The 64686-nt window shown below is 34.3% G+C and overlaps 2 protein-coding genes across 4 annotated transcripts; one reads left to right on the forward strand and one right to left on the reverse strand.

Moving 5' to 3' along the window:
- Positions 1 to 2377: 2377 nt before the first annotated feature.
- On the forward strand, positions 2378 to 9693 carry LOC107901985 (metal tolerance protein C4). The gene is made up of 13 exons (XM_016828182.2): positions 2378 to 2909; positions 2999 to 3053; positions 3543 to 3675; positions 3790 to 3845; positions 4791 to 4905; positions 5032 to 5089; positions 5190 to 5308; positions 6680 to 6799; positions 7952 to 8053; positions 8140 to 8212; positions 8603 to 8670; positions 9180 to 9240; positions 9315 to 9693. The coding sequence occupies exons 1-13, from the start codon at positions 2642 to 2644 to the stop codon at positions 9437 to 9439; spliced, it is 1353 nt and encodes a 450-aa protein (XP_016683671.2). The 5' UTR covers positions 2378 to 2641; the 3' UTR covers positions 9440 to 9693.
- A 23764-nt stretch (positions 9694 to 33457) lies between these two features.
- On the reverse strand, positions 33458 to 37690 carry LOC107901986 (protein MANNAN SYNTHESIS-RELATED 2). 3 transcript variants are annotated; one of them, XM_041095818.1, is made up of 7 exons: positions 36784 to 37059; positions 36625 to 36690; positions 36309 to 36459; positions 36074 to 36144; positions 35195 to 35280; positions 34454 to 35033; positions 33458 to 34061 (listed from the first exon to the last, which is right to left on the reverse strand). In XM_041095818.1, the coding sequence occupies exons 3-7, from the start codon at positions 36355 to 36357 to the stop codon at positions 33783 to 33785; spliced, it is 1065 nt and encodes a 354-aa protein (XP_040951752.1). In that variant the 5' UTR covers positions 36358 to 36459; positions 36625 to 36690; positions 36784 to 37059; the 3' UTR covers positions 33458 to 33782. The 3 variants fall into 3 exon arrangements, with proteins under 3 accessions (XP_040951752.1, XP_016683672.1, XP_016683673.1); XM_016828183.2 differs by lacking the exons at positions 36625 to 36690; positions 36784 to 37059 and adding an exon at positions 37265 to 37690; XM_016828184.2 differs by having other exon boundaries at positions 36625 to 37168.
- Between the last annotated feature and the right edge of the window lie 26996 nt (positions 37691 to 64686).

The following is a 64686-nucleotide window of genomic DNA, read 5'->3' on the forward strand; positions in this document are numbered from 1 at the left end:
GCCCAAAAATCCCCAATTTCTAGGGTTTTTCCATACTCTTTTTGGGTGAAATTAGATTGTCAAAATTTGGGGAAAACTATCTTGGTGTTCAATTGGGCAGAATCACAATCTCCTTGAGGGTTTCAAGAACCCTAACACTTATTTCTATTCTCAATTTGATTCTTTGCTGATTTGGGGATTTTATTTCAGATCTGAAAATTCAAAAATCTAATCTTTTAATTTTCTGTTTCGTTTCAGATCTAATTGTTTAGGGTTTTCGTAGGAGTTTCTCGTGACTTGGCAACTCGATCTTGGTCCGCGCGCAACCTCGTATCATTAACAGAAGAACACTGAACCATCATAGAAATTTCATATCATTACATAGTCTTTATCAAATCGATGTCAAATAGTGTATGAGCATGGGCCATCATTCATTCGAGTAACAATCATTAACTTCTATACCATTCAATACAACACAATACAATACGTATCATAAATTAATAACATTTGAGTATGTCGTGAACATGATGCAATGCAAAAAGAATTCTAAGATTTTTGTTCCATTTTTGCTCTGATAACATCTCTCATTCATACTATACACCAGAAGAGGTGAGTAGTGTTACACCTTCTATGACGTGACATATGGTTGACAAAAAATGTTAAGTTAACAAATTTTGGCGCAAACTATTAATGACGATAATGACTGAATTAGAAATTTTAAATTAAAATAAAGTAGAAAAATGAATTTTAACTTTTAAAGTACAAGAACTAAGGTTTTGTTTATTTTACAGAAAATAACTTCTGAAAAATATTTTCTACATTTTCTTGTGTTTGTTTCATAGAAAATAGCTTGGTCAACAGAAAATAACTTACAAGTCAACGGAAAATAAGTCATTTTCTTATAAAATGACTTACCCTCTTGAAAGGCGTAAGTCATTTTCCAAAAAAGAATTCTTTTATGGGCAATTTTATTTTTATATAAAAATTAATTTAAGTCAAACTTAATATTATTATATTATTAATATTTTTTATTTTTAAAAATATTTAAAAATAATATAAAATATAAAATATTATAATTTTTAATATTATTAAACATACTTATTTAATTATCTATACCTAATCATATGATAAATTATTAATATAATTTATTATTTTAATAAATTATTTAATATTTAAATTTTACTTTACTAATAAAATTTAAAAATAATAATTTTAAATAATGTTCTTCATATATTATTGAAAAATATTCAATATTAATATTTTAATAATAAATATTTATTACAATTATAAATATATAAATAACAAATGTTTGTAGTATAAAGGTTAAAATATACCATAAGTTTATGTACTCTTCACAAATTCATTATTTAGTCCCTATATTTTTATTTTTAAGAATTTCGTCCCTTTACTTTTCAGATTTGAAAATCAAGTCCAATTAGTAACATTGTTAAATCTTTTAGTCAATTTTGTTGATGCCGCATTTTTAGATAAAAATACTCAGTATTCATGTAATGAAAAAATGACATTATAATGAATATGGATTTAACAAAACATTTTTAATAATGCTAATAGTTGAACCTAAATTTTGATATCTAAAAAGTAGGACTAACCTCAAAAAGTATATGGACTAAATTTTAAATTTATGAAGAGTATAAGGACTTATGACATATTTTAGCCAAGTATAAAAAATGAATATTTTAATTATATAAATATTAGTATTTATTTAAATAATGCTTAGCTTCATTTATCACTTACAACTCTAATGTGTCATATATGTAATATATGTAATCTAAATTAAGTTTTAATTAAGCATTATTTATTATTAAGTTTATATATCACATTGATTATTATAAAATATTTTCTTATTATAAATTAAATTTTGATTCTTAAAAGGAAATTGCACTATAATATTTTATAAAAAATATATTTATATAGTTCTACAAAGAACAATATAAAATATAAATTTATAGATATAAAATAAACTCAATTAATTAAACAATAAAAAATTAAGAAAATCTTAAATGTATGTTTGTTTTATAGAAAATAATTTTTATGAAATAATTTCAAGAAATCTACCAAATAACAAAAATATTTTTACAATGATTCATCCAAACATTAGAAAATATTAGCTTTTCTAAAAAATAAACTATTTTCTAAAAATTATTTTCCGAAAACCATTTTCAATATTTTCAATGAAAGAAACGGAGTTATATAAACATTAAAAGTGAGACTTTTAAAGGCAAAATATCAACAAACAAATTTCAAAATCTTTAATGATTAAATTGAAATTTTTTCAGTTAACTAATCAAAATAAAAAGACACTCATAAATGAAGTGACTATGCGTGTAATTTACCGAAAAATATTTGAGTATTAACTAGATAAAAGTGATAAAAGTTGGGGGGCGAAATATATAATCTTCCCTTCCCTTCATATTTATTTCTAATTCTGATGCTTCGCCATAATCTTGTTTCGCCTTCAACCTAAAACCCTTTTCATTTTTATTTCGGTATTTTCCCCATTTTAAACCCTAGTCCGAAAAATGGATTCATATATATCTTTAACGTAAAAAGAGAAAAAAATCGAAATTTCTATCTTCAGCTTCAATTTCTCCGGAAACGAAAAACCAGTAAAGTATTGTTTGGAAATTTGCAATTCAAGTAAATGCAAACGTCGTGTCGTTTCATTTCTCGCTTCCTTCGCTCCTCCAAGCACACTTCTTCCCCTATCATTGTTAACTCATGGTTTAACAATCTCTCCCATTTTGATTTTTTAGACCCCCGAAATCAGAGCTTTTTCCAATTTAGTTCCCAAAGAACAAATTCTGGGCAAGTCAGAGGTTTGAAACGTTGCGTTTTGCTGGGTTTTGTATTGACCGCTGATGATCCCATCTATTATCAGCATCATACACATTTTTACTCTTCCCGTCGAAGTTAGTAGTACCATCTCTTAATCTGTAAAAAAATGGGGTTTTGCCCCCTTTGTAAATTGTTTACAAATGAATATCGATATGTTCTGCAGACTTTTTCACGAGGGCTAAACAAATAAAGAAGATTGAAATCAATGATCAGCACAGGTACTTCCTTTTTCTTTTTTTGTAGTTGGTCTTTTCCCTCTAATTGAATTGCAATTTAATGTTTAGTCTGTTTTCTTTTTAGAATTTGTTTTGCATAGAAATTCACTTTTTAAATTCTAGCAAAAACAAATAACTAGATGGGGGTAGGCTACAGGAGTATTTCAGTAGTGAAAGCCAGAATTGCTTTTCTGAAAAATAATGAAGAATATAGTTGCAATCGATTCAATTTTGCTGTATACTTATAATTGGGAAAAAAAAGTCAAATTACTTCTATATTTTCATTATCTTGGATAGTTTAGGTTGCCTTTGATTGATTCCTGGTGATTAAAACTAAGAGTGTGTTGGCTACTTACTATGTTTCGTTATAAGTGGAGTGAGCTCTTCTCATTTTAATCTCATTCTGTGGTGAATGCTTAGACTATATGTCAGTTTATTCATATCCTTTTGCCTTGATATCTTGTTGTTTGCCTTAAATCTTTGACCCTCTAGTCAACGTGCTGTTACAACTGCTTTATGGTGCAACTTCCTTGTCTTTTCTCTCAAGTTTGGGGTCTGGTTAGCAACCTCTAGCCATGTTATGTTAGCTGAAATGGTTCATTCACTTGCTGATTTTGCTAATCAGGTAGTTAAACCTCTCCCTTTTGTTTTCCCTTACTCCCTCGATACTAGTTTGTTGCTTTGTAACTAAATTTATTGATTATGAAATGCACAGAAACTAATACATGTTGCATTGCAGGCGCTGCTTGCTTATGGTTTGAGTAGTTCAAAGCGTGCACCAGATGCTTTGCATCCGTAAGTCCTTTCCATAGTTAAAACAGCCATTGCTAATCATAGTAACCATGTCTCCAGTTATGATTTTCCTGTTATCGATCTTAATGTTCATGGATGATGTGCCTTTGCATGGGTTAGTCATCTTGTTCTTAAAATTTTCTAGTAAATAAATAAATTCAGTCTCTGTTTGGTTTCTTAGAATGTTTTCTATTTCTATTTCTATATTCTATTTTCAATTTCTATTTTTTAAAAAAAATTAAAGAATACATAAAAATAAAAATATGTTTTCAATGAATGTTGATTGGTAACTTTTTCTCATGATAGAATAATGATAAATAATTTTTTTTTAAAAATAATTTACTTATATGGATTTGAACTAATGTCAGAGATTTGATATTAAAAAATTGTTATAAAAGAGTATCTTTGTCTTTGTATGGAGTTGAACCAGTGCCAATTCATTGAAGTTTAAAACCTTTGTTTTTGACTTCTCCAATTTTGCTAAACATTTTTCGTTAAAACATTGAAAATAACTCTTTTTCTGTTTTCTAGTTTTCACATATTTTCATTTTCTAAAAAATGTTTTTAAAATTGTCAACCAATTTTTTTTACTGTTTTCCATTTTCCAAGAAAACTAAAATGAAAAAACCTCTGTTTTCTGAAACCAAATAGAGCCTTGTATAATTTTTTCTTTTTTCCCTTCCGCCTTAATATTATCATCACTTGTTTTTCAAGAATTCTAGTAATTAAAGTTAACTGGTTGCTGTTCTGAGCAAGAGTTGAAAGTCAAGAAATTTATAATTTTTAATACCACGTATTTTCTTTCTACTAAGATAGGTGACTTCTTTATCAACTAAGTCCTATGTTTTAATTTGATACATACATGCTACACCTGGGAATTTTTTGTAAACACTATATACAAGTTCATATGTTTAACGATAGGCTGATACCTCTGCTTTTTTCTCTCAGGTATGGGTATTCCAAGGAAAGATTTGTTTGGTCCTTGATATCTGCTGTTGGCATATTTTGTCTTGGTTCTGGTGCTACAATTGTTCATGGAGTTCAAAACCTATGGATAGCACATGTACTTGACTTTGATTTTCCCATATATTTTATATATTATATACTCTATGCTCCTTTAGCTTTTCCTCATTATTTTTTCTTAAGCTTTTGACAAATGGCATCTTATTTTGCTTGCTGTCTTCTTTAGCCCCCAGATAATATTGAGTATGCAGCTTTGGTGATAGGCGGCTCATTTATAATTGAAGGTATAATTGGAGCATCATGATTGTAGGATAGCGAAAGTGCATCAGCTTAATCCATTCCTCCTTAGATTTCCCCCTTTAAACTATCATACCTTCTGTTTAGGTGCTTCTCTTGTTGTTGCCATACAAGCTGTCAAGAAAGGTGCAGCAACAGAGGGGATGAAAGTGAAGGACTATGTCTGGCGTGGCCATGATCCTACATCTGTTGCAGTCATGACAGAGGTAATTCTCTGTGTACCTATTTACACTTTTGGTTATTAAAGAACTGAACTTGTTAAATGTGATGTTGGGATTTGAGAAATTCGGATCCGTATTAAAGAGTTAGGATGAAATATTCAGTTGCTATAACAGTAAGATGGGAGATGATATTATATTTTAGATTAGTTTATTTGCCGTGTAGAGTACTTATGCTTGAAACTGTTAAAGCTATGGATAGATCTATTAATTTAGTGAAGAGAAGAGCCTGAGTTTGATCAATGTACCATTAGCTAATTTAAGTGTTCAATTTAACATGCCTGCCCCTTCAGCCTTTGCAAAGGTAAAAATAAAAATGAAGAGAAAGGAAGCATTAGTACTAATCTTCAGTTATGTTGCACATCTGCATACCAAGGTTAAACACTCCCTGGTGCAGCCATATTTTGCACTGTTGAGAAATACTGCAGTATTTGTGGGATTTGTGGAGAATTTTGATATTCTGTGTGCAGGTGAGTTGATTGAATAATTTATTGGAGTTTTCCCTGTTGTTATTGTTGATTTTACAGTTTGTGTTCCCTTTTTGGAAGAAGAAATATTTCAGTAGTCATATGATACAATCTGCAGAATCTTTACAACTGGGCTTCTTCAGTAAAGCAACTTGAAAGAATTTACCAGTCTTAGGTGTAGGTGTCATGACAGTTGAGTTACCAATCAGTCTTAAATGAGAAGCACTTTTTGTAATTTCCTTTTCCTCTTGGTTCATATTTTGTAGCAGATGGCTAAACTAGTTGACTGTAGAAGAATGAAAATTACATAAAAGACTAATTAAATTGCATTTTCATAGGAAGAATTTCATAGTTGCAGATATCTTGATCTATATCTGTATCTCCATATGCTCTTCATTATTGCCCCTCATTTGGTAGAATTTTTCATGCATGAAGCAGATTTAAGGGTTTCTTAGTTTAATTGATTAGCTCCTGTCATAGTGATTGAGGAATTGTTGTTCCTTCCTCTAAATATTTAATAAGCTTGCTTTAGATATTTTTTTTCTGTAAGTAATACTTGAACTGGATGTCTAAATTGAAAATCTGTTTCTTAAATTGTTGACAAGCTTTTCTTGTGCCTCCTGGCTTCTTCTCCCTTCTCTTTTTGTGCACACCTTAAGGATGATGTTTAGTCTTGACTGCATTACCTCTATGTTGTGTTTTCTCTCAATTCCCTTCTTTTGACTTCTGCACCTATCAAGTGTGTGAATGTACCATTATGCACAGTTTGTCCTTGGTTCAATTTTTTCTAAAATAAATAATTGTAAGAATCATGATCATAGTTGCGATTTTTCCTAGCTACCACAGATTGTTTCTCTAGTTGCTTCACAGTATATTATGTCCACATTTGCAGGATGGCGCTGCAGTAACTGGCCTGGCTATAGCTGCAGCATCACTGGTTGCAGTGAAGACAACTGGGAATGCCATGTATGATCCCATAGGTTCCATTATAGTTGGCAACCTTCTTGGAATGGTCTGTTGTACTTTTTAACGACTGAATTTTTTACATCTTTAACTGAATACCAGTAAATACTGCTTGATATTATGCAAGGAAACTCTTTGAACAAGCTGGATGGTATTTGTTAGTTTTCCTTAGTCAATAAGTAGGTTTTGTCTCTACCAGAAGCTTGGCATTTCTTGAATTAAGAACACAGTCACAGCTCTGTTGGCCGTTTTAACCAATTTTAAGGTGATATGTTTCCAGTTAGACATTAGGCATTTGTGTGTTTTTATGGGTTACTGAAAACATACTATGTTGTCTTTAGGAATTGATTGGTGGAGAACTAGGGTGTGCCTGAACATTGTGCTATGAAGTATGAAAGGGAGTATAAGACCAATACCTTAGGCAAGTTACTAAAGCTTTTCTGGCAAGGTGACATGCAGGATGTGATTTGTGATTAATGACATATTTAGTACTATGGACTAAAATGCATGGCCATATTAGCATGTTAACTTTGACTGGGAAGTCCTCTATGAAATGGATAATCAGTTAAAATATTTGCAAAAGTTGTTCCATTGTATATTGTTTTTGTGTGCTTTGATGAATTTAGCAACTCTGATGATTTAGGTTGCTTATGTAAATTCTTACATAATGAAATGAAGTTGAGAAAGTGTGACTTATTGAGTACCCTGGTTTTAATTTAGGTTGCTGAAACAAGATTCATGGGTGATTAATATGTATGGGTTTGTTTTGCCTTGCTTTGGGCTTGTAGGTTCTCAATATTGTTTTCACATATGGTTTTGTTGCAAGTTTGAAAATTAGAATGCTACTGCCTTGTTTCCTTTTTTCAAAACTCACCCCCCCCCCCGGCGCGGAGAGTTCCATTATGGCTTATGATAGTTTGGGGGATGAATGGAATTTGGCATTAGAATGGTGGAAAAACTGAGTGGTATTTGCTGCCATGACTTCTAGTCAATACTTTGGAGATGATTTCAGGAGTTGCTAGTTCAGATTCTCTTCAAGAGAAGGCATTGTGTGAGTGTGAAATAAAGAGTGGGAGAAAGAGGGAGGGAAGATAAATTATGTAGTTAGAATTAAGTCTTAAGGCTGCGTTATTGTAAGGTTATAGTTTCTAGCATCTTTTGGTTTGTGGTATAACTTATTGAAGCATATTAAGCTATGCAGGTCGCAATATTTCTCATCCAGCGCAACCGGCATGCCTTGATAGGGAGAGCAATTGATGAACATGATATGCAGAAGGTTCTCCATTTCTTGAAAAATGATCCGGTATATCTCTACTAGAATTATTTGACTTGACATCCATTTCATTTATATCATTCTTGAAAAGTTTGAGGGGCATGAAATTTCTGCAGGTTGTAGATGCTTTATATGATTGCAAGAGTGAGGTGATTGGACCTGGGTTCTTCCGATTCAAGGCAGAGATTGGTGATTGTCTCACACTGCCTTATACTTTTTGATGATTATATTTTACGATTAGCTTTCTTGATATTAATATTAATTTCAATTCCAAATAGTTTTTGCAATACTAGTATTTTAACTGGAAAGCAAGAGATGCATTTTACTAGCTGTCTTGTCAGTATCGCATTAATAATGCTAATGTGTTATGAACTTTGATGTGATGTTTTTCTTGCTGGAATTATCTAGAAATTCGTACTGATGTCCATATTTTTGGGTTTCTAATCATTTAATATATCAGTTAGATAGGTTACTAGCAGAGTCTATGCTAGATCTGGTCTACTAAAATATATCATTGGCGTTTCTCTAGTTGAAACCTTTTGGCATTTATTTGTATTCTTGTGGCAATGTATGCTACAGATTTCAATGGAGTGGTGGTCGTGCAAAATTATCTCAACAGAACGGGACGTGAGGAGTGGGCGAGACAGGTTAATATTTCAGTCTTTCTTTTTTTGGTCTTCAAGACATTTTCTTGTTCAATGCTTTTTGCTTTTATCTATGTGTAGCTAATTATAGCTCAATAAACTGATTTGGCCTTTTTGTCCTCTACATGAACATTTTCCTTGATATAAGCAGTTAGATATACTCGAGAAATTGAGTATTCCTTGTGAAGATATCTGACTTAAATAATAACATAATTTTCATAATTATCGTTTTAGTCAATATGCTAATAACTATTTTGTTCAATGCTTTGAAGTTTTAATGTCTTATCAACACCACTCCACTTTTGGCTTGTGCATGCATTATTTGTTATTAAGAACCAGCATCCTACTTTGTCGATCTTCGGTCTTGTTTTAAAAACAATGGTAGTGTCAGGGAAGTGCACTAAACTAGGACGCCTGAAGCCTTTAAATTATCTACTCTGGTGAATTTCTTGTCCTGGTATTTTCTTATGCTTTATGCCCATGTTGACTAACCGGATTTTGGTTGTACACAGTTTCGAGAATCTGCGAAGGAGAAAGATGATTCCGCATTGCTAAAGATTATGTCCAATTATGGTATGCAAGTAGATGAACTAATAACTGTAATACATTGAGTTGTTATGTGTATGACAAAAGAGTTCCTTTTGCAGGTGAGGAAGTGGTCACAGCTTTAGGAAGTGAAGTTGATAGACTCGAAAAGGAGATCCAAGAACTTGTTCCCGGCATCCGGCATGTTGATATTGAAGCCCACAACCCCATAGACCTACCATCATGATCCCAGATTTTGTACGGGCATTATTTCCACCGTATATTTTCACATATCTAATGGACGTAAAAAATTGCAATTAAGTAAGATGTCACTTTGTCATTCAAACTAAAGCGATAATTACAGGATTATCGTTATATTTGTGATTACAGATTGTAACCTGTGAATAGTGATGTTTGAGTTTGAAAAGGGAGTGCAATTCTTAGAAAGCTGAATTCATCACAAGATCATGGCCCGATAATAAAAAAATTTGTTAGCTAGTATTTTGCAGAGTGATATGAAGGAATCCTACATGATTTAAAGCATCTAGGGTTTTGTATTTTATTTAAAAGATGAAAGGAGCAACCATATATGGGGTGAATTACTCAAAAATGTCTATCTTTTACAAAAAGTATCAAATTAGGTCGGTTTTTTTAAATTTGTTGGATTAGGCTGATTGTAGAGAGAGAAGGGAAACGCATTTTCAGCGGATTTGGAAAGAAAACAATTCCAGTTGGATGTGTTTTCTTGCTAAGTCAGCAAAGCCCGTCCAACTGTATGTGTTTTCACTCTTCAAGGTTTTTTAGAAATTTTTTGTAAGGCATAATTTCGAGCAAACATATAATTACATCAAGTAAGGTTTGATTTTTGTTGTTCATATATAAATATAACTTTATTTTTCTATAAAATGTTTTTGTTTTCAACATGTGAAACAGGTTATTTTGTTGAAATGAGTGGATGAGTTAATGTTGTTTATTACGACGATGAAATTCGTGACATCGATATTAGGGTCGTTTTTTCATTGGAGAACACTGTGCGGTCAACTTTCAACCCAAATATACAATTGTCAGGGCTCCGTACAAGAATTAGGCGGAAAATCATTGGATCCACCTAGATAAGAGTATCATCATTGAAATATCGATTTTTAGTTTCAGTCGACCCCATCAAATATGAGGCTTTCGATCTCAGAGGCGCAAGGGGGATGGAGGCAATGGTTCAGATGCATATTGTTACTAGATCACCAATACTCGAGTTATATGCAGAGTTTCAAACACAAATGAAGGTGGTCGGAGGTCGACATCTTTTCCAGTTTAAGAGGTTGGAACGGAAGAGGAAGTTGAGAGTCCAACGACACGGTTGTGCAGTAGATTAATGACTTTGTTAGAAAATTCCCATTCCCATTATGATATGTGGGAATCATCAATAAGAGACACTCATCGGTTTCAGGCCTAGATTTCAACTACAACAGGCAGAATGTCCAACGGTTGAGGATTGGCGGTAATCGAGAATTCGACACCTCAACACGATACTTAGTTGTTTTGATTTCAACATTGGGAGGCTAATGTTTTACATTGGGAACACTTACAGGGTTCAGATTTCCATTGATGTTTTGGTTGTATCGACAATTATACAAGAAGGGACGATATACTCTCTACAACCTCCACCTACGAGGGGACATCCAACCTTGGACATGCTAGGGGGTTAAGATTGAAGAGGGCACTGAATTCGATGACAATCCAATCCAGGCGTCCAAGTCGAATGGTTCAGAAATTGCATTATGTTTTGAACCAGAGCCCATTCCAAACTGAACCAAAAAATAGAGGTTCAGATGGTGAAGGTTCGAACGAAGATGCCGAAGGTGTGCTGGAGTTTTCAGAACTCCTACACAGAGACTAGGTGATACGAGTCACAAAAGCCCAAATTCTTGAAGGCGAGGCCCAATAAGAAGATTCCAAGCCCAATCAAGAAATCCACCCATACTTAGTTGAAAATCAGGCCAAATTGTCAAAGTGGCCCAAGTTGTAAAGTTTTATTTTTATTTATTTATTTATTTATTTATTTTATTTAGTTTAAATTTTTATATTCAGTCCAAGAGTCCCAAATAAAAGACCCTTGGCCGAATTTCCATATTAAAATAATTAGGAGTTTTTTTTAGTTTTAGTTTTAGTGTTCTAATTAAATTAGGAAAACATTTGAAAGGCCTATTTATATGGCTTGGCCAGCCACCCTACTTATCATTACAATTACATTGAAAATTTCAGATTTGATTTGAGTGAAAATTCTCTTTGAGTTCTTCAAGGATTTTCTCTTGAGTTTTCTTTAGAAGTTGTTTTAACAATCTTTTTGATTGTGGGAGCCATCTTCAACCTTCTTCTTGCCATTGATATTCTTTGGAGGGGAGATTAGAGCCGTTTGAAGGGAGTTGTGAGATCTTTCGAGATTTCAAGGCTTCTTAGGACTTATCTTTTAATTTCTTACTGTCAATTCTTTCTTTATTTCTACTTGTGCTGAATCATTATCTAATCTATTTTCTGTTCTTATTGTGTTTTCAGCCTTTTTCTATCTTAAGGAATCAGCCCAAAAATCCCCAATTTCTAGGGTTTTTCCATACTCTTTTTGGGTGAAATTAGATTGTCGAAATTTGGGGGAAACTATCTTGGTGTTCAATTGGGCAGAATCACAATCTCCTTGAGGGTTTCAAGAACCCTAACACTTATTTCTATTCTCAATTTGATTCTTTGCTGATTTGGGGATTTTATTTCAGATCTGAAAATTCAAAAATCTAATCTTTTAATTTTCTGTTTCGTTTCAGATCTAATTGTTTAGGGTTTTCGTAGGAGTTTCCCGTGACTTGGCAACTCGATCTTGGTCCGCGCGCAACCCCGTATCACTAGGTCATGGAATTTCTTCATTGGATGTTGGTGATTTAGAAGCAGAGAATGAGTTTTCCTCTAAAGATGCTTTTGTCATAGCAGTAAAGCGAAACAACTTAAATAATGAGGTAAATTTCTACATTGTTAAATCCTAATTGAAAAAATTTGAGACGAAATGTGCAATGCAAGACAGTAGATGTCCATGGAAAATTATGGCTTTTTTGAAGAAAAAGACGAGGTTGTAGACCATCAAGAAATATACTACTTCGTATACATGTGTTGTCACGAGTATTGCGTCAAGACTGCCTGATATTTGTGGTATTGAATTTCTAACTTTGAAATACTCGTGTTGTTGCAAGTATTAGACAGGATCATTTGAAGTTGGATTTGGAGATGATCGCAAACACAATATTACTTATGGTGAAATCGAGCCCCAAGATTTCTGTGCCAGTTATAATTACAAATATCCTTAGCCAGTACGAATACGCATTTGTCATATCGCAAGGTGTGGATCACAAAGCAAAAGGCCCTGGAGAATATGCATAATTGATGAGACATGTCGTACAATAATTTGTGGTTGTAACACCCCTAACACGTATCCTTCTCCAGAATAGGGTTATAGAGCATTACCGGAGTTTACAAATTAATTTTCAGACATTTCTTTTCATCAAGCATTCATATTTATAACCAATCAAAAACAAAACATTTATGAGCTAACATTAACCAATTTAACTTATACAAGTCATTATAACCAGAATCAAATCATCCAAAATTACCAATAGAACCAATGGATAATGTGATATATCTCCAACAAGCTTTCAACCCAATCGAGCTTCCGATAATAATTTCAAAACATCTAATAATTATACCTATTACCAATAATAATTCAATTCCAATAATAAAACACACATATATATAATATTCATTGCCAAATAGCATTCACTTCTATTAAAATAATACAAAATATAGTTCATACGAACTTACCAGGCTAGATTGCAAAAATAGCAAAATTTAGGGACATTTTGGAAAATTTCTATTTTTTTGAATTTCCACCCAATCTTGATCTAAATTAATATTTCATTCAACTTACTAATTTAAATAATAAAAAAATTCATTTCATGCAATTTGGTCACTTTTTGACATTTTTACAAATTTACCATTAAAGTTTCACATTTGTTCAATTTAGTCCCTGAACCTAAAACATGTAAATTGGTCATTTTTAATGAAAACTCCTACTAGTTGAATAACCATATATTTTCCTCCTCCTCCTCTCCATTCCACATCCTTAATGTATATAACATGCTTATAAGTAACATTATCTATAATTTCACCATTTATTTATATATTCATTCAAAGCTGTCCACTTGAGTCATAATCACTAAATTATTTATATATTGAGCTACAGATCTCAAAATTGAGATCCGTTAATTTTATCTGAAACTAGACTCACATATATTCTTAGCATAAAAGTTTCGGAATTTTTGGTTTAGCCAATAAATACAGTTTATTCTTTAAAGTCACCTCTGTTCTGCTGTCTAACAGTTCCGACCCTTCTTCACTTAAACTTAATTATCTCCTTGTAAACAACTCGGATGATATCCCTATTTATTTATATTGAAACTAGGCTCTTTAAGGATTTTAAACATATAAATTATAATGCATAATTATTTTTGTACAATGTTTTATGATTTTCCAAAGTCAGAACAGGGGAACCCGAAATCATTCTGACATTGTCCCACAAAATCTATTATATCTCAGGATTTGCAATTCCATTACTTACACCGTTTCTTCTATGAGAAGGTAGACTCAGTAAGATTTAATACCACATTTTTTTCATCCTCTAATTTCATTTTCACAATTTATGGTGATTTTTCAAAGTTAACCTACTGCGGTTGTCCAAAACTATTTTAGGGCAAGATGTTAATTACTAAGTTTATAACTTCCTTATTCCCTTTCTCTATAATATTTCCCATCACTTTCACTTATTTCTCTTCACTAATATATCAAGAACATAAGACTTCATATAAGAAAACTCTACTATAACATCTTTTCCATGCTTTTTCAATAATATCAAACTTAAAAATATATTGAAATCTCAATGTTCTTACCTTGTCCTATTGATTTCAATCTTTAACTTGATTTTCTCTCTCCTCCAGCTTCAATTTCTTGAATCCAACTTGATATTCTAGCTCCCCATAGTCTCCTTGTTATTTTTCTCTCTTGATGGATATGGAAATTCTTTTGATTTCTAGGTGAAAATGGTAAGTTTTGGAAGAATGACCAAATGTAAAGAAAGCAAAACTTTCCTTCTTCTCTCTTCTCCTCACGTTGGATGCATGGAAGATGATGGGTTGGTTTCTTTCATCTTTCTTTCCACATATATATACTAAATAAATTAATAATAAAATAATAAAATCATTTAAAAATCAAATTAAAATATTAATAAACTAATATTTATTTAATTAATTAATCTAAAATATCACCAACATCATCATTGCCTTCTAGATTTCTCTCTCTTCTAATTGACCATTTTGCCCTTTATGTTCTTTTAAAATTCCATCCTTGAGTCATCACTTAATTTGGTAAAATTACGATTTAGTCCTTCAAAACTCTTCACCTTTTCAACTTGGTCCTAATTCATCCATTTTCCTTGGTTTCTATATTATTCTACCCTTAAAATATTTTCACTATTGGTCCTTCAAATTTTTCATATTTACACTTTAACCCCTTAAATTTTGAATATTTACTCTTGGGCCACAAAACTTTTCTCACTTTTGCAATTTAATCCTTTCTTGAATTAATATGTCATAATATACTTCTCAATGTTGACATAACTCAAAATTACCCTTTTTATCACTTTATTTCCTTATTTTACTATATCAGGAATATTATCTTACTTTCTTACTGTAGTAATTTTTGTTTTTGGGTATTACATTTCTCTCCCCCTTAAAATAAATTTCGTCCTCGAATTTTCCTTTGTTTTCTTTTGATCATGAACTTCATTTTCCTTTCCATAAGAATATAAGACCTTTAGTAGATTACTTTTGGAGTTATTCATATAATCCTATGTTTCCTTTTTGCTCAATTTACAAGGAAATTTGTAATTAATATGTATTCTCAATTTCCTTTAAATATCAACCATATAATGATTTATTGGGATATATATTAATTCATACTTCAACTTCAAATTTTCAACATTAACAATTAATCAAATTAATATTGCATATCCTCAAACTGAAATTAATCATCTTGTGAACCTTTGGTTCATGTCCTTTATTTTCAGTCTCCATTTAATTCACAATTTCAACTTTCTCATTTCTTCAATAAATCAATCGATCAATTTCATTCGTTTTGTAATATCACTTATTAACCCCTATTAACAAGTATGTAAGCAATAAATGCTTAGTAAGCTCATATAAACTTTAATCATGTCCATTCATTTCAAATATGAAATTTATAAATATCAAGAATAATTTAATATTGATACCACAATGCTCATGTGGTTATATTCATCAACTCACAAGGTAAATAAATCCACATCATTACTTGTTCGTTTTATCCCTAGCAATCTAGGATTTTAAACAACTTTATACTCTTCCAAATTTCTTTATTTTCATTTGCATTTCTTTACTTTCCACACTTATTCCATATGCATGATACACAAGTCATAAACATATCATTCAACCATGGTCACAAGCTAATGCATTTAACCAAAGTCTTTTTCAAATTGATCACATGATAAATCATTTCATAAGAAATTGCATAATTTAAACCTTACCACTTTTTAGTGAGCGCTAGCATATTTTCACTTAAATACTTACCAATTCAATGCATTATATAAATAATCATATTACCATTCAACCAATAGCTTGGCACTTGCCTAAGCATCAAGCAACACCACTGATTAGTGTACTTGTACATATTACATATAAAATCAACTTTGATAAACTTATTTTCTCAATATGTCACACTTGAGTTTATTACTTGTCTCAACATACATAATTTCCTTGTCAAATACCATATCAATATTAATTTAGAAATTTTTCATTTCAATCACATAAGTCTCTTTCCATTTCTTACTGAATCGAAGAACGGCTTATGGATATGAGTACATTGTTCTTTTTGTGCCATAGTCCAACTATGGTCTTATACATGTATCTATACTACCATGGTCCAACCATGGTCTTACGTTCAAGGTGCCATAACCCAGTTATGGTCTTATCCGCAAATTCATCCTTTTCCACAGAACGATTATACTCAATCCCGCGTTCAATCCAAACTGAGTATTAAATTCAATAATATATTTCTAATAATGATTCATTCATTAGTTAATATCATATACTATCACATTGAGCCATTATTTGTCTCATAAACATTTAGTTCATGCTTTCTATTCACATTTTCATATTCAATTCACATTTTCAAATTATATTCCACTTAGTCATTACATGATCTCATATATTTTTACTTAGTCAATTTCCCGATGAACACACGGTGGAATCAGCACGTAGCAACCACCTTTATAGTCAATGGTACCCGGTTCACATAGTAGCCTGCACATAGTACTACACATTTGACCATTTCCATCCGATACACGTAGTAGCCTGCACATAGTACTACACACGTGATCGAAGCTATTCGGTGCGCATAGTAGCTTGCACATAGTACTACACACGTGACCATCACTTTCACTTTTACATAGTGGCCTACACACAGTCCGTGCCACACATGTGATCATTTCTGTCACTTCATTCGTATCCCTTTTTATTCCGAAGGTTCATTCAGGAATTTTCCTCTTTTTCTCACTTCTCTTTTTATCGATCAATTTCAATTTCTCGTCTTTCTTGATTACAATACATTTAACTTATATAACATTCACACTATTCATTCCAGTCAAAAACCATACTTTAGAAAAATTACGTTTTTGCCCCTAAAGTTTCACAAAATTACGATTTTGCCCCTATGCTCGTAAAATAATTTTTATTCAATTTCCTTGCATTTTAGGACTAGCTAAACCATTTTATGACAATTTCAATCCACAATTTTGACTTATTCACACACTTGTGGCATATTTTATAACTTTTCCAAATTAGTCCTTTTAGGTGTTTTTATCGAAAATCACTTAGTTCAAGTTGTTTATCACACTCCAAACATTCATATTCTTCCATAAAACATCAAAATACATGCATATCATTTTTACACCTTTCGCATAATGCTTTCAATATTATCGAAATTAGCTAAGTTGAAAAGTATCTCCATCTATAAGTAAAACAAATCTCATCAAGGTCGGAAGATATCACACTATCACAGGTTATATAATGACATGTATATTCCAAACTTCACATATGCTACATTCGGCCCGAGAATCGACTAAACCGTAGCTCCGATACCAATAAGTGTAACACCCCTAACCCGTATCCTTCTCCAGAATAGGGTTATAGAGCATTACCAGAGTTTACAAATTAATTTTCAGACATTTCATTTCATCAAGCATTCATATTTATAACCAATCAAAATCAAAACATTTATGAGCTAACATTAACCAATTTAACTTATACAAGTCATTATAACCAGAATCAAATCATCCAAAATTACCAATAGAACCAATGGATAATGTGATATATCTCCAACAAGCTTTCAACCCAATCGAGCTTCCGATAATAATTTCAAAACATCTAATAACTATACATATTACCAATAATAATTCAATTCCAATAATAAAACACACATATATATAATATTCACTACCAAATAGCATTCACTTCTATTAAAATAATACAAAATATAGTTCATACGAACTTACCAGGCTAGATTGCAGAAATAGCAAAATTTAGGGACATTTTGGAAAATTTCTATTTTTTTTGAATTTCCACCCAATCTTGATCTAAATTAATATTTCATTCAATTTACTAATTTAAATAATAAAAAATCATTTCATGCAATTTGGTCACTTTTTGACATTTTTACAAATTTACCCTTAAAGCTTCACATTTGTTCAATTTAGTCCCTAAACCTAAAACACGTAAATTGGTCATTTTTAATGAAAACTCATACTAGTTGAATAACCATATATTTTCCTCCTCCTCCTCTCCATTCCACATCCTTAATGTATATAACATGCTTATAAGTAACATTATCTATAATTTCACCATGTATTTATATATTCATTCAAAGCTGTCCACTTGAGTCATAATCACTAAATTATTTATATATTGAGCTACAGATCTCAAAATTGAGATCCGTTAATTTTATCTGAAACTAGACTCACATATATTCTTAGCATAAAAGTTTCGGAATTTTTGGTTTAGCCAATAAATACAGTTTATTCTTTAAAATCACCTCTGTTCTGCTGTCTAACAGTTCCGACCCTTCTTCACTTAAACTTAATTATCTCCTTGTAAACAACTCGGATGATATCCCTATTTATTTATATTGAAACTATACTCTTTAAGGATTTTAAACATATAAATTATAATGCATAATTATTTTTGTACAATGTTTTATGATTTTCCAAAGTCAGAACAGGGGAACCCGAAATCATTCTGACATTGTCTCACAAAATCTATTATATCTCAGGATTTGCAATTCCATTACTTACACCGTTTCTTCTATGAGAAGGTAGACTCAGTAAGATTTAATACCACATTTTTTTCATCCTCTAATTTCATTTTCACAATTTATGGTGATTTTTCAAAGTTAACCTACTGCGGTTGTCCAAAACTATTTTAGGGCAAGATGTTAATTACTAAGTTTATAACTTCCTTATTCCCTTTCTCTATAATATTTCTCATCACTTTCACTTATTTCTCTTCACTAATATATCAAGAACATAAGACTTCATATAAGAAAACTCTACTATAACATCTTTTCCATACTTTTTCAATAATATCAAACTTAAAAATATATTGAAATCTCAATGTTCTTACCTTGTCCTATTGATTTCAATCTTTAACTTGATTTTCTCTCTCCTCCAGCTTCAATTTCTTGAATCCAACTTGATATTCTAGCTCCCCATAGTCTCCTTGTTATTTTTCTCTCTTGATGGATATGGAAATTCTTTTGATTTCTAGGTGAAAATGGTAAGTTTTTGGAAGAAGGACCAAATTGTAAAGAAAGCAAAACTTTCCTTCTTTCTCTCTTCTCCTCACGTTGGATGCATGGAAGATGATGGGTTGGTTTCTTTTCATCTTTCTTTCCACATATATATACTAAATAAATTAATAATAAAATAATAAAATATCATTTAAAAATCAAATTAAAATATTAATAAACTAATATTTATTTAATTAATTAATCTAAAATATCACCAACATCATCATTGCCTTCTAGATTTCTCTCTCTTCTAATAGACCATTTTGCCCTTTATGTTCTTTTAAAATTCCATCCTTGAGTCATCACTTAATTTGGTAAAATTACGATTTAGTCCTTCAAAACTCTTCACCTTTTCAACTTGGTCCTAATTCATCCATTTTCCTTGGTTTCTATATTATTCTACCCTTAAAATATTTGCACTATTGGTCCTTCAACTTTTTCATATTTACACTTTAACCCCTTAAATTTTGAATATTTACTCTTAGGCCACAAAACTTTTCTCACTTTTGCGATTTAATCCTTTCTTGGATTAATATGTCATAATATACTTATCAATGTTAACATAACTCAAAATTACCCTTTTTATCACTTTGTTTCCTTATTTTACTATATCAGGAATATTATCTTACTTTCTTACTGTAGTAATTTTTATTTTTGGGTATTACAGTGGTAGTGTCAGGTACTAGATCAATACATACCAGGTTGCTTAATCGATCTGCAAACGGAGGCTGCATACTACAACGATCGTATGGTCCATGGATGCCGAGTGTTCTATCATTTATTTTAGACTTTCGACCAATGTTGAGAAGCATTGTGATACTGTAGGTGTTGGTACAAATCGACGACACCTTTATGTACGAGAGATATCAACATCGTTTGTTGTTGGCTGTGGCACAAGATGGTAATAAAAAAATCCTACCAATAGCCATTGCAATAACTCCAGGAGAAAAGGCGGATGATTGAGATTTCTTCCTATCTAGGTTGATGAGGCATGTTGTCCCCCAACTGATATATAAATCATCTCCGACAGGGGACCTTAAATACTGATTGTAATTGAATGGAAAAGAAGCCTTTGAGACCGCACACACCATAGGTATTGTCTAAGACATGTGGTAGCGAACTACCACTGACAACATGAGTCTAAACCTCAGCACACACAAGTGATTAACATGGGTATGTATTCACTACTATTTCAACTATCTGATATTTAACTTTTTTCTAGATGTTGGGATTAATGGATAAACTATTTACTTTCTTCAATAGGGTACGAGCTCGTCAAACACCGTTTCCATGAAATGTTGAAAAAATTAAGGGTCATTAACCATCGCGATGCGATATACCTTGCTAACATACACTTCGACCAGTGGACAGAATCGTATGACGGGGGTTTACGATACAGACACATGATGACAAACTTGACAGAATGCATCAATTTTGTGTTGAATATTTCAGCTTTGGCAACACTATTTCCAAAGCAAGTAGAAAAATATGGTGGACAGATGAAGGACGGTCACGTTTGGTGCGAGAACATTATGAAAGAAATTAGAGAGGCTATAAAATGAGTGAACTGTATGCATTCAATATGTCACTCGCGCAAAAACCTATCATTTTGGGTTACGGAGTTCGGCAGACCCAACCAAGTTATTGCTAGGGGAGTGTACCGTGTAAATCTAAGACGATGAACCTGCAATTGTGGGAGATTTAACGCACTTCATTTTCCATGCACTCATGCAATTGCAACATGTTCCTCGGTACGTTTGGATCACATGAGCTTTGTGGACGAATTGTACAAACTACAACACATGTATAATGTGTGCAAATATTAATTTCCATCGGTCCCATATGAAAGTATGTGGCCAGCGGTATCAAGCGCTCCATTCAAGTTGGTATCGAATAGTTCATTGTGACACAAACCAAAAGGTTGATCGAATTCTACTCGGATACGCAACAACATGGATATTCGGGAGAGGACAAACCAACAAAGGTTATGTGGTTAATGTAGGAACCCAAAGCATACAAGGCCGACATGTCCGCACATGGAGGATACTCTGAGGACAAGACCTCATTAACCAATTTATTAATTTTTCAACCACTATTTGTTGATTATTTCATTCTCATTTTTTTTAATTTGTAAATATCAGTTTATTTTACTATAAAGAACAATATAATATGCAACTTTGTTCCATTTTTTCGTGAAAACTGGATCCTTCTACAAATTTGTAATATCTATATAAAATGATCGAATAAAACTTGGCTTAACAATATAAAATGACAACGACAACCAGTTTCGATTCAAAAATAATATTTATTTAAAAATATTTCATATCCAATATCCGTACAATTTATTGACTAAAACTTAGCTAAACAATTAAGATTTACTTGACAAGTACCAAAAAAAAATCATATTTGTCGTCAAACAGAATGTGTGCCACAACAGGGTGGTCGTCAGCTTCAAGACATATTTTTTCTTCATTCAAGTTGTGGTTCTGACTCCTCTTCTTTGTCTTTATCATCACTTCTACCCTCGATTTTGACCCCTCCTCTTTTTCGCCTTCATCTATGTTTGATTGCGGTGTGCTCCTCAATCGCCATCATGTCTCCTCTATTCTACAAACAGGTGGTTGAGACATTGGTTATGAAGATGATCCACCTTGGTTGAATAATGATTCTGGAGGTGTTTGCGACACTAGTGGCGTATAAGTATATTGTGTCCCATACACCGATGGTAGAAAATATGGACTTCTTGTCAGTGTCGTAAACATAGTCAGTGTATATGTCATCGTCAAAATTATCGTGTAATATGGTGGGGAAGGAGGTGATGGTGCAAAAAAAAAACCTAGGGATGGTGTTGAAACAGAGAAATATGGTGCAAGATGTAGTGCTTGTGTAAAAATGATGGGATTAGTGAAAGCACCAGAATATGTCGAGTTATACTGACCGGGGGGTGGTGCGGCCATCGATTCCTCTTCTTGTATTGGTATCGATGATGGACCCGCCTTGGCAGCTACTCCAAACCTTGGATTCCTAGGCGCTTGTCGAGACCTCCCTGTATGACGTTGTCTACCCCTCACCTGCTCTAATAATAGATATGACTTGTCATGATGTCTAAACCATGACATGTACTTCGGATTGTAGGCTAATTCCCAAGCGATAGTAGGTTCGCGATTAGGTATAAAGTCATACCTATGGTTTTAAATGTTCATATATTGCGTGTGCAATGTAATCCAATTTTTATCAGTTCACCCCGTAAGTCGATATTGTACAAATGTTCGATTTCTTGGGGTGCTAACGGAATTATTTACCTAAACTCAAACTACCGTATAACTCTATCAGATTCGTGCATCTCCACCGTAGTGTACACTACCAATGGCACCTTCATGTACTAGATGTTGGGATTCATCAAGAATTCAGATGGGATGCATGCTTGAATTCTCGGATCGGAGTATGGTGTCTATTCAAACTATAGTACAATAATAATTTTAATTATATTTTTACTAATAAATTTTTAAATCAACTACGTTAATATTATATAATTGAAAATTTCAAAATACATACATCCGCTTCTGATCGATGATCTAAGAGTAGTCGTATATCTTTGAGCTCCTCTGGTAGTCCCACGTAACTCAGCCCATGGTTCCACCTATTCAAATAACATGTTAATACAAAATTTTAAAATTTTTATTATGGAATATTATCAAATGATTTTTACCTTGTTATGAGTGGGAATGTATAAGTGTAGTCAACTCAATGATGTAAAAAAGGCAACCGATACCTCGCCCATGATTGCACCAGTAGCATGTGATATGCCACAATTTGTTGTGGCAAATTAAGGTTTTTCCAACACTTAATGAGCTTGTTTTCTAGCATTTTTATATGTATTTATTTCATTTTTAGTTTTTATTACTTTATGTTTATATTATGCAAAATAAGCGTTTTTACGCAATTTTAAGTTATGTAATGATCTAATGGGCCTGTAGGGATAATCTAACAGCTCTATCTAGTGTGTAGGACACTGTTTTTGGGCTTAAAAGACGAAGGACGACAACAAAATCGCGACATCAAGGAGTGGTGTCGCAACATAGAACTTCGAAGCCAAAGTACACAGAAAATGAAAGAAGTGTCACGACACCAGTCTTGTGGCGTCACGACACCGGGTGACCAGATGAAATTTTAATCAAGGGTATTTTAGTCCACACAATGTAACTTAATTAGATTTTTGGGTTGTTTAGTAACCTTAATTAGGTTTGATCATGAACTCTATGAATAAACATGTTAAGTCTCATTTGAGGAGGCTTGGCCAAGTGAGCCACTCAGTTATTTTTAGGGTTTTTACTTAGTTTTTATTTTCTTTCAATTTAGACCTTCAAGTACTTTTGTTCTTGTTTAACTTGGATTCAATTTTGATCTAAGGTTTTAATATAGTAGCTTTTCATTTTTTTCTTTATTGATTCCAATTGCAATCGAAGTGATTTTTGCAATTGTTAAAGGAGATATGCTTTTGAGCTCAAATCGATATCAAAACGAAATTATTTCTCTTTTTCCTTCTTTTATTTAATTTATTGTTTTGGATGTTAAATATACGTTTAGGGATTATTATATCTAGATCTATGAGTAGCTAATTTCCTTAGAGAGATTAGCGAATGGATGTGTGACTAGTTAACGGACGAATTAGGGTTGAAATTTGAGTTAGTTGGTTTAAAATATGTGTGATTAAACCTTAAGAAGTGATGCCCCTAGGAAGTAATTTAGGGTAAATGAGATCAAGTGATAATTTTACCGAGTGATTCATAATTTATCCCGATGAAGAAAGTGAGGCCGAGAGGTAAACGTGTATTGGTCGATTAATTAATTAGTTAGAGGCTGAGAAGTAATAACTCATTAATTAATAGCTAACTCGATAAAACCCATGTTTTGAAGTTAATTAGGAGCACTGAAGTGAGTTAATCCCTTGCTTGTTTTATTAGATTAAGTTTCAGTTGTTAATTGGTTGATTTTTAGTCTTAAATAATCTTATGTTAGTTTAATTAATTCATTTTAATTTGGGTTTTCATAATATAATTTGAAGTTAGTACTATTTAGCCCTAGTGTTTTCATTGTAACACTAATCTATATTACAATTTGACTTGTATACTTGCGGACATTGCTGTTTAATTATTTATTTATTTTGCTACAGTATTTTCAGTCCAGACATTAGCACGTTTGGTGGCAATCAAGTTGTTGGTGTCATTACCGAAAAGGTTTCGACATTAAACTTGAATTTAATTTTCTAAATTTGATAGGATAAATAGGAATATTTAGAATTATAGATACAAAATTTAATTTTAGTTATGTTTATTTTTTTTGTCAAATTTAATTTTAAACTACTAATTTTAACTTTGATTTTTAATTATTAGACTTAGGGGACTGATTATTTTTAGTAAACGATGACAACTCTCTTGGGATGGACAATATTCGACATGAGCTGGATTCAGCTAAGTATAGCAGAACTCATTGTTCATGGGGCTCTCTTTGAGATTAATCCTGCATTGTTAACTTGGGTGTCAATGAATCTTCAGTATAGTGACGAAGTTGATTTGGATTCAGTGCTATTCTTGAGGAGATTTGAACAGATCTGCAGTACCATAAGGTATTTGGGAGTTTTCGATGAAGCTGTTAAATTACTATTAATCCCTTTTGCACTTGGAGGTTGAGTTGAGGAATGGTTGGAATTACCATCGGGCACTATAACATCATGGGTAGAGTTTGTACAGTTGTTTCTATGGAAGCTTATACCTATGCCTTCCATTCTGGGTACATACGAAGAATTGTTGAAGTTCAAACAAAGCCCTGCAGAGACATTAGGACAAGCGTAGGATCGGTTCAAAATGATTCTTCAGAAAGTGCTTGGAGGAGTTGTCGATCTTGTAGTTCAACTACAACATTTTAGTGGTTTAAATTATGATAGTCAACACTAATTTGACATTATAGCAAGAGGAAGTGTTTGGACGAAATCTACTCATAAGATAATTGTGTTGTTAAAAAAGTAAGCAGCAATGCTCATACTTGGGGAAAGACCTGCGAGCTTGAGGCAGTAGATATGCCGATGAAAGTGGATGAGGTTGTTGGTATTGAAATAGAGGAGGACAATTTAGGTAATGAACCAATCGGATTGAGCAATAAGGAGTCAATAGATGATCATTCAGACACATCTGATCTGGAAGATAAGATGGAGGAAGAGATGGAAGAAGAGGTTACAAGAAATCATCTAGAATGAATTTATCGAATAGACTAATGGAAACATTGCAAGGAACCATTGAACATGGAGGGTGATACGAGTCACAAAGGCCCAACCCAAGCTCAAGAAGGTGATGGGCTCAAATCAAGAAAATCAAGATTCACTTTCTTGTTTTCAAGAAAGTCAAGAAACAGAATCTTGGCCCAATTTTGCTGTTTGGAGCGATTTCAAGAATCAAGAAAATCAAGATTTCAAATCTTGGAAATCTTGGTCCAAGAAACCGAATCTTGCAGCCAAAGCGCATTGGATCTCCGTTACGAGCATCAACGACCCAATTTCGGTAGGAGATGGATCACGAGCCCAAATTCTTGAAGGCGAGGCCCAATAACCAAATTCTAGCCCAATCAAGAAATTCCTTCATACTTAGTTGAAAATCAGGCCAAAATGTCAAAGGGCCCAATTTATAAACATTTTAATTGTTTAATTTAATTTTTTAAGCTTTAGGAACATACATGTAAAATTCGGCCCAAAAACAGCCCATATATATGCTTGGCCGAATTTTCCTTTATTTATTCTATTAATTAGGTTTAATTTTATTAGTTACTTATTAGATTAGGATTACTTGAGGCCTATTTAAAGGCATGGCCTGCCACCCCTTGTACACATAACACTTAGATTCATTCTTAAATTTCAGATTTGAGAGAGCAGAATTTTCTTTGAGTTTTCTCCAAGATTTCTCTCTTGAGTTTCCTTTAGAAGTTGTTTTAACAATCTTTTGATTGTGGGAGCCATCTTCAACCTTCTTCTTGCCATCGATATTCTTTGGAGGGGAGATTAGAGCCGTTTGAAGAGATTTGTGAGATCTTTCGGGATTTCAAGGATCTTTAGGACTTATCTTTTATTCTTGCTATTCAATTTCTTTTCTTTATTTCTGTTGATGCCGAATCTATATCTAATTTCTTTGCTGTTTTTGTTTGTGTTTCAGCCTTGATTCAAACTCCAAGAACTCTTCATTTAATCGGTTCTTTTATTGGCAGCATCTAATCGATTCAAAATTCCCCAAAATTTAGGGTTCTTGCCGTTTTCTATTTCTTCTTGTTGGGTGAAATTCGGCTGCTGAAATTTGGACAATTCATCTTGGGTGTTCAATTGGACCAAATCGCAACTTAAATTCACTTCTTGAACCGTTCAATTTCATCTATTTCTTTCTTTTCTTTTTGCCGCCCAAATCCCTAATCTTCCAATTAAAAATCTGATTATTTCAATCTACTTACTGTTTTGGTGTTCTTGGCAGATTCGGCTTGTGGGATTTCACTATTGGAGTTCGATTTCATATTCTTGAACTCCGAATACATTTATTCATTCGTTCTTTGTTCCTTGCTGCTCATTTAATTGAATTTGGGGATTTAATTTCAGATCTGATTAGTTTAATCTTGTTCTTTGTTTTAATTTTCAGATCTATTCGTTTAGAGCTTTCGTAGGAGTTTCCCGTGACTTGGCAACTCGATCTTGGTCCGCGCGCAACCTCGTATCATTTGGTATCAGATTTTGGGCGTTTTGGGTGTTCTTGGTTGATTTCTAAACTGATCTCTATTTTTTAAAGCACAAACAGCAGTTTTACCCAGAAAAATTGTTTGAAAAAAATCCATTTGATTGGGTAAACGTTGTCCGATTGATCTGAAATTTTACATACATATTTTTGGCACTGTGATAGAATATAAAAAAAATTAATCCCGCAAAAAAATCAGTCAAAAAAATCAAAAAATACGAAATTCAATAAAAATTTAGAAAAAGATGCAGTGGGTTGAATTTGGTGCCCAAACTTTCCAGATCAAAAATTCAATATATAAGGACACTCCAGATTTAATTTCGTGATTTTTGGAGATCGGGAACACCTCGAACGAAGTTGTCAAGTTACTCCGCAGTTTTTCGGGTTTTTCTGTTTTCAGCAATTTTTATTGATTCTTAGCTGTAAGTTTTCATTTGTTTGCCTTTATTCTTCCTTTACGTTATCTAACACCTTCTTGTTTCTTGTGTTAGTAGGATTTAAACGTGTGCACAACTTCTTCCTCGGTGCAACACGAATCAATTGGTGTCTCGTCAGTTTTTGGCATCCTAGTGCAAATTAGGATTCTTTGGTAGATCGGTTCATGCACTCTCTAATTGGTTGATATAAACTCTGATAAAGAACTCACAAGATTGAATTCTACCTCATTGAGAATTTGAATTTTCTTTTTGAGTGATTAACGGTGAGGTTTGCTAACTTTTATTTTTGAGTGTTGAGTGTTTATTTTACAGGTATTTCAAAAAAAAAGAGGAAAAAAATAAGATGGTAGTCTGCCGAACCCTTAATAGCCACATGGGAGACAATTTTGATAACCAAAGGACCAATATTTTCCATTCTAGGTGTTTTATAAAAGGTAACTTATATTCACTTATTATTGATAGTGGGAGTTGTTTGAATCTAGTTAGCAGTTATTTGGTGGATTCCTTAAAGTTACCTTGTATCGAGCACCCTAAGCCGTATCACCTTCAGTGGCTTAATGAATGCTCAGAAGTTAAAGTTACAAAACAGTCCTTGATCACTTTTAAGCTCGAGAATTACGAGGATGAGGTATGGTGTGATGTGGTCTCAATGCATGCGACACACTTGCTCCTTGGACGACCTTGGCAGTTTGATCGTGATGCTACACACCAAGGCAAGCTCAATAGGTACTCTTTTGTGTTTAAAGGCCGAAAATTCACTTTTGCTCCTTTAGATCCCGATGATGTATATAAGGATCAATTAAAAATGATGAAATTTTGTGAGGGGGTAAGGGAGAAAGGACAAATACAAAAGACAGAGAGAAAAGAGGCTAGTAGTGAAAAAAGTCAAAATCTAAATAGCCCAAAGGTGAGTGAATCCGCAAGTGGTAAAATGAGAGTGAAAAATTTGATGGCAACAAAAAAAGATGTGCGGAGAGCCCTACTCAATAAACAGCCTTGTATCCTTGTGAGGTTTAGGCAAAACTATTTATCTTTATCTAACATTAACGAAAATTTGCCTAGTGTGTTTCAATGTTTTTTGCAGGATTATGAGGATGTTTTTAGTAAGACCCCTAAAGGTTTACCACCTTTACGTGGGATAGAACACTTCCATTGGCCACATACGAAAGATAACTTTCAACTTCAATACCTTTCCGATGAAAGACGCTTTCATACGATCAACATAGGCAAGGTTGAAGATGAAATCACACTACATGAGCCTGAAAGTAAGCGAGGTAAGGAATTTTTAGCAACTGAGTCCTGTGCAGATTTGAAAATTATTGATAAAACTTTTGGTGACTTAGTTCTTAAAAGATCCCTTCATTTTGATCCGATTAATTGTTATTCTTCGATTGTGGTTGATAAAGTCATTACGAAAGGAAGCGTGAGTTGTTATTCTCTTGATTTGCCTTATGTAAAATCCTCGAATTTGTGCAAATCTGTTGTGGTGAATAAGGTAACGAAATTTGCCAAGTTTGTTTTCAATTTATATTCGTGCCTTAAACAGTTTATGTGGTTGTACATGAAGTTTAAGTTCCATTTGACAAAGGTTAACTCAACAACGGAGCTTCGAATACACTATGCCCCCGATGAGCGAAGGTTTGTTTTAAATGAAAAAGGTAAAATTGACCCTTATTCTTCTGCTTATCAAGGTAAGATGCTTGAAACCTTTGAAATACTTTTGTACTCCTCGGATAGTGATAAAGATTGTGTTGATGAACACTTAGATCGAAACGTGTTTGACTGTCCTATTTTATTTATTAATGATCTATCTGTTTTGATGGTTCATACAAAGATTCTTGTTTTTGATAATGCATGTGTGAGTGAATCTATAGACCGTCGATTAATGCATGGTATGATTATGCAACTCTGTGAACCATGTGAATCTTTTCAAATACCTACTTGTGACGATTATGTTTACCATTTGATTTATTACTCGCAATTTATTCATGGTTTGTGGGAACAATTTGAGACGACTGAATGCCTTAAAACATGTCCATCTTTGTTTTGAATATTTGACGAGGCAGTGGCGAGTAAATTAGATTGTTTGCATGGTAAACTGAATCTGTCCATTCACATGCGTTATACCTGTTTTGTTATGCTTATGATTGGACTACAAGCTTGTTTCCGTTGCTATTTACTATCTCATGGCTATTCTTTTCAGAGGACTCAATTGCCATTAGTCCCGTTCGATAGAGGAAAATCGAGTTCATTTGATTTTTCAGATTCGAGGACGAATCTTTTTTAGGAAGGGGGGAATGATACGAGTCACAAAGGCCCAACCCAAGCTCAAGAAGGTGATGGGCTCAAATCAAGAAAATCAAGATTCACTTTCTTGTTTTCAAGAAAGTCAAGAAACCGAATCTTGGCCCAATTTTACTGTTTGGAGCGATTTCAAGAATCAAGAAAATCAAGATTTCAAATCTTGGAAATCTTGGTCCAAGAAATCGAATCTTGCAGCCAAAGCGCATTGGATCTCCGTTACGAGCATCAACGACCCAATTTCGGTAGGAGATGGATCACGAGCCCAAATTCTTGAAGGCGAGGCCCAATAACCAAATTCCAGCACAATCAAGAAATTCCTTCATACTTAGTTGAAAATCAGGCCAAAATGTCAAAGGGCCCAATTTATAAACATTTTAATTGTTTAATTTAATTTTTTAAGCTTTAGGAACATACATGTAAAATTCGGCCCAAAAACAACCCATATATATGCTTGGCCGAATTTTCCTTTATTTATTCTATTAATTAGGTTTAATTTATTACTTACTTGTTAGATTAGGATTACTTGAGTCAATTGTTTAGATAGATTCATCAAGGATTTTGCTTAGATATCAAAAATGTTGAGTCAATTGTTGCAAAAGACACACCATTTGTGTTCAAAGAAGAATGTGCCCAAGCTTTTGAGTTAATTAAATAGAGGCTAGTTTTGGCTTTGGTTATAGTTAGTCTAGATTGTTCAGAATTGTTTATTATCATGTGTGACGCAAGCAATTACGCTGTGGGAGTAGTCCTGGACAAAATAAAGAAAACAAAAATTTATGTGATTATTAGGCTAATAAAACTTTGAATCCTATTTAGTGTAATTACACAACTATAGAAAAGGAAATCTTGGCTGTGGTGTTTGCCTGTGAAAAATTTCTTCCGTATTTAATGGCAAATCGAGTGTATGTTTACACTAATCATTCCACTCTGAATTATGTTATGAAGAAAAAAGAGACCAAAGCCAGACTAATGCAATGGGTGCTACTAGTTCAAGAATTTGATATTTGGATCCTTGATAGGAAATGCATTGAGAATCAAGTGGCAGATCATCTCTCACGATTAGAGATTGAGGCAATAAATTAATGAAAGATTTATTGATGAACAGTTATTTCAAGCCATCCACCATGAAGTAATGCAGCTAACCCACAAAACACCTTGGTACGCAAACATTGTTAATTATCTAGCTAAAGGAGTGTTCCCTGCAAATGCACGATGACAGAAGAAGAAAAAAATAATGTATGATGCCCGTAAGTATATATGGGAAGAACCTTATGTATTTCAATAATGCACAGACCAACTGATCAGACGATGCGTAGCAGAAGAGGAAATGGAAGACATCTTGCTTAGATGTCATACATCACCATGTGGGGGGCATTTTGGAGGAAGGAGAATAACATAGAAAATACTTTAATAGGGATTTTATTGGCCCACAATGATCAAAGATGCCTATGAATTTTCTCAACGATATGAAAGATGTCAGCGACAATGAAACATATCAAAAAGGGATGAAATGCCCCAAACTGGAATTTTGGAGGTAGAAGTCTTTGATGTGTGGGGCATTGGTTTTATAGGACCATTTCTCAATTCTTTTGGCAATCAGTACATTCTCTTAACAGTTGACTATGTATCTAAATTGGTAGAAGTAGTAGTGTTATTGGTCAACGACACTAAGGCTGTAGTTTGATTATTACGCAATAATATTTTTTCTCGATTTGGGACTCTCAGAGCACTTGCTAGTGATGAAGGATCACACTTTTGTAGCAAGCAATTAGAGGTAGCTTTGGCAAAATACAGTGTCAAACATCGAATCACCACAACATACCACCCTCAAGCTAATGGGCAAGAAAAAGTATCGAATCGGGAAGTCAAATAGATATTGGAGAAGATAGTGAACCCAAGTCGAAAGGATTAGAGTACACGATTGGATGATGCATTATGGACATATCGAATAGCTTACAAAACTTCGTTGGGTATGTCTCTGTACAAATTAGTTTATGGAAAAAATTATCATTTGCCAATCAAATTAGCGAAAAAAAAGCTTATTGGGCAATTAAGGAACTGAATTTAGATCCTCACTTATCTAAGGAAGTGTGCCAATCCAATTTTGGGCATTAAAATGATGCTAGTCCAATGCCCTTCCCTCTAAATGCAACATCACAGTACGAGCCTTGTCACTATTAAGCAACCATTTAGTTGCAAAATACTGCTCGGGTTTTGACCACCAACCCCTGAAGTTAGAGTCATCAAAGTGTAGGCAGTTTAGATGATAGGAGCATTCTAGCAGCGTTCCAAAATGGCATCGAGGCAGGTTAGTCATTCTAGTGGCCAAAGAGGGTGGAGCTCCTTCCAAAAGGCCCTTAGTAGGAAATCTAGGAGGTGATCCTCCGAATATCCCTTTGCCCTTGTCTTGAGTTGCAACCATATTATTGGAAGAGGTAGGATGACCAAAATATTGCTCAAATAGACTATGAAGTTCCAATCAAATCCCACCCTTAAAGTCTTCCTTGAACCTTTATAACCAGGCCTCTAACTTGGCATCGATTTAAGACAACTCCCCTTGGATCTTCACCATCTCTTGTTGCAACACACCCATTTCCATCTGCAAACGCGTAGTGACCCCATCCTCAGCCATGGAGAAATGTTGAAGCTCCAATACCTTTGTTAAGAGCGAAACTAGAAAGGAGAGAACAGAAGAAGAAGCGAGAAAATCGAGGAAGAGAAGAGAGAAAAAGACTTGATAGAAATTGTGATAACTGATTGCATAACCTCCTAGCCAAGATACAACTCAATATATCAGAAAAATAAAAGTAAAAATGCCTTGTTTTCATTAAAAGTTAGTTAAACCTAACGGTACGGACGTTGAACCAAAACACCTTGTTTTCATTAAAAGTTGTGCACCGTTTCGTTAATCTGGACTAAAAAATGCACCATTTCTTCCATTCCTTTATGTTTCCATATTTTAGTTTTGACTCATATCATCTAGCACCCACCAAATTATACAATTATGATAAGGAAAGAGTAGAGAGAACTTCTTATTAATGAATGCTCTATCAAGCCTGTACATGATGATAAACTCGAAACCTTTACCCACTTCCCATGTGACGACAAACTCTGAACCTCTACCCATTGCCCATGTGTAGTAGTGGCCCAAAAGAGGCATTTCTAATAGATTATAGTCATCAATGCATTGACGAAATCCTTCCAACCATGAAGAAGGATAAATAACTCCTCCCCATTTATTATTAACAAAATGTTGGTTTCAAGTCACCTATACTCACCCACGACAAATAATGTATAGTTGAAAGAGACCCCAAAAATCCCCTAGACTTAGGATAGCCATGCACCCCAATTAACCTCCATTTAGAACCATTTGCACCCTCATTAGACATATCAATGTGGTTATTAGAATAACCAACCACAGTAGCATTATCAATTGAATTCAAAAGCATAGCAAGACCGCGCTATGGCCAACCCCGGCATCAAAATTTAACGCAGCTAGTAATTCTTTTAAGCAAAATGCATTTAAGTTTCAATAAAAAATACAAAATTAGACTCCTTAAAGAGTTAACACCTCACACAAGCTTTGTATCACTTTTATTAAATTTAAAAACAATAAAGTTATTGATGATTTATTAATTTTGATTCGAATTGGAGAAATCTGATCAACCCACGCTTGATTTAACCAAAACCGACCCAACCAAACCCAAATTAATCAGAACTCCAGATGATCAACTTGAAATGATACAATACGAAATTAAATTAAGAGTAATTTTTATTTTTAAAAAATAATTACACAAGTTTTAAATTAACTCTGTTATTTTTTTATAATTAACAATTGCAAAATTTATAGAATCAATGTGCATCCATAAAACAATGAAGAAATGATAGAAATGAAGTTCTGCATCACATGACGACTTGAACCCCGTAACATATCTGCTCTACTGAACATATTAAAGAAAAAAAAATCATCTTAAACAGATAATTTTTACTAGAGAACTTTCACACCCAGATGAAGTATAAACCCCAAAGTTGAGCAGTCCATCCAGTCACCCAAAAGGACTCAATGACTGAGGTAAATGGGAAGGCCCCATAACCATTTATGAAGGATTTCCTTGAAAGAAGGTTAGCAAAAGCATGAATAAGCCAAATGGTTCTTCTTGGCAACATAAGGAGAGAGGTAGTTCGTGACTGTTGCAGATGTACCCGGTATATCGGCTGGAACGAGGATTTGAGGCTTCCCTAAAGCTATTCTTTTGCCAGCTACATTGGCATAAAACAGACCAGATAAGGCTGGGACAAAAACATCACTCTTGGAACATATGTAGAAATCTATAACCTTCTCCAGTTCTGAACCTTCAAATTCAAGAAACTTCCCCTTCTTCTCCTCTGGCATAATGTTTTCCTACAATAGTTCCGAGCACAAGTTCAGATTTATAGGCATAGCAAGTTTCAACACTGAGCAGCTAGTAAGCGTTGGTTATTAGCAAGCATTAAAATTTGTACCAAATTTGCAGACTAATTTATCATGCATAAACTTTGGAGTTCAAGTTGGATGGTCAAATTTTAGGTGACAGGGAATCCCTTTCAAGCAAGACCTGCCACCAGTATTACTTGAGTTTATAACTGCTTTTCGGGGATATTGCACCTAAGACAGATCTATGTCTTGGTCCATAGTCAACCACTGAATAACCCCGTGCCGGTTGATTGTCAAAATCAAGCATTGCACATAATGGTTCAAGAAACACAAAAATTTAAATCCAGAAAATCATTATTAGGAAAGAAGAATTTACTCACCTTTGTGTATGTTTTAGGAAAGATATCCTTGAGGACACTAAGGCTGTTATCCCACTTTGATTGAGTCAGGTATATAGTGGTATCGGTATCAAATCCGACCTTCCTCAAAAACAAAGCAATCTCCTGTGCATTATAACAACTTTTTGCTACATTAGTACCACTACCATGACAATTCTTATTCTCCAATACATCAACCCTCAAGTCCACTGCTATAAACAGGCCATCTGATTTGCGACTCAAAGTTCTAAGCTGTTCAATCATTGAATCAACAACTTCACTGACCTCTGGTTGCAACTCTAAAGTTCCAAACATTCCCAAACATGAGACTGAATCAACACTACTCTTTTGTGTAGTTTTTCTCATATTTACAGTAGGGAAGTAGGTAGCAAGCCTTATGTTTCCCTTTGATTTAAAAATTGGTTGTACATTTTCCACAATGTGATCTTCGGTGACCCTATTGGGAACCTTCACAGCAGCAAGATCCCGAATTGATATTTCATTGGGTAGTTGCTTCACTACTTTGACAACCCCATCGAGGCTTTTCATGAACTTCTCAACATCATAAATATCTTTAAAGTTTCTGAAGATTTTCAATCATCATAGAACCATTTAAGATTTTGTGCTTAGATTAACTCAAACTTGGACTACTCAATATTCTTCATTGAAATAACAAGATAAAAGATTTACTATGGGGAAGGAGAGGAGAGAATACAGTATCTTCAAAATTAATAGAGCACTAACCTTTCGTCACCAGGTCTGCTTCCTCTAATATCCGGAAGTACAAGTGCTGCCGCTAGGTACCTTGCTACTATTACGGCATCAGCCATCTGAAGAGGCACTCACCAATCACCATGGAATGAATAATAGATTAGATGGAAAACAAGCAAAGGTTTTCAATAGATTACCGTTCATAAACTGCTAGCACATTGTGCCATTAAATTCTTTGTAGAAAAATCTACCTAATATTCAAGATTCCATATCTAATCAAGGTACAGAGCAAAACAAGAATTTTCAGAAAAATAAGCAGAGCATATATCAATACAAATTATGCTACTTGGACTTACGCGTGAATCTAGCATACATGTGCCCGAAATGTGTGTTCAATTTTTTCTAAGTATTTTGCATGCATTTAGAGGATCTTTGAAGGATCATATATATGCCTATATCTGTGTCCGAAAATGTGTCGGACATGGGTAATTCAAGAAAAATGAAGATTCAAAAAACACCTCCTTGAGGCGCTATCCTCTAGCTTCCTAAATTCCTGATTTCATATTGGGAAGACAACTTGGCTAAAGTTCTTTCTTACACACAGTAGATAACAAGCTCGTTTATCATAGAGAACATCTCAAGAAGTAATGGGAAATTGGAAATAGTACCAATAATAACATTCATTTACTCCATTTAAAAGTATTAAGTTTACCAAGACAACAGTTTGATCTATCCATTATTTTCAGGTAAATAGTAAAAGGTGAAATTTCAGACAATGAAATGGATTAGGGACTTTCAAACACATTAAACTTAGGTTCTTCCTTCTTTGTGAGAGAACAAAGATAAAGAAAAGGCAACAGCAAAGCTATCTTATTTTGATAACTTTATAACTAAAACAGATACCATGTATACCTGAGAGACATGGTATTCTGGACCATTAGTCAATGAGAAAGTAACATACCCTCTTGACTGCTCTATCCCATCTGTAAGCCAAGTAAAAGCTCCATCAATTAAAGAGAAACATTTAATTACATTTTTTACCGTCAATACACAGTGATGAATGTATACATCAGGATAATGATACATGTATAGGCAAATTTCTAAACCAAATGATCATTTTTCAGGGAGTTAAGTGAAGTTAACAAACCAAAAGTGGTCCTGCTCCAACATGGTTTTAGCTCTTGACTGTCCTTCATCCAAGGCCCTTTGCTCCCCTTCGAAAGCTTTACAAGGCCATCCTTCTCAATAACATTGGCATTACCAACTTGAACATCCTGAGCTTCTCCAGGAAGTTTATCCTACGTAACAAGGAGAGAAAATAATCAAATTTAGAGTAAATACACCAAAGCTTTACACGGAATTGAAAAGAAATCAAGCAAAAACTTGCGAACATTTATTTAATCACTATAAGTAAATAAGACTGGCATCAATAGAATTTACAATAACAAAAATAAAACACCTACAATTTCTTCTAGTTGGTCATAAAGGCTTGAGACGTTGAAATAAGGCCTAGGACTGAAATTATAAATCTGAAAGAAGCAGAATCCTTCACTCATCTATGCTTGAATCCTGAAATAACTCTTCTAAACCAAATTTAACTTTAAATGGGTTGTTTTCTATACCTTGTTCAGTCTAGTTTTCCAGATACTTCCCCTGGAAAATAAAATAGCTTTAATTGTTTAAAAACTAAAAGGAAGTTTCAAGTTAGCCCATATTTTCTTCTTCTTCTTCTTCTTCTTCTTCTACTTCATGAATTAACAATTAGTTTTGAGAAAAAAAAAAGGCTCTCAAATAATCTTATACACAAAGAACCAAACAACTACACCATTTTCGAAGATCATGGTCAGAGTATATTGTTATTTTCTTGAAGATGCAGCAGATATGATGTCAAGTGACTCTTAACGAACTAAGATGTGATTATTACAGATAATGTGGAAAGTGAAGCAACTTGCTCGAGATTTAGTATCACATAATCAGAGATTCACCAAATAAAACACAAAGGTAAGAAAAGTGAAGTGAAATTGGGGACTGGATTTAGTATAAAAATCCTATGAAAAACTTGAGAGTTAGATCAAAGAAGAAAGAAAAGGAAGGGGGAATTACTTGAAGAGAATCAAAATGGTCTCTTTTGATCATTTGACCAAGCATCACAAACATGGTGAGAGTGAGAATACCGGCCACTACTTGCCTCAAATCAATCCCCATTTCTTCTTTTCTCTTTCAAAATTCTGTAATAAAAGCGAAGCCCCCCCCCAAAAAGGGAAATTCAAAACTCAAAAAAGAAAAACCAGGGTCGTCCAAGAATAAGTTTAAACCTAAAGAAGAGGTATGATTAACAAGAAGATTAAACAGCGAGTTTAGATCAACGAGAGAAAATGAAATGAAGTAATGATAATAGGTGCAGTAGTAGTATCGTTTTGCGGGCCCTTACACCACCGACACTTTGCACTGAAAGTGAAAACGATGCCTGTTTTCCTACGCCATGTGTACCCTACCCCTTCGCTTTGATTTCTTATTACGTAATATACTACTAAAAAGCCCCATAATCTACTCCGCTTTTATTTAAACAGGCCTATAAACTATTTTGGTTAAATTCTGCTATTAGGCATGGTAGTTTGTGAAACTTATAGATAGTTTCTATATTTTTATTTAATCAATTTTAGTCTCTGCATTTTTTAAATTTTAAAATTTCAGTTATCGATAATTATTAAACTTATTAAGTTAGGTTTTGTTATTTCAGAAATTTGATGCTACAAACATATTATCATATGTTTATTGTTGTGTGAGTTTGTTATTTCCACATATTACTTACTAAGAATTATGTTAATGGATTAGCGGTTGTCATTTGTGTCAAGATTAAAATTTTAATATTCGAAAAGTATAGGGTCTTTGAATGATTTAATTAGAAAATATGGATAAATATACAATTGTATGCATAATACAAAACTAGTTTCTAAATTTAAACTAACAGATTTAATTGTTACTATTTAGGTCAGGACTAAGATTTTTAAATTCAAAAAGTATAGAGACTAAAACTAACCAATTCAGAAAGTATAAGAACTAAAATTGATCAAATAAAAGTACAATGACTAATTCCACAACTTTCGCAAATTATATGGACTAATTGCAAAATTTAACCAAAAATTTTTGTAGTTAAATAAATCTCTATATTATTATTTTTACACATAAAAGCCCTTGATTTTAATATTAAAGTAAAATATTTTAAATTTTAGGCTCTTTTCTTAATTTCTTGTTGATGCAATAGAAATTCTATATACTTTTCACATCAACATGAAATTTAAAACATTAATAAAATTTTTCAAAAAAATAATTCAACGTGTTATGTATATAAACACTTTCAAGATATTTTAAAATATTTTGTTTCCCTTTAAAAATTATTATTTTTATTTAATAAACTCTTCTAATCAAATTCAGATCACCATAAAATGTAAAATAGTTTAAAGATTCAAAATATTTGTACTTTAATATTAAAATCAAGAGCTTTCATAGTCAAATATTATAGGTTATGAGGTTATTTAACTACAAAAATAGCATAAGGACTTGCTTAAACAATTTATAATAGTTTAAGGGCTTTTTTAGCATATTAGCATATTTATTTTTATTTTAGACTACCTTTTTATCAATATTGTTTAAACCAAACCAACTGGTCTAACCAGTTGGATGGGGAACCGATCCCAAGAAAGGCAAAAAATTGATTGACCCAAAAATCGATATGGATCGGTTGAATCGAACTAAAAAATCGATTGAACCAATACTTGAACCATATTTATGCAGGTCTTAACGCCCAATTTAGGCCAATAGATGTGATGGGCTTACTGTAACATCCCGAAATTGCGCCTAAATGGAACAGTGGTTGCAAAACCACGAATCCGAGATAGAAAAGTTTATTGTGATTAATTTTTATGATTTACAGATTGATTGGATGAATATGTTAGAATACCGATAAGAAATTTCACCGATTGCATGTCTGAATTGCATATTAGGGTTTAATTGCAAAAGTGGGTAAATATGAGCTTTAGATGATAAAGGATTTAATTGAAAGTCCATAATTGAAGTAGAGGTCCTTAAATGGAATTAGACCATTAGATTTTCATGGACAAGAATGGGCATGCATAGATAAAAATAACTAAAGTTTTAATTAAGGGCATTTTAGTCATTTGGTAATAAAAAATTAAAAGGGAAAAAGATGGCAAAATGTGCTCATCTTCTTCCATACGGTTGAAACTTCAAGGGACACCATAGCTAGGGTTTCTCCACTTTCTCAAGCTCATAGTAAGTGCATCCAAGCCCCGTTTTTAATGTTTTTTTTTAACTTTTTTGGAGTCATCGTGGCTCGATTTAGCTTATTCTACCATTAATTCATGTTAGGGTTCATATTTGGAAAAATACCCGTAGGTGAAATGTGTTTATTTTGATGTTTTATGGTAGAATATGAAGCTTGAAATTATGTTAAACAACTTTTGCTAGGCGATTTTAAGTGAAAACGAGTAAAATGACATAATCGGTAAAAATACCTAATGTTCATAAGTAAATGTTAGAGTGGGGATTTGACGTTGTCATAGAAGGGAAAGATGTTCAACATGTCATAAAACATAGGAATAAGGGATGAAGTTTAATTTCCGAGCTTTGGGGAAAAAGTGTAAATACGCAAAAGTTTAGGGGCAAAATCATAATTTTTCCAAAGTTTGAGTCAAGGACTGTTTTGATGAATGTGAGTATTAAATAAGCTAAATTTGCTATTATAGATCAAGAAGAACGAAATCCAAAGTTGGAGTGGGGAAAGAAAAAGGTTGAGGACTAAGTTGCTAGATTTGATCGTATTTTGTACTGAGGTAAGTTTTCGGTAAATAAATTTAATATTTTAATAATAATTATTAATGTTGTTATTTTCCAGCAATTATGTACTTATTTCATGAAATTATTTAATGTTGACTCCAGTATGAGATGATAGAGAATCAGTGTTAAAAAGTCCCGTTGAAACATTAGGAATGTATCAGATACAAATGTCGTGACATTAATGGAATGAGATCCCATGTAAGACCATGTTTGGGACATGGCGTTAGCACCGAGATGAGAGGTCCCATGTTTGGGACATAGGAATAATAATAATACAAACTTACCTCGAAAAAAATAGTTGTAAAAAAATAAAACCGATTGCTAATCCGATATTTTAGCTTTTCCTTGGTTTAGATACGTTTGATTCATTTCTTGATTTAGATAAAAATTTTCTTTCAGTTTAAACCATTCAAATAACTTAGAATAATTAATTCAACCCTATAACCCATATCAATTATGAAATTACAAAATTACCCCTGACATTTTAACCCTTATGTGATTTAGTCCTAAATCCCAAAATTTACAAATTAACCACAATTAGAAAAATTCATGGTAGCAAAATTTTATAGGGCTTCTAAACAACCCATATTTCCCATCATTTCATGATATTTACATTAAATTTTACTATTTTCACAAATAGGTCCCTAAACATTAAAATTATCAAAAATCACTTAACAAAATACTTATATTTAACAACCAAGCTTAATAATCTATCAACTAAATTCACAAATATTCCCAATTCATTCATGGAAAGTCCTTAAACTTTTAACAATTTAATAAATTGACCCCCGAGTTAACTAGATTAAGTTAATGCGACTTCAAAAATATAAAAAATCATGAAAAATGGGTTACAAAATACTTACATGTACACAAATACAATTTGGCCAAATGCTTCCTAAGTTTGGCTATGGCCTCTTCGGTTTCAAACAAAAAAGAAAGGAGAAAGATGATAGCCTTTTACTATTTGTTTATGTTATTATTTACCTAATTACTTTATTGCCCTTAAAACATTATATAATATAACTAAAATATTTGTATAAAACCGTCCACTATGCAACCAAATGTAAAATTACCCAATAAATCCTTCCATTCTTGTTTCCTTATTAAATTAACACCCTTAACTTATAGAAACTAACTTTTTGCAGCTTTTGCAATTTAGCCCTTTTTACTAAATTAATCATTTAAACATCAAAATTTCTAGACCAAACTTCAATACACCTATATAACCACTTTGTAAACATTTTTATTAAATATTTAACGATTTGGTTTATAGAAATGAGGTCCTAATACCTCATTTTCTAAAGCTACTTGGCTTTAGGGACATACCACTTGAACTTAATTTTCGTTCAATTTAACAAAATCATTAATAGAATTTCAACGTAATTCTATATTTGACTCGTAAATATTAAATAATAATATTTACGAACTTGCTCGTAAAATTGTGTTAATATTTACTAACTTGCTCGTAAAATTGTGGTCCCAAAACCACTGTACTGACACCACTGAAAAATGGGCTGTTACATGTAAGCTCCTAATTAACTTTATCGTTCGCACATACAAGTGACGACCCCTAAACACTCACCAGTTTGCTGAAAACTTTAAACAAGCTTCATCTTTCCCTTTTCTTTGCTTGTTGACGGTTCTGTTAGGTTTACAATTTCACATGCATACACAAGTTACTAATAGCACATTAAAACTCATACATAAACATAAGCGAACCTAGGTCACACATGTTAGTTTTTTGGTGAACCTAGTTTCCTTTATTGCGAACCTTTCTTAATTATTTTTAAACATCAACACTATAGAGAAACAGAGTCTTACCTTAAATCCTAAGACCTAAGTTCTCGGTTCTTGTCTTTCATAGAAACTTGACAATAAGAAAAAGAAGTAGTCGATGAAGAGATTTGAGAGAATTCTATTGTTTAATAGAATATGAATTTTTTTAACAAAAAGAGCTTAATTTATAGGCACTTAGTGTTTTGATGTTCTTAGGATACTCTAGTCGTAGTAGAAGTAGGAAAGAGTTACGTCCATGAATGGTTTTGTAAAGAGGAAAATAATTTGACTTCTTAACTTCGGTATAATTTCCCTTTTTCTACTCCAAAATAGTGATTACAGCTCGCCAGACCCACTGTAGATCTTAATTCGCTAGGTCCAAACTAACGATTGCAATTAGCCAAGCCCACTGGCAACCCCAATTCGCTAGGCCTACTAGTGAATCCAAACTGATGATTGCAATTCACCAAGCCTACTGGCGACCCTAATTCGCCAGGCCTATTGGTAAATCCTAGCTCCCTAGGCCTCAAACTCCTAGGCCCTATTATGGGATGTTACAACTCTCCCCCTTTTAAGGACCGTCGTCCTCAAAATTACTTATGTCAGAATAGATGAGGATGCTGCCACTTCATTGCTTCTTCTATCTTCTAAGTGGCTTCAGTGGTTTTGTGGTTTTGCCACAACACTTTAACTAAAAGGAATTCTTTGTTTCGTAAGACTTTTTCCTCGTGAGCTATAACTTCAACTAGTTCCTTATCATAAGTAAGACCATGTCACACCTCAATTTCATCTATTGTTACTACATGGGATGGGTCCACACAGTATTTCCTTAGCATGGACACATGGAAAACATCATGGATTCGCTCACGTTCTGGTGGCAACTTGAGTCGATAGGCCACTGGACCAATCATTTCAACCACTTCATATGGACAAATGAATCTTGGAATTAATTTCCCTTTTTTCCCAAACCTTAGAATGTTTTTCCATGGCGAGACCTTTAAGAAAACTCATTCTCCTACTTGGTACTCAATATCTCGATGTTTTAAGTTAACGCACGAGTTTTATCTATCTAAAGTAGTATTTAGTCATTCGCATATCATTTTTACCTTTTCCTCTATTTTGTGAACTAACTCTTGTCCAACTATTCGTCTTTCATTGGAACGACGAAATTGTGCAAGTGTACACAATCGCAACAAGTAATAAAGTGACAAGTAAATGTCGAGTTATCATACCTACATGGACTATAAAAGAATTATTTATGAAAGTAAGTTTAAACACTTTGGTGAAAGAAAAATATTTGGATTTGGGAAATGATTAAAAACTAGAAAACAAAGCAAATAAAATAAAATAAAATAAAGTTCTAATGCATGATTTCAAAAGCTAATTTTAATCAAAATGATTTAATTGTGTTGGATTAATTACATTTCCTTACCTTAGAATCATTAAACTTATGCTTATACTTATTACTAATAAATCACGGCAACTCGGTAATTCGCTAACTTATGAACATATTTACAAATCAAAAATCCACTCATCTCTTGTACATATTCCTATGTCAATTCGACCGACAAAACAGATTTATAAAGATAAACATGTTATTACACCTACATACTTATTATATTAAACAATCTCTCACATATTCCTATATCGATTCAAACGATTAATTCAACCTAATAAGCATATAAAAGACTATGTGAGGTAACAAAGGATCCTTACCTTGAAACAGTTTAATCACTATAATCATGCAATTTATAAAAATTAATTATTTTATAAAAATTAATACAATTTAATTATTTTATAAAAATTAATTATTTTATGACAAAAATTCTATCGAAAATGCATGATTTTAAGTAAAATTAGATATTAAAAAGTATATAAATCTTTGTGTTTCCACACCCCAAACTTAAATCATTGCTCGTCCCGAGTAATGCACAAATTTCGGAAAGAATTTCTCAGAAACACTTTTGAAGAATTCCTTCAGAACAACTTTCTTCTCAAAATTATGAATTTAATATAATTAGGCTCAAAAATAAGAAATTTGATAATTATGCTACTTAAGTATGCATATCGTTCAAATTACATCCAACAACTATTATAATAGCAAAATTAGACTAAATGCCTCTTTAACAAAGACATGTTAACCCTTACCAATTTGATTTTTTTATTCCCTTATTCAAGACTAAGCTGCAATCATTAAGTTTAACTTATGTCTTCATATGTTGATCTTAGAAATTTCTCTCCACTAATGTAGGTAGCATAGAAACTTGAATCAATAGGTCTTTATTAAGGTTGTAATGTGGCTAGGCTATGGGTAGGTAAAAAATAGATAAATTTTGGCTTAAAAACCCTAGACTCAACGTAAAATCGAACCTTGGGAATTTTTACCTTCGATACACCAACTTATTTTACTTTCACATGCTATTTTTTACATCTATTTTCTTTCGAGTACATTTTTTTTAAATTCAAATTCGAGCACTTGCTTTATGTACTACAATTTTCGAGCAATTGATACTTCTTTTCAATTCCCCCAAACTTATTTTCAAACGATATTCTGAATAGTACTGAGTCTAGTGTTTGGGACAATTTTAAAGATAATGAAGAGAAAAGTGATGGCTAAATATTGCAAAGGTCCAAATAAAACTAGGCCATATAGTCTTAAAGTTGGGTTTCAAAGGAAAATTTTATCATGGTCATCTTGAAAGGCTCAAACGGTTCAAACAATAATTGCCTAAGTCATTTTAAATATTCCATGCTTCCTAGGATTTTGCCTCAAGAAATTACTAAGTCAATTCTAAAGACTTAAACTTTCATGCATGCCTAATTTTTTCGTAGGGAAAAAAAATTCTATGGTTCGAATTTGCATACTCTATTAAAAATACATTCATATCATTATTAAGCTAGCACAATAACTTATTGAAATAATAGAACTTTATTTATACTGAAGTTTAGCATACTTAACAAAATTTCAAATTATTGAACGAAATATATCCTAATCATAATTAAAAGAAAATTTTATTCTGAGTGGAATTAATTCAAATTTTTGGTCCCCCCAACTTAAAATGAACAATGTCCTCATTTTTTAAAGTGAATAGATACTATACACTAGGTAGGATTTTAGAAAAGAGGAGGTGAGTCAAATTGACTGCTTAAGTACCAAGCTCTCTCGAAATCCAATCCTAGACATGTATATCCCTATTGCCACACTTTAGCCTTTGTGACTTGTTCAGATTTTATTCATGATTCCTATATTTTGTTTTATTGTGAAAAAATAAAAATTCCTAATTAACCTAATCCTAAAATAACTTAAGAATAAAAATAAAATAAAGTTGAGGTCCTCCTTTTTTTATTTGTTTGTCGATCCTTTCGAATTCAACTCATCTTTTGCTTCATCATTATTGCCTTTGCATGAATTGCTTTGCTCCCTCTTCGACAATGAACTCCATGGTTCAAATATGAAATCTGGAAACTCAGGCACAACAATAAATGGCTCATTATAAATTTCCCTAAGGGCATTCCTCATCGAGTCATCCCTTATTTTTGAGTATCTCTAGTAGGCTTGTTGCTGCCATTGCCTGTGTTGCATTAAGTGCATCAGCTTTGACAGCTCATCACGAAGATCTGGGTTAGGCGGTGGAGCTCCAAACATTGAGGTTTTGATATTAGGTTCAGCTTCTGGTTCCACTGGTTTTGCCTCATTAGGGACTTCAGTTGATTGCTCTGGCGGGATCTCTGTGGGGTCATCTTCTGCTTCTTCGAGATCCTCACTTTCTTCAACTCGTTGCTGTAGAATAGAATTTCCAGCTACTTGGTAGAGGTCCCAATCGGTGATCCCTATCTTCTTTACGTTCGCAAGAATTTTCGCTTTTAATCACAAAATTGTTATCGTAAAAGGGAAATAGGCTGGGCCAGAACGTCTAACGGCACAATTTCACATTCCTCTTAGGATGATTTTACCCATATCAATAGTCTTTCCAGTTAGAATTGAGTATAATAGGACCATTCACTCTAATGAGATTGTAGTCCCATGCGAACTAGGCATAAGGCTGAAACGGATGAAATAGAACCATACCTTCGCAAGTGGTGTCAAATATTCTGTTCGACACGTGTGGATTCCTTGCTTTGAGTCAGTCCACTTAGAGCCTGGAATTGTGAGTTCCTCAAGAATTTCTTGCAAATTTTCAGGTTTAATGTTGCTCAACAAAGAAGAATATTCATCGTTTTTGAAATCATGTAATTCAAAGAACTCATTAATAGCATTTGAATTTATTGGTACCCTGATTCCGTGAACTGGAACTTTGGTCAATTCGCTTGAGGCTAAATTCGCGTGGAATTCACGAACTAGTTCCTCATCCACACTTGGTCTCTTTTCACAAAACAATTTCCAATTGAAGGCTTCAGCAACTTGACCAATACGTGCCATAAAGTCACCATAGTTGCTTTCCTTTAATGTGAAGCCTTTCTCTGGATGCATCTGTTGATTTTTGAAGATACTTTCGTATCTTACTTTGGCTTCTTCACAGTGGAACTTATTTTGTGTTTCATCGATTTGGGCGGAGGCACGAGTTTTCTTGCGAGGCATGATTAACCTGAACATAAAATGGGAAAAATTATTTTCTCAAAAATTTAATTAATAAAAATTATTAATAGTTCAATGATTTGAAAAATTAAATAATTGAATAAAATTAAAACTCAAGAGAAAATTCGGTCTTACCACCTTTTTTTTAAAAAATAATTAAAAGCCCGTGCCTCTGGCCGTGGGCGTTCGAGATAGGGACACACGGCCGTGTCCCAGCCCGTGTCTTAATCAGGGTGCTCTTTGACTTTGGTCACACGGCCAAGCCACACGCCCGTGTGCTAGGCCGTGTGAGCATACTGACTTGCATTAAATAGGTGCAAGGGTCACACGACCAAGCGACATGCTCGTGTGCTAGGCCATGTGGATATTTTGAGCATTCTGTTTTGTAATTTTTAAGTTGTAAGAGACACACGGCTAAACCACACGCTTGTGTGCGACGCAGTGTGTCACACACAGTTGAGACACACGCCTGTGTCTCTGCACGTGTGGACGAAAATAGGCCATTTTCAAGCGACATTTCTCACCCAAATTTGTCTTCCACCTACATTAACACTTTAACATATTCACAAACCAATATTAATACATTCAAATAAATCCAAAACCAAGTCTTAAACATGTCATATACCACATATATCTTAGCATTCAAATTTACCGTATTAATCAAAACATCTATTTGCTTACTTATACCAAATATACTATCTCATCTCATACATCAACATGCCTATAAACTATCCATCACTCAACCACACCAAACACAACAAACATGATGAGGCCACACATATATTTACATAACAAAAATATGTCCAACTCAAGCCATTCCAATGGCTATTTATAATAAAATACTTTTAAGCCAACATTGGCCAAATTACCAATACATGTCATTATAACCAAAATTAGTTTTCTATATGTACTGAAATGGGCCGATTGATAGTGTGAGATATCTCTGCCAAGCTTCCAACCCAACGAGCTTCCGAATTACTATAAAACAGAGGAAAGAAAATAGAAAAAAACATTTAATTCTTAGTAAGTTCGTATAACATGGAATTTCACTTGCCATTATTTCACATATAAGGTAAACATACAAACATATTCCAAACCAACTTGGCCATAGCCTAACACATATCCAGATTACATTAGCTGAGCAATCACATGTAATAAATCATAACCATGGATGAACTTATTCATTTAACATGTTTCACATACTTGTATCAGGCATATCATACTTCAATCTATATCAAATAATATCATTTCTATATAATTCAGGTTTACACAGGTAATAGTTCACTTTGAACCCATGTTACTTTATATAAGAAATTTTCCCGTTGAACTATTTAAAATATCGATGGATACACGGGTAGTACACACGAAGTGTAAAAAACTATAATCCATTCATTCATGTATCATCCTTCAATTCATATTCAAGAATGCTCATACGAGCACATAAACGGGAAGCTCTCTCTCGAGCCATATAACGGGAAGCTCATGTGAGCCATGTAACGGGAAGTTGATTCGAGTTGTATAATGGGAAGCTCATAAGAGCTGTAATCGGTAAGCTCATGCGAGCCAATAATGGAAAGCTCCGGATAGCCATATATTAGGAAGCTCATGAAAGAGCCTTTAATCGGGAAGCTCCAAAGAGCCATATATTAGGAAGATCAAGAGAGCCAATATCAAGATGATCGTGTGAGCTAATAACGGGATGCTCTTGCGAGCTGTGGTGTGTCCGCAACACATGCAAGACCAGAACCAATTTGGGAGCCATGTATCCATAGAATTTCATTTATTCAAACGGGACTTAACACTTGTTAGTTGTGTGATCAATAATATACATGGCATTTTATACAAATCACAGACACAACAGTATTCAATTCCAAATCATAAAAATATATAATTTAGTTACACGAACTTACCTCGACAATGTTCGTGTACACAAAAGCTACTAATCCGTTACTTTCTCTTTTCCACGATCTAACTCCGTATTTGATCTATTCAGATCTATACGAATGAATTTAACATCAATTTATATTCAATTCAATCTAATTCACATCTTTGGAAAAATTACCATTTTGCCCCTATATTTTTAATTAATTATAATTTTGTCCTTGGGCTCATAAAATGAAATTCTTACAATTTGATCTTTATTCTAAGCCTAGCTAATTTTTACATGTAACGATAACATCCATGCATTTCACAAAATTCAAAATTTTTCCATGAATTTTTTATCTTTACAATTTAGTCCCTAAATCACAATTTCATCAAAATTCCCTTTACAAAAGTTGTTTATCTATCAACAAAATTTCATTTTCTACTATAAAACTTCATAATTCTACTATATTAATCTATGGAAAAACCCTAATACTTTGATAACTTTGCAAATTAATCCCCGAGATAGCTAGATTAAGCTATTACGATCTCGAAAACTTGAAAATTATTAAAAACGGGACAAGATTACTTACCTAATTAAGCCAAATAATCTTGCTCAAAGCTCAGTTTCCAGGGCTGGGGTTTCCATGTTTTTGTTTAGGAAAGATGATATAAAATGATGACATTTTGTTTTATTTTATTATTTATCATATTTAATTATTTCATATTTCCAATTTCATCCTTTTCTTTATTAAATTTTCGAATGATGAATCATCATACTTATCTACTAACTCCACTAATTGGTCTATTTTCCATATAAGAACCTCCAATTTTGAATTCCATAGCTATTTGATCCCTTTAGCTACTAGAATTTAACTTTTGTACTTTATGCAATTTGATCCTTTTCATCAAATTAAACATGTAATCGGTAAAGCTTTCTTAAAGAAATTTTCATACGATATTCCTATCATACTATAGACTATAAAATAATATTAAAATGAATTTTCTTTTGGACTCAAATTTGTGGTCCCGAAACCACTGTTCCGGTTTCACTAAAAACGGGTTGTTACAACTCTCCCCCCTAAAAAAATTTTCGTCCTTGAAAATCTTAACAGTAAAGAGGTTTGGATATTACTTTCTCATTATTTTCCTCAGGTTCCTAGGTAGCTTCTTCTATCCCATGTCGTTGCCAAAGAACTTTTACTAAGGCTACCTTTTTATTTTTGTGTTCTTTCGTCTCACGTGCCAAGAGTCTAATTGTTTCCTCACTATATGTCATGTCAGGCTGAATCTCGATCTACATCAGAGAGATAACATGTGAAGGATCTGACTAATATCGTCGTAACATAGACACATCAAAAACATTGTGAATTCTGTCAAGTTCTGGCGATAGAGCTAATTGATATGCAATAGGTCCGATTCTTTCAATAATCTCATACGGCTCGATAAATCGCGAACTCAGTTTTCCTTTATGGCCGAACTGAAGAACTTTCTTCCAAGGTGAAGCTTTCAAAAATACTTTCTCACCAACTTGAAATTCTATCTCTTTATGTTTAAGATCTGCATAGGACTTCTGAAGATCAGAAGCTGCTTTCAAGCTATCTCGGATCACTTTCACCTTTCATTCAGTCTCACGGATCAAATCAACTCCATGTATCTTTTTCTCACTGATATTAGTCCAATATAATAGAGTTCTACATTTACGACCATACAGAGCTTCATATGGTGCCATCTTTATGCTTGACTGATAACTATTATTATATGTGAATTTGACTAATGGTAGATACTTTTCCCAATTTCCTTCAAATTCCAGTACACAGCACCGAAGCATATCTTCAAGAATCTAAATCACACACTCTGACTGACCATCGGTCTTAGGATGAAACACGGTATTGAAATGTAATTATGTACCCAGAGCTTCTTGTAACTTGATCCAGAATCGGGATGTGAATCGTGGATCTCTATCTGAAATAATAGAGACTAGAACTACATACAGCTTGACAATCTCAGAAACATATAATCCTGCTAATCTATCCAGGGAGAAATCCATATGTACCGGAATGAAATGTGTAGACTTCGTCAAACGGTCAACGATTACCCAAATTGCATATTTCTTTTCAGAGATAGAGGTAATCCCGATACAAAATCTATAGTAACTCTATCCCATTTCTATTCCGGTATAGTAAATGGCTGTAATAATCCTGAAGGTACCTGATGTTCAGCTTTAACTTGCTGACATATCAAACATCTAGATACAAATTCAGAAATATCACATTTCATTCCCGGTCACCAGTACATCTGTTTCAAATCATTATACATTTTATTACTCCCCGGAAGTATAGATATTGTACCATTATGAGCTCCATGCAAAATTTTCTATACAAGCTCTGAATTCTTCGGTACACAAACTCTGCCTCTGAATAACACTGAACCAGAAGACAATTCACACTGTACCCGCTTAGCTTGCAACTCATTATCACTTTTCTGAGCTTTGCAGATCTGTTGTAGAAATATTGGTTTAGCTTTTAGCTCAGCTAAGATTGAACCATCGTCAGACAATGACAATCAAGTATTCATTGCTCTTAAAGCAAACAAAAACTTTCTACTTAGAGCATCTGTAACCACATTTTCTTTTCCCTGATGATGATCGATAACCAAATCATAATATTTCAATAGTTCAATCCACCTCTGTTGTCTCAGATTTAAATCTTTTTGCGACATTAGATACTTTAAGCTTTTATGATCAGTGAATATATGACGCTTTTCACCGAACAAATAGTGTTGCCAAATTTTCAGCACAAAGACAATAGCTGCCAATTCTATGTCATGTATCGGGTAATTCTTCTTATATGGTTTTAGTTGTCTGGAAGCATAGACTATTAATTTACCTTCTTGCATCATAACACAGCCTAAACCATTCAATGACGTATCACTGTAAAACACAAATTCCTTATTCAATTCAGGCTAAACTAGGACTGGTGCTTCAGTCAATAGGGCTTTCAACCGGTCAAAAATTTTCTTGCATTTATCGGTCCATTCAAATTTCATATCTTTCTGTAACAACCGTGTCATCGACGAAGCTATCATCGAAAACCCTTTTACAAATCTCTGATAATAATTAACTAATCCCAGAAAATTTCTAATTTTAGATACATTTTTCGGTGGTTTCCAATTAATCAATAGCTGGAATTTTATTTGAATCAACTCTGATGCCTTCTGTCGATACTATATGTCCCAGAAAACTCACTTCTCGAAGCCAAAATTCACATTTACTAAATTTAGCATATAGTTGTTTTTCTCGTAAAGTTTGCAGAATAATTTTTAGATGTTCGGCATGCTTCTTTTTATCTCGGGAATATACTAGAATATCATCAATAAATACCACCACTAATCTATCTAGATATGGTCTGAAAATTCTATTCATCAAATCCATAAATACCACAGGTGCATTAGTTAAGCCAAACGGCATCACAAGGATTCATAATGCCTGTACGTGGTTCTGAAGGTTGTTTTTAGCACATCTGACTCTTTCACCCATAGTTGATAATAACCAAAACGAAGATCAATCTTCGAAAACATTGTAGCACCTTTTAACTGTTCAAACAAGTCATTAATACAAGGCAGTGGAAACTTATTCTTAATTGTGACTTTGTTGAGCTGTCAGTAATCAATATATAATTTCAATGATCCATCTTTGTTCTTAACAAACAAGACCAGTGCACCCCAAGGTGAAGAACTAGGTCGAGCAAAACCCTCTGTTAGTCAGTTCTTGGAACTTTACTTTCAACTCTTTTAATTTTGTAGGAGCCATTATGTATAGTGCTATTAATATCGGTGTTTTCCTCAAAACAAGATATATAGAAAATTCCACTTCTTTGACTGGCGGTAACCCGGGCAACTCCTTTGGAAACACATCAGGATATTCACAAACAACTGGCATTGATTTAATCTTTGATTCGGGCACTTTGGTATCCAACACATAAGCAAGATAAGCTTCATAACCTTTTCTGACATATTTTTGTGCTAACATGGCTGATATCACATTAGACAACCCATCCGTTTTATTTGATTCAATATAGAGTATTTCACCATTTTGACATTTCAACACAATATGCTTCTGTTTAGAATTTACCACGACATCATGCTGAGTTAACCAATCCATACCCCATATCACATCAAAATTATCAAATGGTAATAATATCAAATCAGCCGGGAAACAATAACCCCTTATCGTTAACGGACAGTTCTTACAAAATTTATCCACCATCACATACTGGCCTAGGGGTTTGATACTTTAACCACAAATTCAGTGGACCCGACAGGTAAATTTTTATTAGACACTAAATTCATGCAAATATATGAACGGGTTGAATCGGGATCAATTAAAGCAGTTTATCAGTATCACTAAGAGAGAAAGTACCAGTAATAACGTCTGGTACAGAGGCATCCTTACGTGCACGAATAGCATAAGTTTTGGCTAGTGCTTGTGCTTCAGATCTTACTGTTGAATCTTTTGTTGTACCTCAGCTACCACTCACATTTTTGGGGTTATGAGGTGGTCTAGCTCTAGTGGCGGGGTTGCTCAGCTTTAAAGTTTGAACGGTATCCTTCTCAGGCTTTTTTGGCAAGTTTCTAAGATAGTGGTCGAAGGAACCACATATAAAGCATGCTCCACTTTTCATGCGACATTCACCAAAATGCAGTTTATTACAGTGCTTGCATCTGGGTTTGGTGCTTTTAGCACTTCCCGTACTTGCTACAGATGTAGCTTGGGATCTTGGACTAGAGCGTTGAATACCTCTATCTCTCCCAGAGTACCCTGCTGAGGTAGTAGAACGGTCATGATATATTTTTGATTTCTTTGAAGCCGACTGTTCTGGCTTCCCCGTAAATCTTTTACTTGAAGTTCTGGCTTCCATCTCAGCATGTCTCTTTTCTTTACTCAATTCTTCAACTTTATGTGCTCAGTCAACCAGTACAACAAAATCTTTTAATTCAAGAATCCCAACTAATAATTTTATGGCTTCATTTAAACCTTCTTCAAACCGTTTACACATGATAATTTCAGTCAGGATACATTCTCTGGCATATTTACTCAGTCGGGCGAATTTTCGTTCATATTCAGATACTGTCATATGCCCCTATTTAAGTTCTAAAAATTCTTTCCATTTCTGATCAAGGAATATCTAACTGATTTATTTCTTTCTGAACTTAGCTTGGAAAAATTCCCAAGTGACCCTTTTCTTTGGTACAACTAAAATTAATGTGTTCCACCATTGGTAAGTCGAATCTTTTAACAGAGACACTGCACATTTAAGACATTCGGCCAATGAACAAGATAGTTCATCTAGAACTCTGATAGTGTTTTCCAACTTGAATTCAACTCTTTCGGGATCATCTTCGGCTGTAGCTCTGAATTCTTCTGCCCCATATTTACAGATTTTATCAACAGGAGGCTTACCAGTTCTAATAATTTTTTTTTTACCTTGAGGCATATCGAGAACCGGTTGATAAACAAAAGAGGGTGGAGGTTGTTCTACAACCAGATTTGTTCTTACAAATTCTGTAAACCACTTATTCATCATTTGGAAGAAGGCTTCTTTAGCCTCTCCTCCTTGGCCCTTAAATACGGGTATTCTACTATTGAGGCTACTCTTTGCACAGAAACTTGAGCATTACTTCCAGCTTCTTCAGATTCAGCTCTGTTGGATGACATTGTTATATAAAAAAAATGTTTAAAATGGTCAGGAGATGTCACATTATCATAGGTTCTATAATGGCATGTATAGCTAGACTCGTGTATGCTATATTAGTCCGAGAATCGACTAAACCGTAGCTCTGATACCACCAATAAATGTAACATCTCTAACCCATATTCATCGCTGAAACAGGGTTACAGAGCATTACCAAAATTTACAAATCAAATACAGACATTTAATATCATTTAGCATTCATATCAGAAACTAATCATAATCAATCATATTGTCCCTTTTATGAGCCATCGAGGCCCAAAATATGCATTAGAAATAAGTTGAGACTACACCGGGTACTTAGAAAATTTTTTAGAAAACATCAAAAATTTTCCAAGGTGCAGGGGACACATGCCTGTGTGGCCAAGCCATGTGTCTCGCACGGTCAAGAGACATACGTGTCTCAGGCCGTGTGGTTATTTGAAATATGGACACATGGCCGGGTCCTAGCCCGTGTCTAAATTAGGGTGCTCTCTGACTTGGGTCACATGGCCAAGCCACACACCCGTGTGCTTGGCAGTGTGAGCATACTGACTTGCATTAAATAGGTGTAGGGGTCACACGGCCAAGCCACACGCTCGTATGCTAGGCCATATGGATATTTTGAACATTCTGTTTTGCAATTTTAAAGATGCAAGGGACACATGGCCAAACCACACGCCTGTGTGAGAGGCCGTGTGTCACACACGGTTGAGACACATGCCTGTGTCTCTGCCCGTGTGGACGAAAATAGGCCATTTTCAAGCCACATCTCTGACCCAAATTTGTCTTCCACCTACAGTAACACTTTAACATATTCACAAACCAATATTAAGACATTCAAAAAATTCCAAAACCAAGCATTAAACATGTCATATACCACATATATCTTAGCATTCAAATTTACCATATTAATCAAAACATCTATTTGCTTACTTATACCTAATATGCTGTCTCATCTCATACATTAACATGCCTATAAACTATCCATCCCTCAACCACACCAAACATAACAAACATGATGAGGCCACACATATATTTACATAACAAAAATATGTCCAACTCAAGCCATTCCAATGGCTATTTATAACAAAATACTTTTAAGCCAACATTGGGCAAATTACCCTACACATGCCATTATAATCAAAATTAGTTTTTTATATGGACCGAAATGGGCCGATGGATAGTGTGAGATATCTCCGCCAAGCTTCCAACCCAACGAGCTTTTGAATTACTATAAAATAGAGGAAAGAAAATAGAAAAAGCATTTAACGCTTAGTAAGTTCGTATAACATGGAATTTAGCTTACCATTATTTCACATATAAGGTAAGCATACAAACATATTCCAAACCGACTTGGCCATAGCCTAACACATATCCATATCACATTAGCCAAGTAATCACATGTAATAAATCATAATCATGGATGAGCTTAGTCATTTAACATGTTCCACATACTTGTATCAGGCATATCATACTTCAATATATATCAAATAATATCATTTCCATCTAATTCAGGTACACAGGTAATAGTTTACTTTGAACTCATGTTACTTTATATCAAATCGTTCCCCGTTGAACCATTTAAAATATTCGTGGATACACGGGTAGTACACATGAAGTGTACAAAACCGTAATCCATCAATTCATGTATCATTCATCAATTCATATTCAAGAATGCTCACACGAGCACATAAACGGGAAGCGCTCTCTCGAGCCATATAATGGGAAGCTCATGTGAGCCATGTAACGGGAAGCTTATACGAGTTGTATAATAGGAAGCTTATAAGATGATAGAGGGTTGCGCGCGGACCAAGATCGAGTTGTCAAGTCACGAGAAACTCCTACGAAAGCTCTAAACAATCAGATCTGAAACGAAACAGAAAAGGATTAAAATTCCAGATCTAAAATAAAGTAATTCCCAAATCAATAAAGACTCAGCCAAAAAAAAGTGAGAATGCTTATTAGTGATGAATCTTGATAACCAAGAACGTGAAATTAGACTTCAAGAAAGTTTCCCAATCAATCGAATCTGATAAGCAACACAAAACAGCGAGATTAAATTTAACAGATTCTAAAAATAAAAACTTGAACAGAATTAGGGATTTGGGCGTCAAGAAGGGGGAAATTGATGGACAAGATTAATAATCGGTAATCAAGAAGTTCTATGATCCCTTCCAACCAAATCTGAAAAGAAATTAAGAATCCAATCAGCAAATCAATTGAAATTCCAGCAACTGTTTGAACCAGAATGAGAAGGAGAAATTCGGCGAGATCAATTAGGGAAAAGATGATTTGGCTCGAACTTGGCTGCCAAAGAGAGGGCTGATCGATTTTCTTTAGTAATTAAAGAGGGCTGAAACAAACAAGAAGATCAAAACAAGTTAGATAAATGAATCGACACTAGCAGAATTTAAAGGAAAAATTGATAGCAAGAAATTAAAAGATAAGTCCTAAGAAGCCTTGAAATCCCAAAAGATTCCACAACTCCCTTCAAATGGCTCTAATCTCCCCTCCAAAGAATATCAATGGCAAGAAGAAGGTTGAAGATGACTCCCACAATCAAAAGATTATTAAAACAACTTCTAAAGAAGACTCAAGAGAGAATTCTCGGAGAAAAACTCAAAGCGAATTCTGCACTTAAACAAATCTAAAATTTTCAATATAATTGAGAAGTGAATAACAAGGTGGCCGACCAAGCCTTTATATAGGCCTCTCAAGTGTTTTCCTAATCTAATTAGAAAACTAAAAATAAAAAAACTCCTAATTATTTTAATATTTAAATGGAAATTCGGCCAAGGGCTTTTAATTGGGCCTCTTGGACTGAATATCTACATAAAAATTTAAACTAAGTATTTAAAAAATAAAACTTTACAAATCGGGCCACTTTGACAATTTGGCCTGATTTTCAAGTAAGTATGGTTTGTCTTCTTGTTTGGGCTTGGAATTATCTTATTAGGCCTTGCCTTCAAGAACTTGGGCTTGTATTCCTTCTTCTACCAAAATTGGTTCGTTGATGCTCGTAACAGAGATCCAATGCGCTTTGGCTACAAGATTTGGTTTCTTGGACCAAGATTTCCAAGATTTGAAATCTTGATTTTCTTGATTCTTGAAATCGCTCCAAACAGCAAGATTGGGCCAAGATTTGGTTTCTTGATTTTCTTGAAAATAAGAAAGTGAATCTTGATTTTCTCTTTCTTTCATGTACGCATTTAAGGCCTTGCTAACAAACTCCTGAATGGTCCCATTTAGTTTGGAACGCATTTTTCGGGCCTTTGATCTCGTTATTAGGCCTTGTGGTAATTTGAGTCCATCACGTTCTTGGGCTTGGGTTGGGCCTTTGTGACTCGAATCATAAGAGCTATAATCGGAAAGCTCATATGAGCCAATAATAGGAAGCTCCAGAGAGCCATATATCATGAAGCTCAAGAGAGCCAATATTGAGATGCTTATGAGAGCTAATAATAGGATGCTCTTACGAGCTGTGGTGTGTCCGCAACACATGCAGGACCACAGCTAATTCGGGAACCCTGTGTCCATCGAATTTCATTTATTCAAACGGGACTTGATAGTTGTCGCTTATGTGACCAATAATATACATGAAATTTTATACAAATCACAGACACAACAATATTCAATTCTAAATTATAAAAATATATAATTTAGTTACACGAACTTACCTCGACAATGTTGTGTACATAAAAGCTATTAATCCATTACTTTCTCTTTTCCATGATTTAACTCCGTATTTGATCTATCCAGATCTATACGAATGAATTTACCATCAATTTATATTCAATTCAATCTAATTAGCATCTTTGGAAAAATTACCATTTTGCCCCTATACTTGTAATTAATTATAATTTCGTCTTTAGGCTCGGAAAATGAAATTCATACAATTTAATCCTTATTCCAAGATTAACCTATGTAACAATAACTGTGACAGCCCAAAATTGACCCTAGTCGGGAAGTGGTTTCGGGACCACAAAACCGAGTCTTATAAATAATTAAAGATTATATTCTGTGTTTATGATGTGCGTAAATGCTTGTGTGATAGTTCCATACTTTAATTTGGTCAGTGTATGTGGAATTTATTAGTAGGGACTTATGTGAGACAATTTAGAAATATGCTAGGCAAGTGTTCAAGTGGCCCATTAATATATGTGGGAAAGTGTTTGTCCTTGCATGTCAAATTAGCCAAATTAAAGCATAGTGGCTGGCCATGCTATGGGTGGAAACATGTCACCAACATGTTATGCTAGTGATGTATGCTAAGAAAAATAAAATAAAGAGCATGGTAATTAAACAATGAAAAGGAATGGTGATGAAAAAAAAATGGTCTCATCCATACCCCTCCTTGTTGCCGTGAGTTGAGGAAAGAAAACAAAAAAAAATGTGTTCATTCTTGAACACCTTTGGCCGAATAGAGGAAAGAAAGGAAGGGGAAGAGCTTGAGAAAATCGGCTATGGTGGTTTGCTAGACTAAGGTATGTTTGATGTTGTTCTTGAGATGCATGCATGTTTTAGTAGTTGACTTGAGTTCTAAAAACCCATGGTTCAATTTTGTGGATTGATGATGATTTTGTGTTTTGCCATTGATGAGTGCTTGAGCTTTTTGATAGTTGTTGATGAAAAGTGAAATATATGTTAAAGATTAATATGTTAAATTAAGGCTTGGTAAGCTAGCTATTAAGGTGAAATGCTAATGTTAGTATTTGATTTGGTAATAATCTGTTTGGGGACAGCAGCAGTAAGGTGATTTTGGAAAATCGCCATAATTTGTAGGAGTTGAATTAGAAGCTGAGTGAATTATGCCATTAAAGCTTGAAGAGTCTATTTTCTTACAAAAGAAACTATAAAAACAAAAGAGTTACCGATCTTGAGATATTTGAAGTATTGTGGGGCTGAGTCAAAATGACTACTAGATTCCCTGTTCTGTTTTAGGAAATCATTATAAATTGTACAAAAATGATTATAAGATAAAATTTATATGCTTAGACTCCTTAATGAGTCTAGTTTCAAATGAGATCAAATACAACACATTTTGAATTCTGTAAAATGAGAAATTTGATTCGTAGTGAAGAGTGGTCAGAATAGTCAAACAGTGAAACAGGGGAAACTTTAAGAAAAATCTGGTATTGATTGGCCAAGCCAAAAATTCTGAAAATTTTATGGATGGAAGATATACGAGTCTATATTCAGGGAAAATTAACGGCTAGTGATTTGGAGTTTTGTAGCTCCAGTTATAAACAATTTAGCGACTACTGCTCAGGAAAACAGCTTGTAGTGAATATGTGATTTTGTTGTAAACATTAATGAAAATTTGCCAATGAGTTATTTATTGACTATTATAAAGCTTACTATAATCTATGTGTGTGAAGGTCAAATCAATATATATATTATTCTGAAAGTAATACTTGAATAGTCGATTAATGACTATTTTAAATTTTGTTGAACTTAAGCTCAAGAGCAAAAGGGAACTAGATCCGATAAAGGCAAAGAAAAGATCACTGAGTAGTCGAGTTGGAACCGTCTTACCCAACACAAGGTAAGTCATTAAGCATGTAGTTGGTATTATTTCAAATGGTCATAATGTTTATGTATTGATGCTGAATGGAATGAATAAATATACATATATATATATATATATATGCATGTACGTATGTGATGATGAAATTGTTGAATGAAAAGAAAAGAGGTAAGATGTACTGAGTTGTTGATCTCGGCACTAAACGTGCGGGTATAACCATTTATGACCATGAGATTGGCGCTAAGTGCGCGGGATTAAATTGTACAGCACTAAGTGTGCGATTTGACTATGTTGCACTAAGTGTGCGAAATGAATATGATGCACTAAGTGTGCGAATTGACCATGCGGCACTAAGTGTGCGAGTTTGACTATGTAGCACTAAGTGTGCGATTTGATTACGTAGCACTAAGTGTGCGAGTTGATTATATAGCACTGAGTGTGCGGACTCAATATGCATTCGTGAATCATTATGGACACTATGTGTGCGACACTATTGAGTCGATCGCGGACAGCGGATCGGGTAAGTGTCTTGAGTACATGGCTAATAGGTGCTATGCTTATACTTGGTGTTGAGCTCGGTAAGTTTGAACCTATGTGACAACTATACTTGAAGTCACGTACATAAAATTTATCGTAGGATGGGTGAAAGGCCGTTTAGTCGTTTGATTGTAACGAAAATAAATTGATTTATGAAAATGCTTCAATGTCCTATTGATGAGTATATGGAATGTGAATGCATGAATTGATATGAAATTGAATCGATAGGTTGGAGGAACTATGGTATGGTTCGGAATGGATGGAGTAATTAGCCTCGTTCCATTTTGTTTTCTCTTGTGATAATGTTATTGATGGATGGTAGTGCATAGCTTATGACTTACTGAGTTATAAACTCACTCGGTGTTTCCTTGTCACCTATTCTAGGTTTCTTGGACACATCTCTTTTTGCGTGATCGGGCCGTCATCGAAGTCATCACACCGGATAGCAAGTTTTGGTACTTTCTTCTTAGTTGGCTTAGAAGAACATTTTGGCATGTATAAGCTATTACGTTGTGTTTGAACTTTGGCATGTAAACTTTAAGCCATGCGAAAATGGCACGAATGTTCGATTGAGTTGGATCAAGGGTAGGCATGAAATGGACCTAGTTACTTTCGTAACAGATGCTGGCAGCAGCAGTGTCATGAGATTGAAAAATCACTAAAAATAGTAGGAGTGGAATTAATTGATGAATAAATTATGTAATCGAAGCTCGATGAGTCTGTTTTCATGAGGAAGTAACGAAAAGATCATATGGGCAGTATATTAAGAGATAATCAGATTTTTGTGGGACAGGGCCAGAACGGTTTCTGGATTCCCTGCTCCGACTTTGGAAATTCATTATAAATTAACCAGAGATAATTAGGGGTCGTACCATATATGTATAGATTCCTCTCTGAGTCTAGTTTTCATAGAAACAAACGTCATCAGTATTGAAGCCCCGTGTAGGGAGATATCCAAGTCGTAATGGGCAAAGGTCAGTGTAGTCAACCCCTGCAACATGGGAGACTTTGACTAATAAACTGTACTAATTGGCCCGACCAAAAATTCTAGAAAAAAATACATAGATGGGCACATGAGTCTAGTTTCTGGGAAAAATTACAAAACTGATTTTCGAGTTACGAAACTCAAGATATGATTTTTAAAACGACTAGTACACAGATTGGGCAGTGTCTGGAAAATAAATTTTATAAGGGGTTAAAGTCAGTTAACACCTCGTGTTCGACTCCGGTGTCGGTTTCGGGTTCGGGGTGTTACATTTGATTGGTATCAGAGCTATGGTTTAGTCGGTTCTAGGACTACCATAGCACGTATGAGTCTAGCTATACATGCCTTAATGTTAATGTTTAAAAGGGTGATGACTTCTGACGGTTGAAATGTTTTTGTTTTGATTAGTAAATGGATCCCGGTGTAGAAAGAACCCTAGCGGATGACGTTGAGAGCGTAGCGGCTGCTCCTGCACAAGGGACGCCACCTGTTGAACCTCAGTCATCTGCGAATAATCAAGGTGAGGGGGCTGAACAAGCCTTCTTTACCATGATGAATGAGTGGGTCGCGCAATATGCCCGAACCAACCCGGCTGTCCAACAATTCCCAAATTTGAATAATCCACCCCAAGAGCCTGTAATGCCATCAGTCGCTGATCCTGTGAGGCTGAGTAAGCCACCTGTAGACTTGATTAGGAAGCGTGGGGCCGAGGAGTTCAAGGCCATAGTAACTGATGATGCCGAAAGGGCCGAGTTCTGGCTTGATAACACCATTCGGGTGTTCGATGAATTGTCATGCACACCTGACGAATGTCTAAAATGTGCTGTATCTTTGTTGCGAGACTCAGCCTACTATTGGTGGAGGACCTTGATTTCCATAGTCCCGAACGAGCGAGTAACTTGGGACTTCTTTCAAACGGAATTCTGAAAGAAATTTATTAGCCAACGGTTCATTGATCAGAAGCGTAAGGAGTTCTTGGAACTCAAGCAAGGCCGTATGACTGTATCTGAATACGAACATGAATTCGTAAGACTCAGTAGGTATGCCCGGGAGTGTGTAGCTGATGAGGTTGCTATGTGCAAAAGATTCGAGGAAGGATTGAATGAAGATTTAAAGCTACTAATGGGTATTTTGGAAATAAAAGAATTCGTAACACTAGTCGAACGAGCCTGCAAGGCGGAAGAACTTGGAAAGGAGAAGAGGAAGGCTGAATTTGAAGCTAGAGATTATCGTAAAAGATCGACGGGTAAAGCTCCATTCTCAGCTGTAAAGAAGTTCAGGGAGGACATTAATAAGTCGAGGGCGACTGCGGGAATTTCCATCAGGGCAAGACCATCGATGGGCTCCCGAGCTACTTCGGTAGCTAGTGTGGGCAATAATCGTCACGAGAAACCTGAATGTCCCCAATGTGGAAGACGACACCTAGGTGAATGTTGGGGCAAGTCTACTAGCAGGGCCTGTTACGGATGCGGTTCGAAGGACCACTTCATTAGAGATTGCACGGAGCTGGATGAGAAGAATAAGATTCAAGGTGCAAGACCTAGTGGAGTGACATCTAGAGGTAGACCACCGAGAATTTTAGGAGGCAGGGGTGGTAGTCAGAGGGAGGCCTCTGATAGGCCGATCGAGCCGAGAACCGTACTCCTGCTAGAGCATATGCCATTCGCGCACGAGAGGAGGCATCCTCCCCCGACGTCATCACTGGTACCTTCACTCTCTTTGATACTAATGTGATTGCATTGATTGACCCTGGTTCTACTCATTCATATGTATGCGAAACCTTAGCAACCAGTAAGACTCTACCTGTTGAGTCTACTGAGCTCGTAATTCGAGTATCAAACCCTTTGGGTCAATGCGTACTTGTTGATAAAGTGTGTAAGAGATGCCCTCTAATAATCCGAGAATCCTGTTTTTCGGCCAATTTGATGCTTTTGCCGTTCGACGAGTTTGATGTTATTCTTGGTTTGGATTGGTTAACCGCGCATGATGCGGTTGTGAATTGCAAAAGCAAGACTATCGATTTGAGGTGCGCAAATAACGAAATAATCCGAGTTGAGTCTGCGGACTTAAGGGGGTTGCCAGCTGTAATATCAGCAATGTTGGCCCAGAAATATGTAAGGAAAGGGTGCGAAGCATACCTCGCGTATGAACTTGATGACAAGGAGTTAGAAAAGAAACCTGAATCGGTGCCGGTGGTTTGTGAATACCCGGATGTTTTTCCTGAAGAGTTACCGGGTTTGCCACCTGTTCGGGAGGTAGAGTTTGGTATTGAGCTTGTACCTGGAACTACGCCAATTTCGATCGCTCCGTATCGTATGGCACTAACCGAGTTAAAAGAGTTGAAAGCTCAGTTGCAAGAATTGACGGATAGAGGTTTCGCTCGACCGAGTTTCTACCTTGGGGTGCACCAGTATGTCGTGAAAAAGAAGGACGGAACCATGAGGTTGTGCATTGACTATCGTCACTGAATAAAGTGACGATAAAGAAAGTATCCGTTACCGTATTAATGATCTGTTCGATCAATTAAAGGAGCATCGGTGTTTTCAAGATAGATTTGAGATCGGTTATTATAGTTGCGGATTCGAGATTCGAGTACCCAAACTGCTTCAGAACGAGGTACGGTCACTACGAGTTCTTAGTGATGCCGTTCGGGCTCACTAATGCCCCTGCGGTGTTTATGGATTTGATGAATCGGATCTTCAGGCCGTATTTGGATCGGTTCGTAGTTGTGTTATTGATGACATCTTGGTCTATTCAAGAGATGAGACCGAACATGCTGAGCATCTGAGGCAAGTGTTGCAAATTTTGTGGGATAAGCAGTTATATGCTAAGTTCAGTAAGTGTGAGTTCTGGTTAAGAGAGGTTAGCTTCTTGGTCATGTGGTATCCGCATCGGTATTCGAGTTGACCCGAGCAAAATTTCAGCCATACTTAACTGGAAGCCTCCGAGAAATGTTACCGAAGTCCGGAGCTTTCTAGGGCTCGCCGGTTATTACCGACGATTTGTCAAAGGTTTCTCGATGATAGCCACACCAATGACGAAGCTACTTCAAAAGGATGTTAAGTTCGAATGGACGGAGAAATGTCAGAAAAGCTTCGATCAACTGAAAACTCATTTGACTGAAGCTCCAATTTTGGTGCAACCCGAATCGGGTAAAGAGTTTGTCATTTATAGTGACGCATCCCTACTTGGGTTGGGTTGCGTATTGATGCAAGAAGTCGATTGTGCCTATGCTCAAACAATTGAAGCCACACGAAGAAATTACGACCCATATTCGAACTAGCCGCCATTGTGTTTGCATGAAAATAATTATTGTTTGAGTGCCATGTTTCAATCACAAAGTTCAAATAGAGACACAACAATCTGCGCAAAGACTTCTTATTTGAAAAAGACTCATTGATCACGGAAAGGCTAGGGGACGCCAAGCCGAATCAGTGCTTTGCGAGAGAAGACACTCTACCTGACAAGTAGCTAATAAAAGACCATTAGACTCACAAATTCTTGAAGCTCAGGAAGTCGATGATGAATTGGTTCAAAACGAGTTGAGTGTGTTCCGAACAAGGAATCGGAGTTTCAGATGATGATGATGGTTTTGAGGTTTAGAAGCGTTGTGTGTTCCAAGAATTCGGAACTCATTCCGATGATTCTGAACGAAGCCCATTGTAGGAATTC

Source organism: Gossypium hirsutum, chromosome D06 (assembly GCF_007990345.1).
Source record: "Gossypium hirsutum isolate 1008001.06 chromosome D06, Gossypium_hirsutum_v2.1, whole genome shotgun sequence".
NCBI classification, from domain to species: domain Eukaryota; kingdom Viridiplantae; phylum Streptophyta; class Magnoliopsida; order Malvales; family Malvaceae; genus Gossypium; species Gossypium hirsutum.

Bases quoted from the DNA above. Each gene is read 5' to 3' on its own strand.
- LOC107901985 (XM_016828182.2), top strand. From the start codon at position 2,642: ATGCAAACGTCGTGTCGTTTCATTTCTCGCTTCCTTCGCTCCTCCAAG. The intron at 3,676-3,789 runs GTAGTTAAACCT...GTTGCATTGCAG, and splicing joins TTGCTGATTTTGCTAATCAG to GCGCTGCTTGCTTATGGTTT. The intron at 5,309-6,679 runs GTAATTCTCTGT...CCACATTTGCAG, and splicing joins CTGTTGCAGTCATGACAGAG to GATGGCGCTGCAGTAACTGG.
- LOC107901986 (XM_016828183.2), bottom strand. From the start codon at position 37,366: ATGGGGATTGATTTGAGGCAAGTAGTGGCCGGTATTCTCACTCTCACC. The intron at 35,034-35,194 runs GTTAGTGCTCTA...GAAAATCTTCAG, and splicing joins AGCAGACCTGGTGACGAAAG to AAACTTTAAAGATATTTATG. The intron at 34,062-34,453 runs GTGAGTAAATTC...GAACTATTGTAG, and splicing joins TTCCTAAAACATACACAAAG to GAAAACATTATGCCAGAGGA.